The sequence below is a fragment of the Ranitomeya variabilis genome, chromosome 4 (assembly GCF_051348905.1).
Source record: "Ranitomeya variabilis isolate aRanVar5 chromosome 4, aRanVar5.hap1, whole genome shotgun sequence".
Classification (NCBI taxonomy): Eukaryota; Metazoa; Chordata; class Amphibia; order Anura; family Dendrobatidae; genus Ranitomeya; species Ranitomeya variabilis.
The window spans coordinates 547,214,421-547,281,759 of NC_135235.1; the positions used below are offsets into that span (position 1 = coordinate 547,214,421).

The 67,339-nt window shown below is 44.4% G+C and overlaps 1 protein-coding gene across 3 annotated transcripts; it reads left to right on the forward strand.

The window, feature by feature from the left end:
• The first annotated feature begins 32,282 nt into the window (after window positions 1–32,282).
• Window positions 32,283–54,030, forward strand: GRN (granulin precursor). Of its 3 annotated transcripts, XM_077252585.1 has the most exons (18): window positions 32,283–32,359; window positions 37,153–37,294; window positions 38,384–38,509; window positions 41,065–41,143; window positions 41,215–41,324; window positions 41,668–41,806; window positions 47,128–47,231; window positions 47,313–47,442; window positions 47,868–47,962; window positions 48,036–48,159; window positions 48,865–48,959; window positions 49,038–49,161; window positions 49,397–49,491; window positions 49,587–49,710; window positions 49,916–50,013; window positions 50,118–50,312; window positions 53,497–53,712; window positions 53,803–54,030. In XM_077252585.1, exons 2-18 carry the CDS (start codon window positions 37,154–37,156, stop codon window positions 53,932–53,934), a joined length of 2,127 nt encoding a protein of 708 aa, XP_077108700.1. In that variant the 5' UTR covers window positions 32,283–32,359; window position 37,153; the 3' UTR covers window positions 53,935–54,030. The 3 variants fall into 3 exon arrangements, with proteins under 3 accessions (XP_077108700.1, XP_077108701.1, XP_077108702.1); XM_077252586.1 differs by lacking the exon at window positions 50,118–50,312; XM_077252587.1 differs by lacking the exons at window positions 48,865–48,959; window positions 49,038–49,161 and having other exon boundaries at window positions 32,284–32,359.
• Window positions 54,031–67,339: the final 13,309 nt, after the last annotated feature.

Here is a 67,339-nt window from a genome sequence, read left to right on the forward strand (position 1 = left end):
ATACAAGGACAGGGATGGGGGGACCATGCATACAAGGACAGGGATGAGGAGCTATGCATACAAGGACGGGGATAAGGAGCCATGCATACAGGGACAGGGGAGCCATGCATACAAGGACGGGGATGTGGGGACAATGCATACCTGGCTTATACTTGACTCAATAAGCTCTCCCAGTTTTTTTCTGGCAAAATTAGGTGCCTCGGCATATACTTGGGTCGACATATACTCAAGTATATACGGTATTTTGTGGAGCTGTGTATACTTCTACTGTCCTGCATAAATGGTGTAATTCTCAGTATCTATTCTTATTATGTATGTGTGTGTATCTGTCTATCTATCACTCTGATTAATTGTGAGAAAAGTAGCGTACTCCTTATTGGCCCATGTGGCAACGTTTCGGATCCGTAACTGCACATTTCTCTGATATGGAAGTGAAATGTTGCCACATGGACTAATATAGTGTATAAAAAAAATCGGTTCCATTTTCTTCCACAAAAGTGGTACGATTCTCTTCTCACTTGCTGTCCGTGTGCAGTCGTTTTTTTTTTTCTCAGCAGATGTTGCAGTCTGATACACGGCGAGTCAGACCATTGAGAAGATGGAGAAATTAATTTCTCCGTCTCCTCCACACTTGTGCTGCGAGAGCATTGGAGCACGGACACTCGGATCATGCTCACAGCAGAGCAAGAGCCAAGTAGCATTGGCAGATCACTTCCAATGCCATATGCTAGTGTTATTCCACCCTAATGAGCACCTGTATTAAAGGGAACCTGTCACCCCCCCCCCCCCCCCCCCCCCCCGGCGTTTTTAACTAAAAAAGCCATCTTGTGCAGCTGTAATGCTGCATTCTGTGAAGGTGGCTCTTTTAGTTCTGGTCCCTTCCAACGCTGAAGTAATCGTTTTTAGAATTTGCCTGTCATACCTGTAGTTTGTCAGGGGGGCATGTCTTTTCCCCCCTGACACAAACGCCTCCCTCAGTACTCTGTGTGCCAGGCGCCACCTCCTCTTCCTTCATTAGCGTCTCCTGCGCCTGCACTGTAAGGTTTTTTTCGGGCATGCGCAGCCCTTCCAACTTACAACGCAGGTGCCGGGGGCACTAATGAAGGAGAGGAGGAGGCGCCTGGCTCCGGAGCAGATACTGCTGGGCGGCAGGAGGAGCGCTGGTCCCCTGTGAGGGAGATGGCACCTCTGCTGTGAGTCCTCTGCAGAGCGGTCACTGGGCGCTGTGCTCCTCAGTCCTCTGCCATCCTCTGGGCTCTCCTCATCCCCAGGGTGTCCCTGATGCCTGCCTGCGGTGTAAAGAGCACCATGTAAATGGACCTGTGTTCGATCATGCGCACTGCGGCGCCATTCACATGTGGCTCTTCAAATAACGCCTTTAAGAGAAGTGTTGAAGGGCAGGACAAAGTATAGCAAAATTCACTGATCGGGATGGGGAGTGTTATAGTATGTGGGCTGGTGGGGTTTGTGTGGCAGGGCTGTTTTTTTTGTCCCAGTCCGGCCCTGTGTGTGTGATTATACAGTGTGTGTGCGTGAGATTATACAGTGAGGCTGTGTGTGAGATTATACAGTGGGGCTGTGCCTGTCATTATACATTGGGGCTGTGCGTGCGTGTGTGTCACTATACAGTGGGGCTGTGTGTGTGTCATTAATTATACAGTAGGGTTGTGCGTGTGTGTGTCATTATACAGTGAGGCTGTGCTTGTCATTATACAGTGGGGCTGTGCCTGTCATTATACAGTGGGGCTGTGCCTGTCATTATACAGTGGGGTTGTGTGTGTGACTGTCACTGTATACAGTAGGACTGTGTGTTATATATATATATATATATATATATATATATATATATATATATAATATATATTCATTCGCATGCTTGCAGTCACAAGACCACCTGTTCCCGGCACCAGAGAATCCTCACAGTGTGCACGATATGGGGATTCACACACAGTGACTTTAGACATGTAGCTTAAGATCCGACAACCCCTTTAAGGATGGGCCGCGACTCATGGGCCACTGCTGTGTGGTTGCCCCCCAGGCTAAAATTTGCCAGCCAGCCCCTGAGTGGGCCTGATTTTTTTCTGCATTCTCCCACACATAAAAAGGGAGATTTATATTGCCACTGAGTGCATCTGCGTCAATCCTGTTTGTGGTATATCTGCCAGCCACTTTCTGCCACTCAAACTGTGTAGTGTAATACAGTGGGCCTGATTTTTTCCTGCATTCTCCCACACATAAAAAAGGGAGATTTATATTGCCACTGAGTGCATCTGCGTCAGTCCTGTTTGTGGCATATCTGCCAGCCACTTTCTGCCACTCAAACTGTGTAGTGTAATACAGTGGGCCTGATTTTTCTGCTGTCTCCCACACATAAAAAGGGAGATTTATATTGCCACTGAGTGCATCTGCGTCAGTCCTGTTTGGCGTATATCTGCTAGCCACTTTCTGCTGCTCAAACTGTGTAATGTAATAGTGGGCCTGATTTTTCTGCTGTCTCCCACACATAAAAAGGGAGATTTATATTGCCACTAAGTGCATCTGCGTCAGTCCTGTTTGGCGTATATCTGCCAGTCACTTTCTGCCACTTACAGTTAGGTCCATATATATTTGGACAGAGACAACATTTTTCTAGTTTCGGTTATAGACAATACCACAATGAATTTTAAACAAAACAATTCAGATGCAGTTGAAGTTCAGACTTTCAGCTTTCATTTGAGGGTATCCACATTAAAATCGGATGAAGGGTTTAAGAGTTTCAGCTCCTTAACATGTGCCACCCTGTTTTTAAAAGGACCAAAAGTAATTGGACAGATTCAATAATTTTAAATAAAATGTTCATTTTTAGTACTTGGTTGAAAACCCTTTGTTGGCAATGACTGCCTGAAGTCTTGAACTCATGGACATCACCAGACGCTGTGTTTTCTCCTTTTTGATGCTCTGTCAGGCCTTCACTGCGGTGGTTTTCAGTTGCTATTTGTTTGTGGGCCTTTCAGTCTGAAGTTTAGTCTTTAACAAGTGAAATGCATGCTCAATTTGGTTGAGATCAGGTGACTGACTTGGCCATTCAAGAATATTCCACTTCTTTGATTTAATTAACTCCTGGGTTGCTTTGGCTTCATGTTTTGGGTCATTGTCTATTTGTAGGATGAAACGACGACCAATCAGTTTGGCTGCATTTGGCTGGATCTGAGCACACAGTGTGGCTCTGAATACCTTAGAATTCATTCGGCTGCTTCTGTCCTGTGTCACATCATCAATAAACACTAGTGACCCAGTGCCACTGGCAGCCATGCATGCCCAAGCCATCACACTGCCTCCGCCGTGTTTTACAGATGATGTGGTATGCTTTGGATCATGAGCTGTACCACGCCTTTGCCATACTTTTCTCTTTCCATCATTCTGGTAGAGGTTGATCTTGGTTTCATCTGTCCAAAGAATGTTCTTCCAGAACTGTGCTGGCTTTTTTAGATGTTTTATAGCAAAGTCCAGTCTAGCCTTTTTATTCTTGATTCTTATGAGTGGTTTGCACCGTGTAGTGAACCCTCTGTATTTACTTTCATGCAGTCTTCTCTTTATGGTAGATTTGGATATTGATACGCCTACCTCCTGGAGAGTGTTGTTCACTTGGTTGGCTGTTGTGAAGGGGTTTCTCTTCACCATGGAGAGTATTCTGCGATCATCCACCACTGTTGTCTTCCGTGGGCGCTCAGGTCTTTTTGCATTGATGAGTTCACCAGTGCTTTCTTTCTTTCTCAGGATGCACCATACTTTAGATTTTGCCACTCCTAATATTGTAGCAATTTCTCGGATGGGTTTTTTCTGTTTTCGCAGCTTAAGGATGGCTTGTTTCACCTGCATGGAGAGCTCCTTTGACCGCATGTTTACTTCACAGCAAAACCTTCCAAATGCAAGCACCACATCTCAAATCAACTCCAGGCCTTTTATCTGCTTAATTGAGAATGACATAACGAAGGGATTGCCCACACCTGTTCATGAAATAGCCTTGGAGTCAATTGTCCAATTACTTTTGGTCCCTTTAAAAACAGGGTCGCACATGTTAAGGAGCTGAAACTCCTAAACCCTTCATCCAATTTTATTGTGGATACCCTCAAATGAAAGCTGAAAGTCTGAACTTCAACTGCATCTGAATTGTTTTGTTTAAAATTCATTGTGGTAATGTCTATAACCAAAATTAGAAAAATGTTGTCTCTGTCCAAATATATATGGACCTAACTGTATATTGTGTAGTGTAATACAGTGGGCCTGAATTTTGCAGCAGTCCCCCACACATATAGAAAGGGAGATTTAAATTCACAACAAGTTTACATACACCTTCTACCTTGTTTTACAGTACTATATAACGGTTGTTAGTTTGGTTACATTTTCCTAAGAATGAGGAAGTCTGGTGGAAGAGGTCGTGGCCGTGGGCGGTCATTGCCAGCTGGTAATGATGGTGGTGGTGGTGGAGCATCTGGTGGTAGTGGGAAAAGCAAAATAACACCTAAGGCTCGAGTTGTTGAGCCAGCGTCATCGTCTGGCTACACAAGGCCTCGAAGGCTCCCTTTTCTGGGAGTCTGCCACTCCTTGCTTGTCTCCTCCACTGAACAAAGCTGAGCTTCAATCTTCAGGCTTTCGGCCTATAGGAAATTTTAAACTGCATTTGGCCTACTTGTTTGGTTGGGCCCTAGTAACGGTGTCTGCCGCTCCTTGCTTGTCTCCTACACTGAACAAAGCTGAGCTTCAATCTTCAGGCTTTCGGCCTATGTCAGATATTAAACTGCATTTGGCCTACTAGTTTGGTTGGGCCCTAGTAACGGTGTCTGCCGCTCCTTGCTTGTCTCCTCCACTGAACAAAGCTGAGCTTCAATCTTCAGGCTTTCGGCCTATATCAGATATTAAACGGCATTTGGCCTACTAGTTTGGTTGGGCCCTACTATTGGTGTCTGCCGCTCCTTGCTTGTCTCCTCCACTGAACAAAGTTGAGCTTCAGTCTTCAGGCTTTCGGCCTATAGGAAATTTTAAACTGCATTTGGCCTACTTGTTTGGTTGGGCCTACTAACGGTGTCTGCCGCTGCTTGGTGTTCTCCAATGAACAAAGCAGTGCCGCCTGTTTACTCCTGTTACCAATTTTGAACTGCATTTAGCCTACTTTATTCTTTGGGACTATATCTCTGTTTCCTCCTCATCCTGCCCATTGCCCAGCCACTGCTAGATGAGTCTGCTGGTACATTGACCCAGACCACTACATTCCCCTTGCACTCTACACAGCCAGAATCTGACCCTGCTGAAAGTCAAGTTCCCCTTCCCGCATACTATACCACCTTACACGGGGACAAAGAGGAAGGTGCAGATGAAAGTGCAGGTTCCTTCATCAGGTGGGGGAGCATACTCGTTGGCGACATCACTGGCACAGGGCCCCTCATAGTATGCAAAAGTGTCTCTGCCGGTGGGAGGCGCCCCCGCCGTCAAACACACCGCCGTACTTTGAGGGGCCCTGTGCCAGTGCCAATGCGAACAAGTGGGCCCCCCCTGCTTGCTCGGGATCACAGCACTTGCAAAGTTTTAATACTTACCTCTCCCGGCTCCACTGCCGTGACGTAGTCCGCATTTCCTGGGCCCAAAAAAAACTTGAGCCAGCCCTACCCCCCTCCCCACAACTTTAGCCAAATGACCCCCAATTTTCAATGCCTAACTATTATTATAAGGTAAATTAAGATTCACAAGCTTAAGTGACAAGAATTTATGTTTTTGACATTAAAATGGGCACTGTTGGTGTTTTCCTGTTCTCCACTCACTGCCGACTTTGATTCCCCATTGACTTACATTGGGTTTCGTGTTGCGGTCGATCCCCGACTTTTCGCTATAATCGGCCGATTTCACTTGACCCGACTTTTGACAAAACCCGACTCGATCTTAAAAAAGTAAAAGTCGCTCAACCCTATTCATGTCTTTTTTAAAATGTGGTGCTCAAAACTGGACAGTATTCCAGATGAGGTCTGACCAAAGAGGAGTAGAGGGGGATAATTACTTGACGTGATTAAGACTCTACACTTCTGTTAATGCAACCCAGAATTGTGTTTGCCTTTTTTGCTCCTGCATCACACTGTTGACTCATGTTCCGTTTGTGATTTATTAGTATACCCAAGTCTTTCTCACATGTGCTGTTGCTTAGCCCTATTCCTCCCATTCTGTCTATGCTTTTTTTCATTTTCTTGCCCAGATGTACGACTTTGCATTTTTTACTTATAAAAACCATTCTGCCCACAGTTCCAGAATATTGAGAGCTTTGTGTCATCGGCAAATTTAATCAGAATAACAGACCAGTGAGATATGTGGCCTTTGCCACTGAATCTCCAACCAGGCATGGTCGTGTGTAATAATGGGCATAACCTGGTGGCAGCTGTGAAGCTTGGCAAGCTCACATGTACTATGATTGGCACACGTGCTCAACTTGGTAGTTCAGCGGTTTCTGAAAACATACCCAGCATTTCCAGAGTTTCTGGTCAAGGTACAAAGGATCAGCGCCCATTTCCACAAGTCAACCACAGATGCTACGGCTCTGGCAGTGCTGCTGAAGCGCATGCAAGGACCAGCTCACTGACTGGTGTGCGACATGCGCACATGCTGGAATCCACACTGCACATGCTGGCAAGGATTTGTGAACAGCAGAAGCCAGTTGTTGAGTACTAGCTGCAATTCGTCCGTCGGTATTCTGGTCTGCCTCTGCACATAACAACTAAAGATTGGTCATAGGTGTGTGACACTTCTGTGGTTTTCTAAGACTTTGAGGACTCCACAAAGATAGCAAGCGGTGATGACATCATGAGCACAACGATCCCGCTTCTGTGCCTACTTAAACAGTCGCTGCTGACAATTAAGCATGGAGCTTTGCATGCAGACCAGGTGATGATGGAGGAAGACATAAGACTCTACCCAGCCCAGCTTCATCTCATCTGCTCAGTGTGGATAGGGTAACAATGAGGTGGAGGCTGAGGAGGAGTAACATGATCTGTTGGCTAGTGCAACAGAGGCTATTACCCACACAACCTTCATCCTGTCTCTTCTAAGTGGATGGGCTGAGGAGGGGAATGAGGAGAAAGAAGAGGAGATGGATAGTTATCATGGTGGAGACAGGGAAGTGTTGGCTGTAGGAACCTTGGCACATATGACAGACTTTATGTACGGCTGCATTTCCCGTGTCCCTCGAGTTATATTTATCGTGGCCAAAAAAAGAGTACTGGTTGTTCACCCTGCTAGACCTACTCTACAAGGAAAAATTTACATCTCTTGTTCCTGAGGCAGAGAATCTTCTAAAATGGTTCTATGCCAGAAGGTCATTGTTGAAAACATCAGACAATGCTAGCAGCAGGCTGCAAGCATCCTACTTGTCCAACCAAGGAGGAGAGGCGAGGGAGACACACAGCAGAGCCAGGGGTACACTGTGAAACTGCTGGGCCAATTTCATGACACCATCCCAGCATCCAGGGCCTGATAACTGGGTATTTTTGACAAGGAGATAAACGATTTTAAAGATGCTCAAACAATACCTGGCAGATCAAATCAGCGTACTTCACAATTCCTCTTCAACCTTCAACTATTGGGTCTCAAAGCTAGACACTTTGACGTCGCATGAGCTGTCCTTCTATGCCTTGGAGGGGCTGTGCTGCTACCATCTTTTATGAGTGGGTTTTTAGTGCTGTCAAGGGGTCATAACAAACAGGCTCTTTTGCCTGTCAGCAGAGAATGCTGACAGGCTAATTCTGATAAAAATGAACAAAGCCTGGATAAGCCCTCACATTTCCACACTACCAGATTACTGCAGCACAAAGTGTTTTTAATGTTCAATATTTGAATGAGGCCCTCCAGATGGTGTCTACAAGGGTGTACAGATGACCCTCCATACCATTTTGGGGGGCTTTGCACTTTGTGCAGAGTTTTGAGTGCAGAAATACCATAGCTACATTTTCTTAATATTTTAATGAGGTACTAGTTGGTGTCTTGAAGTGTGTATGAATGACCCTGCTTCTGATTTTTGGCAGACTTTTATGAGTGTAGAAGTACCACAACTACACTTTTCTCACAATATTTGATTGAGGCACTACAGTTGGTGACTTCAAAGGTGTATGGACGACCATGCTTGTAATTTTTGGAAAGCGCATAGCCTTTATGAGTCTAGGAGTACCACCACATAACAATTTGAACAGAATGTGTATGAGTCCATCCTTTATGTCTAATACAGGGTGTATCTGAGTCCCTAATTTTTGGCAATTCTCCCTTCCTTCATAAATTACACTGAAATTTCCATGTTTTTTAATTAAAAAATAACATTTTGGTTTACTTTAAAAAAAAATCCTTTTTTTAATTTTGCCTTATAGACAAGTCATAACAGGAAAACATTTCTTAATTTTTGTTTCCTGTATCAACAAGTTCCCTTAGATTTTGCATGTTTTATTGTCAGTCCTTAAAGTGAAGTAAAAGTGTGACACCATTGTTCTCAGCAGCAATCTGGGAGTCAGAGATGCTTCCAGAGGTCTTCCTTGTGCTGTTTTCCTTCCATTCCACACTTTTTCCATCCATTTCAACATTTTCACTCATCCTTCTTCTTCCGCCAAACACGGCAAGTGGAGTTGATACCAAAAAGTTCTATATTCGTCTCATCTGACCACATGACTTTCTCCCATTCCTCTTCTGGATCATCTATGGACTTGGATATGTGCTGGAGTGAGCAGGGGAACCTTGTGTGCCTTGGAGAATTTTAATCCATGACAGCGTAGTGTGCTACTAAAGATAATGTTTGAGACTGTGGTCCCAGCTCTCTTCAGGTCTTCCTGTGTAGTTCTGGGCTGATTTCTGATCTTTCTCAGAATCTTCCTCAACCCATCAGGTGAGATTTGAATGGAGCCCCAGACTGAGGAAGATTGACAGCCATCTTGTGTTTCTTCCATTTTCTAATTGTGCCAACAGTTTTTGCCTTCTCATCAAGCTGCTTGCCTAGTGTGCTGTAGCCCATCCCAGCCTTCTGCAAGTCTACAATTTTGTCCCTGGTGTCATTAGACAGCTCGTTGGTCTTGGCCATGGTGGAGAGGTTGGAATCTGATTGAGTGTGTAGACGTATATTTTATACAGATAATGAGTTCAAACAGGTGCAATTAATACAGATAATGAGTGCAGAGTAGGAGTGCTTCTTAAAGAAAAACTAACAGGTCTGTGAGAGCCACAATTCTTGCTGGTTGGTAGGTGATGAAATACTTATTTCATGCAATAAAATGCAAGTTAATTATTTAAAAATCATACAATGTGATTTTCTAGTTTTAATTTGTAGATTCTGTCTCACACATTTGAAATGTACCTATGATAAAAATTACAGACCTCTCCATTCTTTGTAGGTGGGAAAACTTGTAAAATGGGCCGTGTATCAAATACTTATTTTCACGACTGTATATATTGTGGTAGTGTGTTAGATTGGCTCACTCAGCTGCTCACAGAGGTAGACACAGGACTGTGTATATATATATATATATATATATATATATATATATATATATATACAGTATATATATATATATATATATATATATATATATATATATATATATATATATACAGCTCTGACAAAAATTAAGAGACCACTGCAAAATGTTCAGTTTGTCTGATTTTTCTCTTTATAGGTATATTTTTTAGTAAAATGTAAATTGTTCTTTTAGTCTATAAACTTCTGACAACATGTCTCCAAAGTTCCAAGCAATAAATTTTGGTTTTTTTTCTGAAAAGGAGAAATGGTCCAAAATTTAAAAAAAACAACAGTGCTTTCAGACCTCAAATAATGCAAAGAAAACGAGTTCATAATAATTTAGAAACAACAATACTATTGTTTTAACTCAGGAAGAGTTCAGAAATCAATATTTTGTGGAATAACCATGATTTTTAACCACAGCTTTCATGCGTCTTGGCATGCTTTCCACCAGTCTTTCACACTGTTTCTGGCGCAAAAATGTAAGCAGTTCTTCTTAGTTTGATGGCTTGTGACTATCCATCATCCTCTTGATTACGTTCCAGAGGTTTTCAATGGGGTTCAGGTCTGGAGATTGGGCTGCCCATGACAGGGATGCGATGTGGTGGTCTCTTAATTTATATAAAGGGAGAGCAAACTGGACATTACCAGCACTACTGCTTTCCTTTCTGTAAACTGCAGGTCACTTTAACCCCTTTGCGCCGCAGCCCATTTTTCTTCCCAAAGCCATAACTTTTTTATCTTTCTGTCAATATGGCCATGTGAGGGGTTGTTTTTTCCGGAACAAGTTTTACTTTTGAACAACACCATTGGTTTTACTATATCATGTACTCAAAAACATGCGGTGAAATTGCAAAAAAAGAGCAATTCCACAACTTTTTGGGATTTTTTTTACCATGTTCACTAAATGCTAAAACTGACCTGCCATTATGATTCTCCAGGTCATTACGAGTCCATAGACACCAAACATGTCTAGGTTCTTTTTTAGTTTTAAGTGGTGAAAAAAAAATCCAAAGTTTGTTAAAAAAAAATTTGCACCATTTTGCAAGACCCGTTTAGCGATCAGGTTAATCTTTTTTTTTATTGATAGATCGGGTGATTCTGAACACGGCGATACCAAATATGTGTATGTTTGTTTTTTCATTGTTTTATTTTGAATGGGGTGAAAGGGGGGTGATTTAAACTTTTAATTTTTTCAATATTTTAAAAAACATTTTTTTTTTTTTACTTTAGGCATGCTTCAATATTCTCCATGGGAGACTAGAAGCTGCCATAACCCGATCGGCTCTGCTATAGAGGAGATGATCAGATCGCCTCTATGTAGCAAATACCTCACTTGCTATGAGCGCTGACCACTGGGTGACGCTCACAGCAAGCTGGCAGTGACAACCATAGAGGTCTCCAGGAGACCTCTGGTTGTCATGCCAACCCACCGGTAACTCGCGATCACGTGACGGGGGTGGGCGGATTTCCGGCCCAAAGTCCGGAATTGCATGTTAAAAGTCTCTGTCAGAGTTAGACAGTGGCATTTAACTGGTTAATAGGCACGGGTGGATCGCGATACCGCCCGCGGCTGTTCCGGGCACGTCAGCTGTTTAAAAGATGTCGACTCACCGCTGGAGCCCACATCAAAGGGAGAGAAGTACTACTATGACACATGTCACAAAGCGGTTAAGCCTGCGGGCTACAGAACTTGCCGAGACACCGGTCCACACACAGGACATCAGAATCCCAATGCATTGCCCTTGGGGCCATTATACAGAGTGGGAGCTAATGTGTGGCCATTATGCAGTATGGGAGCTAATGTGGGGACAATAAACAGTGTGGGAGTTAATGTGCAGCCATTATATAGAGTGTGAGGTAATATAGAGTCATTACACAGAATGGAAGCCAATATGCGGAAATCTTACAGCGTAGGAGCCAATGTGGGGCGATTATACACCATGGGAGTCAATGTGAGGCAATTATTCAGGGTGGGAGCCAATATGAGGCCATTAAACAGCGTGGGAGATAATGTGAGACAATTATACAGTGTGGCGGCTACTGTGGAGACCATCGTACATTGCAGGGGCTACTGTGGTGACCATTATATTGTGTTTTGATGGAGCAGTGGGGACATCATACTGTGTATAGTGGAGCTGTGGGGACATCATCCTGTGTATAGTGGAGCTGTGGGGGCATCATACTGTGTATAAGGGAGCTGTGGGCCCATCATACTGTGTATATATTTTGTATAGGGGAGCTGTTGGTCTATCATACTGTGCATAGCGGAGCTGCATGCCCATTATACTGTGCATAGGAGAGCTGTTCGTCTATCATACTGTGTATAGAGGAGATGTGGTCCCACCACACTGCATATAGGGGTTGCTGTGGGCTCATCGTACTGTATATAGGGGAGCTGTGGGCCCATCATACAATGTATAGGAGAGCTGTGGGTCCATCATACTGTGTATAGGGGAGCTGTGGGTCCATCATACTGTGTATAGGAGAGCTGTGGGCCCATTATACTGTTTATAGGGGAGTTGTGGGCCAATCATATTGTGTATAGGGGAGCTGTGGGCCCATCATACTGTTTATAGGAGAATTGTTCTTGGATGGACTCAGGGGACATTATTAAATGAGTCTTTTGGCCTCTACCTGGCTGATAAATCCCTATGAACAAATTTAGTTTGTACTTTGGCAACTTTCCAGGCATACGCACTAAATGAAATGTAGCCTTACCCAGTGCAGTATTTATTGTTATTATACTATACGGTATACCAAATATGTATTGAAGTGTATATTTTATATAGTAATTGTTAAGACTCACCTGGTGAGGTGGATCCATGAATCCTTGGGTCTGGGTGGGCACACAGACCCCAGGCATTGCTGCAGAAGACAGGTAGGTGCGTGGGGAGCAAGGACTTGGCACACTGAAGACTACTGTAGTACAAATGTAGAGAGGACATAGCCAGTCCGAAGCAGCACTCAGAGATAGACAAAGGAACCACAGATATGTAGCATGGCTGAGTGAATAGATTGAACAAAGTCCAAATTAGTGTGAAAGCTAATGCAGCTGAAGGATAATCCAAGAGATTGCACGTGACAGGTAGACGAAGGCCGAAGAAGTGCAGCAACTCAGAGGTCTTGTAGGGTGAGAGCATACCAAAAACAGGACTAGGAATCTTAATCCAAAGACACAGGTATATGTCTTAGTGGGCCTTACGAGGCCTAGGAACATGATATCATAGAGCTATGCCAAGCATCTTCCAAAAACCAAGCTGGAGCTTAACAGAGGACAGCGGCACCAGGTGTAGGAGGCAAAGACAGGCATGTAACAGTATATAATATGTCTGTGTGTACATCTATCTCAGAGGCTTACCGTACATGGTGGCAGAACACGCAGTCCCCGAGCTGTAACTGGTAGGAAATTGAAAAGGCAGCTGCCAGCAGTGGATCTTGATGATTTGCCCAAGTGTATTTATTGTGGCAGAACATTCTTCAGACAACCAGTAATAATCTCATTGATTGCAACAAAGGCACGCAAGTGTGTGGATTTTCTTAGAGTAACACTCTTAGGGCTTATGCACATGTGTAAGATTTGTCGCTTTTATTTCTGCTCAGATTTGTCAAGAGACCTGAAGAAGTTCCTGATGCCAGCAAAGTGAATGAGAATTAACTAGTTCACAGGAAAGTTGATAATTTAATAGGCTAGAAGCATATTCATTATGCAAATAACATGGTACCCTATCAGTATTACAATTCTGGATTTAGTATAGAAGAAACTCCTACTCAATGACATAAAAAACTAAGAAATTGGAGTGCTGACGTCAGATGTATATAATCAATTTTATTGATCACAAAATTTAAACGTAATAAAGAATAGATGAACATGAAGAAGATATGTCACCCTGGGAAATGGAACAGATGGGCAAGAAATCAGTGGTAATACATAGACCAGAATTTTGGGAGGAGAAAAAAGATATATGAGATAGTAATTATATGTGCCTAATGGCCTACCTCACCACTGACATAGGTCCCATATGTTAATGAGCTAGCCAAAAAAGCAATGTACCAGCAGAGTGCATATTTATAAAGCCTAAAGGTACCGTTACACTAAACGATTTACCAACGATCACGACCAGCGATACGACCTGGCCATGATCGTTGGTAAGTCGTTGTGTGGTCACTGGAGAGCTGTCACACAGACAGCTCTCCAGCGACCAATGATGCCGAAGTCCCTGGGTAACCAGGGTAAACATCGGGTTACTAAGAGCAGGGCCGCGCTTAGTAACCCGATGTTTACCCTGGTTATCATTGTAAATGTAAAAAAACCCAAAACAGTACATACTTACATTCCGGTGTCTGTCACGTCCCTCGCCGTCAGCTTCCCGCACTGACTGTGAGCGCCGGCCGTAAAGCAGAGCACAGCGGTGACATCACCGCTGTGCTCTGCTTTTACTTTACGGCCGGCACTCAGTCAGTGTGGGAAGCTGACGGCGAGGGACGTGACAGACACCGGAATGTGAGTATGTACTGTTTTTTTTTTTTTACATTTACAATGCTAACCAGGGTAAACATCGGGTTACTAAGTGCGGCCCTGCGCTTAGTAACCCGATGTTTACCCTGGTTACAAGCGAACACATCGCTGGATCGGTGTCACACACACCGATCCAGCGATGACAGCGGGTGATCCAGCAACGAAATAAAGTTCTGGACTTCTAGCTCCGACCAGCGATGTCACAGCAGGATCCTGATCGCTGCTGCGTGTCAAACACAACGAGATCGCTATCCAGGACGCTGCAACGTCACGGATCGCTGTCGTTCTCGTTGGAAAGTTGCTCAGTGTGACGGTACCTTTACTCACCAATCATATGAGTCCCATAAGTTCATTATCTAGCTGTAGCAACAATATAACAATAAAGTGCATGTGCAAATAGATCGCAGCTAAAGAAGCTTACCTAAAGTGCAAGTGCAAGATCCCAGGGGCCATCCCTTAATGAAAAGTCAGAGATATATGATATATGCCTTAGCGGGCCTTAAAAGGCTTAGCGAAATTATGTCAAAGTGGCAAGCCAAGCAACTTTCAAAACCCAGGTTGGAGCAAAACAGAAGGCAGCGGTGCCAGGTATAGCAGGCGAGGTCAGGGATACACAGGACATGTGCGCAACAGTATGTAATATATTTGTGTGTATGTATATCTATCTCAGGGGCATACTCACGAGCCATCATTGGTCGGCAATTGAAAAGGCAGCTGCCAGCAGTGGAGCTTGATGATTTGCCCCAAGTGCATTCATCGTGGCAGAACATTCCTCAGACAACCAGTAATAACCTCATTGATTGCAGCCAAGGCATGTAAGCGTGGGGATTTCTGCGAGTAACATTCTTAGGGCTTATTCACATGCTTAACATTTGTCGCTTTTTTTCTTCTCAGATATGTCAAAAAACCTGAGGAGTTTCCTGATGCCAGCAAAGTGAATGAGAATCCTGAAGTGTCATGCACACGTTGCTTATTTTTGACTTGCAGGTTTGGTGCAGATTTAAATATTTTACTCATACTAATGAGTGGGGAAAAATCTACACCTAAACGCATGTAAAAAAAAACACATAAAAAACGCACCTATTTTATGAAGTTTTCCTGCCAAGAGATGCGGTAATTTCTGCACCAAATACTTAGCGTGTGCACATACTCAATACTGAATACACCAAGATGTTTGAAAACTGTTCACATTTTATAATCATTTGCATATCAGTAACATCAGTTCTGTGATTTACATGACTCCACGCCTTTTCCATCTTGGTATTACAATTTAAATGTTATGGAGCGTATGTAATGTTTATATGGTTATTTATTTTAGTTGGCTACATAGCACCATTAATTCCACAGCACTTTACAGACATTATTGCTGTCTCCATTGGGGGCTCACAATGTATATTCCCCATCAGTATGTCTTTGGAGTGTGGGAGGAAACCAGAATACCTGGAGGTAACCAAGGCATTCACGGGGAAAATCTCCAAACTCCTTGCAAATTTTGTCCTTGGTGCAATTTAGATCCAGAACTCCAGCGCGGAAAGGCTGCAGTGCTAACCACTGAGCCCACCATGCTATATATAAATAAATATGTATATATGGTATATATATATATATATATATATATATATATATATATATATATACATACATATATATATATATACACACTCACACACTATGTGTACATTAAAAAAATTGCCAGAAAAATATTAACCCCCCGCTGCTCCGTCAGGCTCTGTCGATCGGCTATGGTGTCCTTGCGGATGTACCCTATGTTATACTGCAAAGTAAACAAAGACTGTCAGGGACCACCTGACTCTCGACATTTAATCTAGAGGCAATATAACAATTACGTTTGAGGAACATATAATTTTGTTTCAATGGTTCTAGCGATTCTGCCATTGTTTTTTATTCTTTTCTTTTTTATGGCGATCATCATACGGGTTATATAATGTAATTGTTACAATTTTTATTCCCTTTTTTCACATTGGTTTTAAATACTGAATTGACTATGACAGTGATGTGTTGTTGGTGCTGTATTTCAGAATTAGCATTTTAGATTAAACAGATTTTAATTGTTTAACCCCTTCACCCCGAAGCCTGTCTTCAACTTCCTGACCATGCCATTTTTTTTCAATTCTGACCACTGTCACTTTATGAGGTTATAACTCTGAACCGCCTCAACGGACGGTTTCTGTTTTCTCGTGACATATTGTAATTTATGATAGTGGTAAATTTTCTTCGATATGACTTGCGTTTATTTGTGAAAATAATGGAAATTTGGCGAAGATTTTGAAAAAACTGCACCCCTCAAGGTACTCAAAACCACATTCAAGAAGTTTATTAACTCTTCAGGTGCTTCACAGGAATTTTTGGAATGTTTAAAAAAATGAACATTTAGCTTTTTTTCACAAAAAATTTACTTCAGATCCAATTTGTTTTATTTTACCAAGAGAGCCCCTGATGTGCCTACACAGTGGAAACCCCCCACAAGTGACACCATTTTGGAAACTAGACCCCCTAAGGAACTTATCTAGATGTGCGGTGAGCACTTTGAACCCCCAAGTGCTTCACAGAAGTTTATAATGTAGAGCCGTAAAAATAAAAAATCATATTTTTTTCACAAAAATGATCTTTTCGCCCCAAATTTTTATTTTCCCAAGGGTAACAGGAGAAATTGGACCCCAAAAGTTGTTGTGCAATATATCCTGAGTAAGCTGATACCTCATATGTGGGGGGGAACCACCGTTTGGGCGCATGGCAGAGCTTGGAAGGGAAGGAGCGCTGTTTTGGAATGAAGACTTTGATGGAATGGTCTGCGGGTGTCACGCTGCGTTTGCAGAGCCCCTGATGTACCTAAACAGGAGAAATCCCCCACAAATGACCCCATATTGGAAACTAGACCACTCAAGGAACTTATCTAGATGTGTTGTGAGAACTTTGAACCCCCAAGTGTTACACTAAAGTTTATAATGCAGAGCCGTGAAAATATATATATTTTTTTTTCCACAAAAATGATTTTTTTAGCCCTCAAATTTTTATTTTCACAAGGGTAACAGGAGAAATTGGACTTTAAAAGTGCACCTTATGTATCGCATTCTGACCATAAGCAGTGCTGGCTTCTCCCCTTTTTTTGCTTTTAAAAGTTGTTGTCCAATTTGTCCTGAGTACGCTGATACCCAATATGTGGGGGGGAACCACCGTTTGGGCGCATGGCAGAGCTCGGAAGGGAAGGAGCACCGTTTTGGAATGCAGACTTTGATGGAATGGTCTTCGGGCTTCATGTTGCAGAGCCCCTGATGTACCTTAACAGTAGAAAACTCCCACAAGTGACCCCATATTGGAAAATAGACCACCCAAGCAACTTATCAAAAGTTGTTGTTCAATTTGTCCTGAGTAAGCTGATACCCCATATGTGGGGGTAAACTACTGTTTGGGCACACGGCAGAGCTCGGAAGGGAAGGAGCACCGTTTTACTTTTTCAATGCAGCATTGGCTGGAATTGAGATCGGACGCCATGCCGTGTTTGGAGACTTCCTGATGTGACAAAACAGTGGAAATCCCCCAATTCTAACTCCACCCCTAACCCAAACACACCCCCAACCCTAATCTAAACCCTAACCATAACCCTAACCACACCACTAACCTGAACACACCCCTAACTCAAATCCCAACCCTAACCACACCTCTATCCCCAACACACCCCTAACCCTAATCCCAACCCTATCCATAACCCTAACCACACCCCTACACCTGAGACACCCCTAACCCTAATCCCAACCCTAACCCCAACCGTAAATGTAATTTAAACCCTAACCCCAACTCTAGCCCAACCCTAACCCTAACTTTAGCCCCAACCCTAACCCTAACTTTAGCCCCAACCTTAACCCTAATTTTAGTACCAACCCTAACTCTAACCCTAATGGGAAAAAGGAAATAAATACTTTTTTTATTTTATTATTTTTCCCTAACTAAGGGGTTGTAAAGGGGGGTTTGATTTACTATTTATAGCGGGCTTTAATGTTTAGCTGCTGTTACACACTAAAAGATGCTTTTTATTGCCAAAAATAGGTTTTGCATCACCACATTTTGAGAGCTATAGTTTATCCATATTTTGGCCCACAGAGTCATGTGACGTCTTGGTTTTTGCAGGACGAATTGACGTTTTTATTGGTACCATTTTCGAGCACATGACATTTTTAATCGCTTTTTATTCTGATTTTTGGGAGGCAGAATGAACAAAAACCAGCAATTCCTGAATTTCTTTTGGGGGGAGCGTTTACACCGTTCCGCGTGTGGTAAAATTGATAAAGCAGTTTTATTCTTTGGGTCAGTATGATTATAGCAATACCTCATTTATAATTTTTTTATGTTTTGGCACTTTTACACAATAAAAACTATTTTATATAAAAAATAATTGTTTTGCATCGCTTTATTCTGAGGGCTATAACTTTTTTATTTTTCTGCTGATGGAGCTGTATGGCAGCTTGTTTTTTGCGGGACAAGATGCCGTTTTCTGCAGTACCATTTTTTATATATAGTTTTATAGAGCGGGTTGTTACGGACGCGGCAATACCAAATATGTGCACTTATATTGTTTTTTTTTTTTTTACATAAATAAATGGATTTATTGGAAAAATATTTATTTATTTTTTCTTTATTTGGGGATTTTTTTTTTTTATATATTTTTATACATTCTAATTTTTTTTAAACTTTATAACATTGTCCCAGGTTGGGACATTACTATATAAAGTCAGATCACTGATCTGACACTTTACATAGCACTGTGTCAGATCAGTGTAGGAGGCTTGCTGACAAGCCACCTCACTGAGGAACCCGGAATGACCCCACGGCCATTTTGGATCCGGGGTCTCCATGGAAACCACCGGAACAACGCGATCGCATCGCGTTGTTCCGGTGGGAGAGAGCAAGGAGCCCCCTCCCTGCACAATTGTTCTCTATGCCGCTATCACTACTGACAGCAGCATCAGAGGGGTTAAATGCTCACGATCGGCAATAGCACAATTGCTGCGGGGTGTCAGCTGTCACATGCAGCTGACACCCATACGCGATCGTCGCGGCACACACCGTGAGACCGCGCGATCGTGCTGCCGTACTAGTACTGCGGTTTGCGGGAACACAGTTCCCGCAGAGCAGTACTAGTATGGTGCATGTCGGGAAGGGGTTAATTGTGGGAGTGAATTTGTCATTTATACAGTGGGTATGGAAAGTATTCAGACCCCTTTAAATTTTTCACTCATATTTCATTGCAGCCATTTGGTAAATTCAAAAAAATTAATTTGTTTTCTCATTAATGTATACTCTGCACCCAATCTTGACTACAAAAAAACAGAAATGTAGAAAGTTTTGCAAATTTATTAAAAAAGAAAAACTGAAATATCACATGGTCATAAGTATTCAGACCCTTTGCTCAGACACTCATATTTAAGTTACATGCTGTCCATTTCCTTGTGCTCCTCCTTGAGATGGTTCTACTCCTTCACTGGAGTCCAGCTGTGTTTAATTAAACTGATAGGACTTGATTTGGAAAGGCACACACCTGTCTATATAAGACCTCACAGCTCACAGTGCATGTCAGACCAAATGAGAATCATGAGGTCAAAGGAACTGGCCAAGGAGCTCAGAGACAGAATTGTGGCAAGGCACAGATCTGGCCAAGGTTACAAAAATTTTTCTGCAATACTCAAGGTTCCTAAGAGCACAGTGGCCTCCATAATCCTTAAATGGAAGAAGTTTGGGACCACCAGAAGTCTTCCTAGATCTGTCCGTCCAGCCAAACTTAGCAATCGTGGGAGAAGAGCCTTGGTGAGAGAGGTAAAGAAGAACCCCAAGATCACTGTGGCTGAGCTCCAGAGATGCAGTAGGAAGATGGGAGAAAGTTCCACAAAGTCAACTATCACTGCAGCCCTCCACCAGTAGGGCCTTTATGGCAGAGTGGCCCGACGGAAGCCTTTCCTCGGTGCAAGATATATGAAAGCACGCATAGCGTTTGCTAAGACACAAGAAAGACTCCCAGACTATGAGAAATAAGAAAATAAGATTCTTTGGTCTGATGAGATGAAGACAGACCTTTTTTTTATAATTCTAAGCAGTATGTATGGAGAAAACCAGGTACTGCTCATCACCTGCTCAATACAATCCCAACAGTGAAACATGGTGGTGGCAGCATCATGCTATGGGGGTGTTTTTCAGCTGCAGGGATAGGACGACTGGTTGCCATTGAAGGAAAAATGAATGCGGCCAAGTACAGAGATATCCTGAATGAAAACCTCTTCCAGAGTGCTCTGGACCTCAGACTTGGCCGAAGGTTCACCTTCCAACAAGACAATGACCCTAAGCACACAGGTAAAATAACAAAGGAGTGGCTTCAGAACAACTCTGTGACCATTCTTGATTGGCCCAGCCAGAGCCTTGACCTAAACCCAATTGAGCATCTCTGGAGAGACCTGAAAATGGCTGTCCACCAACGTTCACCATCCAACCTGACAGAACTGGAGAGGGTCTGCAAGGAAGAAAGGCAGAGGATCCCCAAATCCAGGTGTGAAAAACTTGTTGCATCATTCCCAAGAAGACTCATGGCTGTAGTAGCTCAAAAGGGTGCTTCTACTCAATACTGAGCAAAGGGTCTGAATACTTATGACCATCTGATATTTCAGTTATTCTTTTTTAATAAACTTGCAAAAATTTCTACATTTCTGTTTTTTTCAGTTAAGATGGGGTGCAGAGTGTACATTAATGAGAAAAAAATGAACTTTTTTGAATTTACCAAATGGCTGCAATGAAACAAAGGGTGAAAAATTTCAAGGGGTCTGAATACTTTCCGCAGCCACTGTATGTTGGAATGTCCATGAGGCTTGCAATATGTGGACAGAACAACCATGACACTGAGGGAAAGGATTAACAAGCATGGATATAACATCAGACATATAAAAAAAAATCATAGCATATCACATCATTATTCTATGGTAAATACTGGTGATTACAGCACAATAAAAATCACACCTCTGCACCATAGGGAATTCACCTTCACTGTGCACCAGAGACCACTGGGACAGGAAGTTACAGAAACTCTCCGGCGCCTGAGCACGTCAAAATTAAAGACAGTTCCCACAGAATGTGCAGGTGTGGGATTTCCAGCTGCGCACATGTTAACGGGATACAGAAGAGAAGGGCAAAAGAAATCTTGTATAATGAAGACCGGAGCCAGTCTTATATTGCAGGCAGTGTACCCCCATAGCCAGGAAGATCAAAACTATAAAAGATGATTTTTACTGAACAAGGCATCATCCAGGAGGCATACAGGTATGGCTAATGTCAGCTGTATACAACCTGTATGCCCATACTAAAAACTTAATAGGGTGACGATTCCCTTTAAATGAATGCATTTTATGCTTTCATTATACGTTTGGTAAATGGATTGGTAGAATACCCAAAAAAGGTTCTTTTAGATAAATTATATATATTGGAGGATTTGTATTTTTTGTACTGTTTTTATATTTTATATATGTTAAAATAGGAGGGGATTAGAATGGGTTAATAGGTTCAGGGATAGAAGGGAGTGTATAGAAGAGGATTAGCCATACTGTTAAAAAGCCTGAAGAAGGGTTAATCCTGAAACGCGTACCATTTAAGGTTGTTGCTTTTATGGTTGTTGTTTTTTAGCAATAAACAAACCCCTTTCTTAGTATTCACATACATTATCCTAGAGAGAGAGAAGGTGTCCATCACAGCAGCTCAGCTCATGGTGGAGTTGTCATCCAACTGAGGAATGGAGATCCGGTGAGAGAATCCGTAAGAGCCGTGAGTGAGTTTGTGAGGTCTGCGGAATGGAACGGTGACGGACCTCACCTGGGGGCTCACAAGATTCACTAGGATTGCAGGATTCCTGGGGTGTGGTGTCGGCTGGCACTTTCTCTTTTCTTTTTTTTCTGTAGGTGTCGGTGTTTTCTGCCATAGGTGTTCAGTTGAGTTTAGATCAGGAGACATACTTGGCCACTGAACCACTTTCACCTAATTCAGTCAGTAAACGCTGCTGGATGGATGCTGTGTACTTGTGCAGCGTTTAGTCAGCAGCGTCCAGATGTTACAGCATAGTGGATGGGATTTCAAGAAATTCCATGTCCATTATGCATTCAGAGACGTCCGTGGCTCACCAGTGGAGATGGACATTTGGCGCGTCTTTCCAGACTGCAGCATGTCTATTTATCTTGCAGAGACGCGAGCCTTCGCAAGATAAGCTTCACCTGTACAATGTATTGGACGCCGTGATTCCGCACGGTTCAGTGATCACATGCGGATTCACCTGTGTTCAATAGCCGGTAGAGCTTTGGACGCTGTGGACATGTGCTGCGTCCAAAGCGCTGCCAATTCCTGAACTTGTGCACATTCCCTTAGATGTGTGTTGTGAATCCTTGTCATTTTTCAAAAACTGTACATCTACCAAGGGCACAAAGTGATGGCAGCATCTTTTTTAATATAGAGCAGAACATCTGTGAATTTCATAAATGAAATGTAGCACCACGTCACCAGTGGGTCACGTTTGCTACAGTATTCTGACTGATTAGTAAAGCTTTGCTGATTTTCTCATAGCCTCCGCCTTTCTTACTTTCTTTCTCGGGTTTTATGACATTTCTCTTCCATGTGGTGCCGTTGCTAACAGCATGAAATTGGAAGGGGTTTTTTATTTGTTAAGTAAACTCCTGATATAGTCAACTGTCCAGTGAATAACTATACTTACCTGTGTTTGAAATTCTTTTAATTGGAATTTTGCAGTCTAAACTTTATCTTTGCTCCTAAGGGCTCATACTCACTTGCGTGAAATACGGCCGAGTCTGGCATGGTAACACCCGGCTCTGTCGCCGGCACTTGGGAGCGGAGCGTGCAGCTGTGCGGCCGCAAGCTCCGCTCTGGAGGTTTTAATCTGTGAGACTCGGCCGTATTTCACGCAAGTGAGTATGAGCCCTTAGACTTTCATTGGGATGTACTCATTTTTGCAACTAGGTCGTGAATTAATTTGTTAGAAAAATTCCATCTGTGAGTGTGTGAAAGAACAAATCTTGTTTACAATCATTAGCCCACATTTGTGTATTTTGTAGTATGGTATTCCATAGAAAATGATGACCACAAAATTAAAACTAAAGGTTGTGAAAAATCTGTTGGGGTGTACTCATTTATGATAAGCACTGTATATATGACTATGTAACAATAAATAGTGCCTCAAGATAGTACATTGTAATAATTTTGTTTCTTTTCTTTCCTTTTCGACAAATATATCCTTTTACTTATTGTATACTTCTGTCTTTGGGACTGGTGGTGACAATTTTATGCTCGCGTTCATTGTCTTTAATTGCTGGCTGTGTTTAAAGGTGGTTTCCAGTTTGGCAATACTCAATGATTGGCTGCAGTGCTGTTCATGTCAGCACTGCAGACAATAGATACCAGGAGCAGTAGTGGAGGCTCAGTGTTGGACCTGGGGAGGGTGGGTAAAGAAAAGCTTTGTTTAAATAAAAACTAATTGCAGCCAAGGAAAAGGGGTTTTCCAAGTCGAGAAAATACCTTTAAACACAGCCAGTGACCAATAACAATGAACACAAGCATAAAAATGTCATCGCCATAGTAAAGAAGGCAGCGAGGAGGTGGCGGGATACCATTTCCTCTTTCTATATCTAGAGATGGCTGTGATTTACCACCTTTTATTGCTGGGCAGGCGCACGTTTTACACACACAGCCAGTTGATAGAGGAGTGTGTGTACACAAGAGAATGCGCGTGACATGAGCCCTATGCGGTGACAGACACTGCGCAGCTAACGGGGGGTTTCAAGCAAAGTTTTTAAATGCAATTTTTGCAAAAATATTGAAGCGCCTGGGCACTGATTGGGTAATGCTTTTGACACAAGATGTTTATGAACACATTTATTGTTTACGAATCCATATTATATAATTCACCTATCACACTTTCTTGCTGTGTGACTTTGTAGTTTTATATAGTGAAATATACTGTATGACACATGATTCTGGATATTTTTGGAAATGTCTGTTCAATTAATCACTAATTAATTATAGATGGTGCACAAGGGTGAGTATAAATCGGTCATCTTATACACGGTTAGGTGTCATTCACACGTCGCTGTTTAAACACATATGTGGAAAAAATGTGTGTGTACGTTTTTACCATCAGTGTTCAGTCCTTGTATCTGTTTTTACCATCAGTCTCATCAATGTTTGGCTAATGTGTCCGTTTTTACCATGAGTGTGTCATCAGTGTTAGGGGTCGAGTTCCCGCTTCTGCACAGGGGGAATCTCAGGCCATCTCCGCTGCGGTCTCCCATTCTTCTCCTGCCGCAGTAGAGCCTGCTCAGCAGAGACATCGGTCCCAGTGTCTCGCTCAATCTGACTCTGTACAAAGAGTTACTGCGGCTTCTCCGGCTTCTGCCATTGAAGTCAGTGCTGGGCAGCGGCGAGCAGACGCTTCTGGGACTAAGTCCTGCTTTTCTCGTTCTGAACATGCCCAGAGTGAGATCTCTCAGTGGAGATCGAGGGTCACATGATCTGATACTGCAGCTAAGTCATTGGTCCTTTCAGGAAGGTCCTTTAAGTGCAAAGGCTAAGTCTTGCTTTGCACACACTGAGCATGCCCAGGGCAAGATCTCTCAGTGGAGATTTAGGGTCACATGCTCTGGTATGACAGTCTCTCATTGGTCCTTTTAGGAAGGTCTTTACTTGCTGCAGCTATATAAGGCTCGCATGGCCGCACGGCGCTAGTGTACATTTGTATACGTGTGTTTGTTGTGAGTGCAAGTCGTTCATTAAATACCCCTACCCTATTGTATGAAAGATCGCGTAAGGTGTATGGCTGCTACCTAGCGCCCGACTAAACACTCCACGTGTTACACACGAGTCAGCGTCTATCGCTGTGACCGCCAGTGCGGCGCCACGTGCCAGTAGTGCGCTTCTTAACCCACGTCTGGGTACTAGTGGTGTCTGCCAGCACGGCACAGTTCGCACTTCGGTGCTCTTACTATACCTACACACCCAGTTGCGGTGTGGTGAGCAAGTTGTCTGGACGGACTTCTACCCTGAGTCTTGGGATTGAGTTCGCCGACTTCTTGCTTGCACTCATTTGTGCGGTATTGCGGACCTGTGGCTTAGCAGGGTTCGCTTCCACCGCCATATAGCGCCGCCATTTGCTAGCAGCGGGTTTTCACCTGCACGGTGGACCCCGGACTGCGAACGCACCAATATTATTACATCTTTTACTTGGTGCGTTCCGCCAGTCCTAACAATCAGTGTACGGTCCGTGTGTCCGTTCTTACTGTTGGTGTACGGTCCGTGTGTCCGTTCTTACCGTCAGTGTACGGTCCGTGTGTCCGTTCTTACCGTCAGTGTACAGTCCGTGTGTCCGTTCTTACCGTCAATTTACGGTCCGTGTGTCCGTTCTTACCATCAGTGTACAGTCCGTGTGTCCCTTTCTTACCGTCTGTGTACGGTCCGTTTGTCCGTTCTTACTGTCGGTGTACGGTCCGTGTCCGTTCTTACCATCAGTGTATGGTCCGGATGTCCATTCTTACCGTCAATTCACGGTCCGTGTGTCCGTTCTTACCGTCAGTGTACGGTCTGTGTGTCCCTTTCTTACCGTCGGTGTATGGTCCATGTGTCCGTTCTTACCATCAGTGTATGGTCCGTGTGTCCCTTTCTTACCGTCGGTGTAAGGTCCGTGTGTCCGTTCTTACCATTAGTGTACGGTCCGTGTGTCCCTTTCTTACCGTCTATGTACGTTCCGTTTGTCCGTTCTTACTGTCGACGTACGGTCCGTGTGTCCGTTCTTACCATCAGTGTACGGTCCGTGTGTCCCTTTCTTACCGTCGGTGTATGGCACGTGTGTCCGTACTTACCGTCGTTGTACGGTCCGTGTGTCCGTTCTTACCGTCAGTGTACGGTCCATGTGTCCCTTTCTTACCGTCGGTGTACAGTCCGTGTGTCCATTCTTACCATTAGTGTACGGTCCGTGTGTACGTTCTTACCATCAGTGTACAGTCCGTGTGTCCGTTCTTACCATCAGTGTAATGTCTGTGTGTCCCTTTCTTACCGTCTGTGTACGGTCCGTGTGTCCGTTCTTACTGTCGGTGTACGGTCCGTGTCCGTTCTTACCATCAGTGTATGGTCCGGATGTCCATTCTTACCGTCAATTCACGGTCCGTGTGTCCGTTCTTACCGTCAGTGTACGGTCTGTGTGTCCCTTTCTTACCGTCGGTGTATGGTCCATGTGTCCGTTCTTACCATCAGTGTATGGTCCGTGTGTCCCTTTCTTACCGTCGGTGTAAGGTCCGTGTGTCCGTTCTTACCATTAGTGTACGGTCCGTGTGTCCCTTTCTTACCGTCTATGTACGTTCCGTTTGTCCGTTCTTACTGTCGACGTACGGTCCGTGTGTCCGTTCTTATCATCAGTGTATGGTCCGTGTGTCCCTTTCTTACCGTCGGTGTATGGCACGTGTTTCCGTACTTACCGTCGTTGTACGGTCCGTGTGTCCGTTCTTACCGTCAGTGTACGGTCCATGTGTCCCTTTCTTACCGTCGGTGTACAGTCCGTGTGTCCATTCTTACCATTAGTGTACGGTCCGTGTGTACGTTCTTACCATCAGTGTACAGTCCGTGTGTCCGTTCTTACCATCAGTGTAATGTCTGTGTGTCCCTTTCTTACCGTCTGTGTACGGTCCGTGTGTCCGTTCTTACTGTCGGTGTACGGTCCGTGTATCCGTTCTTACCATCAGTGTACGGTCCGTGTGTCCGCTCTTACCGTCAGTGTACAGTCCGTGTGTCCGTTCTTACCATCAGTGTACAGTCTGTGTGTCCGATCCTACCATCAGTGTACGGTCCGTGTGTCCATTCTTACCATCAGTGTACGGTCCGTGTGTCCGTTCTTACCATCAGTGTACGGTCCGTGTGTCTGTTCTTACCATTAGTGTACGGTCCGTGTGTCCGTTCTTAGCATCAGTGTTATTGGTGGATAAATAATGACCGGGCTTCCTCTTCCCTTTGCAGTGTTATATACAGACAGCACAGACTGAACCCTGCTGCCATCCGTGTGCTGGACGTGTTTTTCACTGACCCATAGACTTGTATTGGTACTTCTTATCTGTGATCCCAGAAAAAAATGGACCAGTGAATAGCACCAAAGATTTTAATGAGCACGTGTGAATATGGCCTTAGTTAAGCTTGAAAAAGGCTTGTTAGCTGAAATGCTGCCTGGGTGATTATACTGAGAGTGCTGCTTCCGTCTCCTTTTCTTAGCTATTTTAGATAGAATCTAGTTGTTATTTTTCTTATCATTTACAATATACACTGCTCAAAAAAATAAAGGGAACACTAAAATCTCACATCCTAGATATCACTGAATAATATATTCCAGTTGTAAATCTTTATTCATTACATAGTGGAATGAGTTGAGAACGATAAAACCTAAAAATGATCAACGTAAATCACAATTAATATCCCACGGAGGTCTGGAGTTGGAATGGTGCTCAAAATCAAAGTGGAAAATGAAGTTACAGGCTGATCCAACATAACGGTTGCGACGGATCCGTCGCCCATAGGTGGCCATTCTATGGAATGACGGACGCGACGGATCCGTCGCGATCCGCCATTTCAACGCAGACAAAAAACGTTGCAATGACCGTCAATGTCTAGATGACGTCTGCCAAATTTTGACGGATCCGTCGCATGACGGATGGAACGGACGACCATCCATCACAATCCGTCGCTAATGCAAGTCTATGGGGAAAAAAACGGATCCGTCGAAAAAAAAACGGATCCGTTTTTTGAGGAAAATGGCGGATTTAGACTGACGCCAAACAACTGAAGTGTGAAAGAGGCCTTAAGTGTTCCCTTTATTTTTTGAGCAGTGTATATAGATCTGTGACTTTATTATTGACAACTTTTTGGCTTTTCCAGGTAAATACATGGACAGTACGTCACCAGCAGGACAGATTTTCTATCATTGTTTCTGTTATTTGCTGCAATAAACGTGAAACCAACTACAATGAGTCATCAAACTGCAGCACTGAAACTACAGGTCCTAGCATGCCTTGGCAGCCTGGAGTAGTAGCTAGAGAGCTGCAGGTTTCTGACATGTCCAAATGTATTTTTCACAAGATAATTGTAGTGAATTTATTTAACTATTCCATGCAAAAATGCTACACGGTTCTGCCTAAGGCAAAGGGGAAGAAAATGACAGGTATTTGTTCCACAGGATACATGGCAGCTTTCTTACAAAAACAGCGCCACGACTGCCAATGGGTGGTGTCTGGTATTGCAGCTGAGCTTTACTGAAATAAAAATGGCTTAGGAACAGTACCACAAGACCGGCAGACAGGTTTGGTGCTACTTTTGGGATAAAGCAGCCATGTTTTTCTACCCCCTTATCTGTTTTGAGCCCTTATGACCTACTGGTCCATCACAGTGAGGGTGACCGTGTGAAGGGTGCCCGCTGTGTTATGCTGCTGTTTAACCATTTAGATACCACCGATAATCATAGATTACAGGGAAGCAGTGGGTTGCCTTGGCAGCCAGAAGGCTACTGAAGGCTCCGGTAACTGCAATCTCAGTCCTGCTATGAGCCCAGCCCGTGGTTTGGCGTCATATGAGAACATCAATTCAAGTCCTCTTGGAAGAGTAAAAAAATAAAAGGAAAAATGAATAAATAAAAAAGTTTTAAAAATGAAAAAAAAAATAATAAACGTTTAATTTCAGTCTCAGAAAAGACACCATTTTTTCCAAATTTCTGAATTTTATAACAACTAAAATAATAATGAAAAACCCTTACGTTTGCTAATAATAAGATTGCACTGACTTCAATAATCATGCTGCCGGGGCATGTTTACCACAAAATAAAGCCGCTGAAACAAAACCAAAAATACCAGAATTTCAAGTTTTCAACACAGTTGGAATTTTTTGTCTCCATTTTCCAGCACATGACATGTATATACGCCCTCACACGGCTACACTGACGGTAAAATAGAAAAGTTATGGCTCTTGGAAGACCAGGAAAAAAAAGTAAAAATGCAATTAGGTAAACCTGGAATAGGTGGGAAGGGGATGAAGACTTAGTCCCATCTCACAGATTGGCATAGTTGGATAGTGCTTAGGAAAACAAGAACTTTTGCAATTTACTGTTTATTACATTTTTTTTTCCATTTTTGAGATATTAACACTTTTTTTATGGAGCTTTTTACCTAGGAGACCGACCACCGCTGCTGTCTTTCAGCGGTTGCCTGAACATGCGCAGTGCTTACAAGCTCGTTTCTATTGAGCTTGTAAGCACTGCACTGAAGCTGGCCAGAATAGCCAGAGTGCTCCAGTTACATCCAGAGTCTGGCCAGCTTCAGCGCAGTGCTTACAAGCTAGAGCAGAGGTGGTCGGTCTCTCAGTCAACGGGCTGTAAACAAAAGAAAGAAGTCATGTTAAAGGGGTTGACAACTTTCAGAAAAATGGGGCCTAAGCAGAGTTTTTTATGCATTTTATGCAGCTTCCTGGAAGTGGACAACCCATTTACATTTTTTCCCTTTTGTTTACATGCTGTTACCTAGGAAACCGACCACCGCTGCAGTCTAGCATATTTAGGAGGTAACAGCGTGCTCCAGCCATCCTGGCCAGCTGCCAAGTAGAGCTTACAGGCTCAGTGGAAAAGAGCTTGTAAGCACTGGGCATGTTCGGATAAACCGCAGCGGTGGTCGGTCTCCTAAGAAATCAGCTCTCTAGAAAGAAAATGCGATAATGGCTCAAGAACTGTGCATATTTGGCCACCGCCAGGGCCGGACTGGCCATAGGGCACTTCTGGCAAATGCCAGAAGGGCCGGTGCCAGTAGTGGGCTGCTCGATCCGCCTCCCCCCGCCGCCGACTCACCCCCCCGCCGTCGCATTCAACTATACCGGTGTCTATGACGCCGGTACAGTTGAATGCAATGATGGAGGAGAGAGCGTCTACAGACACTCCCTCTCCCATCATTCCCCGCTCTGCCTCTGACACTGCGGGTGCACAATGACGTCATATCATCGCGCACCTGCTGTGTCCAGGGCAGACTGCAGCCGCTGAGACAGGAGCAGGAAGCAACGCGGGGCACGAGGAGAGGTGAGGAGTGTGTTTTTTTTTTACTAATTATTATATTATTATTATTATTATTACTGGACTGTGGGGCCATTCTCGGGGGGGAGGAGAAGAGATGTGGGCTGTGCTGTATACTACTGTGTGGGCTGTGCTGTATACTACTGTGTGGGCTGTGCTGTATATAGTACTGTGTGGGCTGTGCTGTATATAGTACTGTGTGGACTGTGCTGTATATAGTACTGTGTGGACTGTGCTGTATATAGTACTGTGTGGACTGTGCTGTATATAGTACTGTGTGGGCTGTGCTGTATATACTACTGTGTGGGCTGTGCTGTATATAGTACTGTGTGGGCTGTGCTGTATATACTACTGTGTGGGCTGTGCTGTATATACTACTGTGTGGGCTGTGCTGTATACTACTAAGCGGGCTGTGCTGTATACTACTGTGTGGTCTGTGCTGTATACTACTGTGTGGGCTGTGCTGTATACTGCTTTGTGGGCTGAGTTATCTACTACGTGGGCTGTGCTATATACTATGCGGGCTTTGCTATATACTATGGGGAGTATATTATATTCTATAGGGGAGGCCATGTTATGCACTATGTGGCTGTGTTATATACTATTGTGGGAGTATATTATATTCTATGGGGGAGGCTGTGTTATATACTATGGGGGGCTGCATTATCTTCTATGGGGGGCTACATTATATATTATGGGGAGGTGGGCTGTATTATATTCTATGGGGGGTTACATTATACTCTAGGATGGCTGCATTATACTCTGTGGGGTGGCTGCATTATACTCTGGTGTGGCTGCATTATACTCTGTGGGGTGGCTGCATTATACTGTGGGGTGGCTGCATTATATTCTGTAGGGTGGTGGCTGCATTATACTATATGTGGGCTGCATTATACTGTATCGAGGACTATGGGGAATACGTAATACTATTTGAAGAACTATGGGGTGCATTATACTATGGGAAGTGAATTGTACTACATTGACTATGGCGGTGCATTATACTATATGGAGGACTATGAGGAGTGTATTATACTATGTGGAGGACTGAGCAGTGTATTTTAATATATGGAGGACTATAGGGAGTGTATTATACTATATGGAGGACTGTGGAGCACATTATGATATATGGAGGACTATGGGGTGTATTTTACTAAACAAGTAAAATGCTGCATATTCAGATTGTTTTGCCGGAACAAAAATCATTGTTCTCAGCAGCACATCGCCGGTGTAAACTGTATATGTGCTGCTGATAACATGATACTGTATGGGGATCGGTTAGTGATCTATTAGTGATTGTTCTGTCCCATCATTATTCTTCAGCTGGTGAAAAGAGGCCGGGAAAGAAGCGTTGAACAACTTCAGTATTGTTGATCAAACTCATTTAGCGGCCTGAACTCAGCGCATGTAAATACAACCGAAATGCATTTGGGGCCCCATTTTAAACTTTGCCTAGGCGTAGGGCCCCACTTTGCCTAAAACCGGCCCTGCCTACAAGTGTACAAAGATATTATACAGTCACCATGTGACAAGTGGGCCTGTGTAACTTCAAATGCCAGGGCTGAATTTTAGTCCCAGTCCGGCCCTGGCCACCGCTGTTAAACCGCAGCAGTGGTCTGTCTCCTAGGCAATGAGCTGTACAGAAAAGTATTCATTTCTCAAGAAGAGCTGCAAAATGTAATAACTAGTAAATGACAGCGGTGATTGCTGTCCCCGACACTATCGAACAATGCCCATCTGTGAAGTGAGGAATACCCCTTTACAGTAAAACTCTTTGGTGTCTACAGTAACCAAGCATTGAGACTGGTTGCTATGGACTACATAAGCTTTTATTTTATCCAGCTTTCATCAATCTCCCCCTTTAAATAAACTTTATTACACAGCAGATGCAATAACCAGTACACATTACCTACACTGTATATTGGGGGGGTCGCAGTCTGCCGTGACATCGCGTTTCCCACCATTCCCGGCGAGCCACACAGAGAGCCGACCGCAGACCACGCCCCAGCCCTCCGTCGGATTCCCAGCAGTCGTGTGAGTGTATGCAGTCATGTGACTGCTTGATCACGTGACGCCTGAAGCTCGTGACTGAAACGAATTTACGAGAATCAGCCAATGGGAATGGGGAGTGGGCGGGGCTAGGTTTATAAGAGGCCGTACACTGGCGGAGGGTAGGCTGCGACTCGGACGCTGCGGACAGGTGAGGAGCTGTGTAGTGTGTAGTGTGTAGTGTGTAGTGTGTAGTGTGTAGTGTGTAGTGTGTAGTGTGTAGTGTGTAGTGTGTAGTGTGTAGTGTGTAGTCACCAGTGCAGCTGCCGTGTTTGTGTAGCAGAGCTGAGTTTGTCCCTTGGCTCCTCTCAGTGCAGGTGTCTCACCTCTGCCCTTTGCTCTTAGCGGGGGGGTGTCTCCTCCATGACAGGCAGGGCTCTGTATTGCAGAGATCCGGGGCTGTGCACTATTGCCCTAGGCTGGGGGAGGGGGGGGGGTGATGACTTTATTCAAGCCCCCTCACCAAATAATCTGCTTCCAAGCAGCCACTTTTCTGTGCCTGTCCCCAGCGCGCAGTCGCAGTAATGAGTGGTCTGCACGGTGCCCTGCGGTCAGGTGTGTAGGGAGACAATGGGGTTGTTGAGCCTCTCCATGCACTGTTGTGACTGGTTGGCCCCCAGCAATCAGCATGTGTATAGAGGATGGCTTGTGTGCCCTCACCTCTGCTCCATCTGCCCTATCGGTGCCGCCTATTGCCTTGTTTTTCGCTCTGACTTCCGTGTGGGCGCTCCATTACATGCCTGTGCTGACTGAGCGAGTTTGTAATGCTTGGGGCCAGATTGTGACCTGGGAGGGGTAATTGGCGATGTTATCTTACAATCTGACCTCCTGTATTCCCAGACTCCGGTGTCCCATAGAAGTGATTGGTGCATGCGCACTGTCCTTTATACAATTGCCTCTGAGGCCCCCATTTTCTTCATGATTGGGGGTCCTAGCTGTCTGTTTAGAAGAACAAACCATTCATGTGCAAAAGGATCTGTTTCATAACTGCTGCGGGGGGGGCTGGCTTTTCATTGTGGGGTCTGTCTGGGTTCTGTTGTCCGCTTTTGGGATTGAAGGTTCTTTTCTAAAGTCCTGAGTCCAGATTGACCCCCATAATGAAATGGCCCCTCTCCGGCATCACACAAAGGATCCATCTTGCACATGAATTCAGTTTCTGTTCCTCAAAACTGAATGTGGAAGTGACTTTGGCCTGAGGAATGGTGGGATGGGCTGCAGGACGTGGGGGTGTGCGCTCTTCCTTGCGTTAGGAGTTCCCACCGGGGCTGTTGGGGTTGGGGAGGGTTTTTCTAGTAGTTTCCTACTATCTGTTTCAAGCAGCCATAGTATTTGCCCTTCTTGATGTCTGCTCTAAACTTTGCATATTCTTCATGATCTCTTGCCTCTGATTTCCCGGTCTGGGAAAGATGGGTGACAACCTTTCTATGCTACCAGATTCTCCGAATTACAGACCATTATGTTCATGTCTGCTGTTCTGTAGTTTTAATAAATTGCTTTATGAAAACAGATCAGGCTGTGGGTGGGGAGTTTCCTGCTGGTGAGGACGGCGTGACTTGGTTCCAAGTTTTCTTTCACTTCCTTGTTTAGAAGCTCCTGTTGCTCAGCACCATGGGCAGAATGTGGTCAGATGGCGGCCTGCTGGAGTGTGTACTGTGCCACTCCTGTGCCAGCCACGGCTCATATGAGTTACAGTTGGGGGGGAGAAATTGTAATCTGCAATAGGACTTAAAAAGAACTTAACTGCCAGATAGATTTTGTTTGTTTGTTTTTAACCCCCAAATAAAAGTAGTGGATGGGTCCTCTGCATCCATTAGTAAAACTCGCTGGTCACTTATTCCTAAATTGCAAGATCAGGGCTTCTCCCCTCTGTACCGGTCTGTCACTGTTTGCTTCTTGTATGTAACCCCTCCTCTTGTGCTGCACCATGGAATTAATGGTGCTCAAATAATAAAAATATAGGATTTTGACTGGCTCGTGTACTGGGGCTAAGTGAATTTGGGGAAGAGGAAAGTATGATGGAGGGAGGGGACACTGGTTACAGTAACATTTCTTGGGAAGCTGAATTGTAGCAATGAGACACTTCATGATCCCTCACTTCTTGTTTTTCTTAAATCTGCAGAGTACAGGCTGCCTTTTAGGCTTATCTGCTTTACTGCAGTCTGCTATCATTTGGTAGCATAGTCTGCTGATGGGTTAGGGGGCTGCTCTGTAGCATCAATGATGCGCAAATGTTTTTCCAGTTTGTCAGAACTTCTCTTGATAAACATGGACATGTCATTGTGTGGCCTGTACAGTAGCAGGAATCACTGCAGCAGGTAGGAATGTGACAGTCAGGACTAGAAACCAAAGGTGGAAATGGGAAGGACACCTGGGGGCACCTGAAGTGTAGAACCACAGTATTTACACAGGGGCATCCTTACAGCACCACTCCGTTGGATGTCAGTGCTGGAATGGTGGCACTAAAGTAAGGTTCCTGACCCGAATATTATACTTGCCACCTGTCTTCAGCTCTTCCCAGCTCTGCTCTGGTACAGCTCCACCATCTTGTGGCCACAGCTTCTGACTAACCAGAGAAGTCAGAGGTACTGGTCACAAACTCTGGGTAAGTCTATGGGAGCCTCGTCCTGGCCCTCATTGACTTACATGGGGTTGTGACTTCTGGCTCGCGTACCAGACACTAAAGCGATCCAGCAGGTCACAATCTGCAGAAGACGACCGATAAAGATGAAAATGACAACTGGTAAGTAGACTAGGGGTGAGGAGCTTAATGGTGCTTTAAAGTTTTTGTCTGTAGATGGCTTATGGGGTATACACTCCACCCGAGTTTGTAGTTGTGGTGGTCCTACATACGTCTGGTCTGAAACACTTGCACACTCATTGCTATAGGTGACTCCTGGTGTGCAGCGGTGTCAGGATCAGGGCCACACTTTAGTTTTTGTACTGGTAACACTCAGTGCTAAGCTAAAAGTCTGTAATCGGTGCAGCGGTTTCCCCTCAGGTATTGTCCTTATTTTGGGAATATCCAGGTAATGTGGGAAAAATCTATTTTCATTGGGGAAAACAAAGATGTCATATTTCATCCAAAGTTTGCTCTTGCAGCTAAGATCAGCCAATTTGCTACTTTCATTATCCAGCAGACATGTGAAAAATTACAGCTGAAACTTTATTGCTGTGGGCAACAGTTAAAGGGGGTTTTCCCATGAAAAAAGTAATTTTAATTAATGGATGTTAGAAATTTCATAGTTGGATGGGATAAATAAAATATTCCTGCACTGCGAACCTTTTATAAATGTGTCCTTAATGTGTAATGGCTGTGTCTGACCATGGAGGAACATGATCTGATCATACCACAGCTCCTGGCCAGGGGAGGAAGCAAAAGAGGATACAGACAGGACAGCAGGGGATCACAGCTGATTCTTTAAGGTAAAACCTTGCTTAAAAACAGGTAGGGACATGTCTTTCCCTACAGAATCTGCTGCGATCCCCTGCTGTAATGTCTGAATAATAATAATAAAAATAATAATTTTTATATAGCGCTAACATATTCCGCAGCACTTTACAGACGTTATCATTGCTGTCCCCAATGGGGCTCACAATCTAAATTCCCTATCAGTATGTCTTTCGAATGTGGGAGGAAACCGGAGAACCCGGAGGAAACCCACGCAAACATGGAGAGAACATACAAACTCTTTGCAGATGTTGTCCAAGGTGGGATTAGAGCCACAGGTTAAGCTTTTTTTTCCCAAATGTTAAACCTATCAATTTACATGTATTCTACATAGACTGTCTATGGCGGTGGGAGGGCTGGCACATGTGGATCATGTCTATTTTGAGGTGGGCAGGGGCATGAATGATTCATGTACATTTGTAGAAGGGGAACTTGTCACAGACTGTGTATTAGAAGAAACCATTTGTTACCCAGAGAAGCATTTTAATATAAGGAACTAGCTTTAGGGCAGTGTTGGTGCTTGTGTGAATATTTTTGGGAATGGGACTCAGCAGTGCCGATGGTGTCGGGAGAGGAGACTAGTGATTGAATTTGTGCAATTCAGGATATATAAGTAAAAGGAAATGACTCAAAGCCTATTGCTCAAAAAATCCTCATGTGAGATTTCTGCATGGCCACTAAAATGAGAACCCAGCAGTCAGTCTGATTTATACAGCGTTGATTGCTCTATAGAGCTTTATACAATATCTGACCTTATGTAACATACTGTGCCATGCTAATACACAGGGAATGGGGGGATGTGTGGTCGTGCACTGCTGTAATGGCTTCAGGTAGAACTGGATGCCCATTGCAGATTGTTGCAGTGCCCACTATGGGCTATTATATTATCCAGATACTGCAATACAGGTCTGTTTTGTTATGTCCTTGTTTTGCCTTCTGAAAATATTAATGAACAAATATGATGGTCGTCAACTTTTCCAAATGCGGAAAACTAAAGGCTGATATTAAAGTCCCCACCTGCCGATCAAAAAAGAAATCCCAGTATACAGTGGCGTGTATGGCGACAGGTACTATATTGGCCCCATAGCATCTATTGCTGCAGTGATTGTGTGCGAGAATTAATCTAAAAACCACAGCGCAGCAGCCGAGCTGATAGTGAAACAATAGAGGAAGAAATCTGCTGATAGCGGTGACAGCGGTTTATCACCAGGATGGGAAGTGACAAGTCTCAGCAGTGAAATTAAGAGGAAGTAGATAAAGCAGGCGCCATGTGATGGCTGAGTGTAACGGCAGATGGTGATCAGGGGTCTTCTGTCACTACTACATCTGCTTTTCCTTATTCTGCTCTGCCAGGTGCAGAAGATCCATGGGAGACTTTACATATTCTGCATCATGTAGAGCCCCAATAGAGATCATATTGTGACATTGTGTAATATCTCCCCAGATGCCACCTTTCTGACAAAGAGCCTTATCTATGCATATTTATTTTATTGCAGAATGGTTCCTCCTTGGTCTCTCCTGTTGTTGGTCGCCTCCACTGTTGCATTACAATGCCCTGATGGGACAACCTGTGGTGGAGAAACGCTGTGCTGTGAGCTGTCTGATGGGAAGAGCTATGGGTGCTGTCCAGAGAATGAGGTAAGATGGCGTGGCAGTCATCAGATTAGACTGCAGGAGGAAGCCTTGTTGTCCCTGTGCCTTTGCCATAGCTATAACGGGCTTGGGGTAAAACATGGCTGACTTGGTTAATGATTGTCAGAAAATGATCATTGGGTCTGCAGCAAAGTCTGAGACTTCTGCCATATGATGTGTCACTTCTCATACCTAGAAAAAAACAAGGCTGCAATGTATTAAAACCCAATCCAGTTTTTGATCAGATTTGGCCTCTTTATTTGCACTGAAGTCTCCAGCTGTACTATGTGACTTCTTAATCCTGAGTGCGAACATTGCACACAGTCACAGTCCCCGGTATGTGAAGTGCGAGTGGAGCCACATGACCACGTCTGAGACTTCCATACTTGAATTCTCATCTGCTTCTCTCAATGATCCATTGAGAAGCACCGGAGTCTAATCTGCATGTGGCCACAAGTCTCATAGATATGGTCATGTTCCCTACTTGTGCTGCAAATACAGGGGAAAAGTGACTAGGCATCACAGGCATCTGAACCAAGTGACTAGAGCCTATTCTTGCTAGCCTGGAGAACCCTTTTAATGGATGCTAGACTCTTAAACATGGTGGAGAACCTCACAGGAGTAACCTTAGATCACCATCAGTATCCCCAGCATTAGGAAATGGGTTGCCTAGTATTAGTGATGAGCGAATATACTCGTTACTCGAGATTTCTTGAGCACGCTCGGGGGTCCTCCGAGTATTTTTTAGTGCTCGGAGATTTAGTTTTTATTGCCGCAGCTGAATGATTTACATCTGTTAGCCAGCATAAGTACATGTGGGGGTTGCCTGGTTGCTGGGGAATCCCCACATGTACTTATGCTGGCTAAGAGATGCAAATCACTCAACTGCGGCAATGAAAACTAAATCTCCGAGCACTAAAAAATACTCGGAGGACCCCCGAGCGTGCTCGGGAAATCTCGAGTAACGGGTATATTCGCTCATCACTACCTAGTATGCCCGACACGGTTCACATGACAGTATTAGTCATGTTGCAGGTACATGACCAGCATTTGGTTTTATCTGGAATAACCCAGAAAGGTTCTCATTGTTTCCAGGTCGTGACTCGTTCCCTCCCAATGATCACATCTGGGGTTTCCTGCTCCAATGACGATGGTTGTCCTTCCGAATATTCATGTGTTGTCACTCCGCAGGGAGAATCCGCCTGCTGTCCTTTTACTCAGGTAATAATTTTGCAAAATTCCTGTATGGAGGAGGCAGTGGTAATGCTCTGCAGCTATAATCCTTGTGTTAATACAAGGGGCAATATTCAGGCCACCAATGTTCAGACATGGCTACTGCAGACATGTGACCTATTGGACAATGTATGGTGTTTTAAAGGGAACCAGTCAGCAGGTTTTAGTACCCCAACTGATCTATTCTGTTAGGTTGTTGTAATGTGGATTAAATCCAAATATTTTTCTATTTATTCCATTCCTGAATCGCTTTTCCAATTGTTATGGAACTGATCTGCAAGTGCAGGGTGCTTGGCCTCCAATCACAGGACTCTGTCTCTGCCTCCTGTCAGTTCGGGGGCGCTCTTCTGACCTGCAGAGATCTCTTGCAGGTGCTGTCATTCCCTGCTGTCCTGCATGCACAGTAAAGTCTTGATGGGCTTAGATAGACCCAGATGATTAATCTGTGCATGTGCTGCCCAAGGAGTTGACAGCACTTGAGATCTGTAGCAAGTAGTGTTCTCTTAAAGGGATCCTGTCCGCAGGATTGTGCACAGTAACCTACATAGTGTCAGGTCAGCACCGTTATACTGATTACAATATCTGGGTTGATGAAATCTAACTGAAAGCTACAAATACAGATTAATCAGATTCCCGTGTGTGTGTGTGTGTGTCTTCATGTGGTGCTTATTACATATGCATCTGTTTGGCTTGTGACCGGTCACTGATCCCTCTGACATGCCTCTGTTGTACATAATGAAATATAATGGCTTAGAAAAAAAAGGTAACTTCAGTAAAATGGCAGCGCATGCGCAGTTGCATCTATTGTTTGCTAATGGATGCTACTGCACAAGCTATATGGGACAGTGATATATGCAAAGCTCTGTGGAATAAGACAGCGCTATATAAGCAAAGCATAATAAGCGCTGGCACCATTTTGTTGGAGGAAAAAATATGGTGGCGCTTCCGCAGTAACCTTTATTGGCAAGTGATCGATGCTACTGCGCCAGTGCCATTTTGCTGAAGTAAAAATTTTTTTTTTCCTTCAAAACCAGCAATATTATGTAAAATGGATGGGGGGCAGGTCACTGGAGGATCAGTGTGACTGGTAATAAGCCCTTAAGATTGCATATGTAAGCAGAGCTCCCCACCTCGGCCATCCCAAGGCACAAGAATCTAACTGAAAACTTCCAACAAAGATTAACCCCTTACTGACCGCCAATACGTCTTTTAACTGACCTGAGATATAAGACACTAGTATCCCCCCCCATACAAGTGACAATCCAGCAGCTGTACAGTATAGCTGACAACTTGCTGCATCCGCCACGATCAGTGTTTGCACCGTCCATATCTATTTAACCCCTTAGATGCTGCTGTCAATAGTGACTGCATAATTATAAATGGTTAACAGAGTGTGGGGGCTTCTTATTTATCCCAATTGGTGCCCTCAGATCATGATTGTGTAGCCCTGTTGTTTGCCATGGCAATTCATGACCAAATAGCAGCCTTAGTCTGACGGCTGTAGTAATCTGTTCAGAAGTTAGACATTTAGGTGGTAAAAATACACATTTTCATTTGTCATACCACTTTGCAGTAATTCCTGCAAAGCACCTGAAGGGTTAATAAACTACCTGACTGCAGTTTTCAGTATGTCAGGGGGTGCTGTTTTTAAAATGGTATCAAGTTTGGGGGTTTCCCAATGAGACCCTTAAAGTCACTTCATTCAAACATGGAGAAGTCCCTAAAAAAATAAATGTTGTAAATTTCCTTGAAAAAAAAAAAATGAAATTGCTGCTACATTTTTAAACCTCCTAAAATGCTAACAAAATACAATAACACTATACAAATGGTGATGTAAAGCAGACATGTGGGAAATGTTATTTATTAATGGTTTGCTGTGGTATGACCATCTGGATTAAAGGGGTAATCATTCAAATTTTGAGAAGTGCTAATTTTTTAACATTTTTCTCAAATTTTTGATATTTTTTATAAATACAACCTATTGACCTAAATTCACCATTATTATAAAGTATAATGTGTCACGAAAAGTCTCAAAATCACTGGGATTTGTTGAAGCGTTGCAAGTTATTACCACAGTGACACTGGTCAGATATTCAAAAATTTGGCTCCGTCACTAAGGGGTTAAACAACCACAAGACTGATTTAATCAACCAAGCTATCACTTTAGTGTAATGGTGCTGACCTGACACTGTAGGTTACTGGGAAATCCTAGCAACCTAATTTTATGTGCACAAATCTGAGATTCACACACAACCAACTGTTAAGTGGGAAGTCTGCATTGCCATGCAAGCGATGGATTTGAAAACTGCTTTAAAAGTGACATGTTGGTTAATTGGGAACATAGGGAAGCGTCTAATGAATTGGCTTCATTGAATGTGGCAAATCCATGTGTAGACCCATGGAAGTATAAACTGCAGAAATTTGAGCATTGGCATAGAATGATTAGTGGATTCCACTGCAAATACACAAATGTTACCACTGAATCTCTCTTTCTGCTGACTTTAGTCTACCACAATTCTAAATGAATTTCTCTGTATAACCAGGGAACATCTTGCCATGATGGACATCACTGCTGTCCTTCCGGCAGCCATTGCTCTGAAGATGGTCATCATTGTGTCCCAGGTGAGAAGTCTCTCAATGACTTGCTCCAGCATGGCTTCTCTAAAATCTGGCTCATGTTCTGCTTCTTTCAGCTTCAAACATATCAGCCATAGTCTGTCCTGATGGAAAATCAGAATGTCCTAGTGATGCAACCTGCTGTCAAATTTCTGACCAAACCTGGGGCTGTTGCCCTATGCCACAGGTGAGGAGATGGGTGACTTTTGTTGGGGCTTCTAATTCTTCAGAATGTGAAGGCCATATTCTCCACACTTGCTGTTCCTAAACTTTGTTTTTATAGGCCTGATTTGAGCAAAATCTTTATCACAGATGAATAGTAATGTAGCCTTGAATGGTGCATGAATTTTAGGAGAGACCATTTAAAGGGTTAAGTGTTAGTCTTGCCCATGTCCTAGCCATGCCTGGTGGCTGGTACTGCATCTTGGCTTCATTGATGTAAATGAGGTTGAAACAACCTGTGAACAGGTCCAGTATGTATAACAAACCTTGCTTCTGACATGGATGCTTGACTCACTTTATATTTGTAGGCAACGTGCTGTAACGATCGCCTGCACTGCTGCCCACACTCTTCTGTGTGCGACTTGGAACATGGCAAATGTGTATCTGAAAATGGGGATGTTCTTTTGCTGAAGAAGGTTCCAGCCAGGGTGAAGCTGATCCGTGCCAGTTAGTGTCATTCAATCTGACTTGTTTTTTTAATTTTCTCTTCTATTACTAGCATGTTAAGTATACATTTGTTAGCCAGACTTGATGGTGGAGGTAGCTTGAGTTGGATGGGACAATTCATCAATGTTTGTCAGAAAAATGGCACATGCCCAGCAAATTTCAACATTTTGTATGCCAGAAGTGCTACACTAGCCCCAGTGCACAGCAGGGGCACATGTATAAAACTCTCAGCACAGGAACTTTTTTTTTTTTTTAAAGGTACCGTCACATTAAGCGACGCTGCAGCGATATAGACAACGATGCCGATCGCTGCAGCGTCGCTGTTTCGTCGTTGTGTGGTCGCTAGAGAGCTGTCACACAGACAGCTCTCCAGCGACGAACGATGCCGAAGTCCCCGGGTAACCAGGGTAAACATCGGGTTACTAAGCGCAGGGCCGCGCTTAGTAACCCGATGTTTACCCTGGTTACCAGTGTAAATGTAAAAAAAAAAAAAACACACTACATACTTACATTCCGGTGTCTGTCGCGTCCCCCGGCGTCCGCTTCCCTGCACTGTAAGCGCCGGCCGTAAAGCAGAGCGGTGACGTCACCGCTGTGCTTTACGGCTGGCCGGCGCTGACACAGTGCAGGGAAGCGGACACCGGGGGACGCGACAGACACCGGAATGTAAGTATGTAGTGTTTGTTTTTTTTTTTTTACATTTACACTGGTAACCAGGGTAAATATCGGGTTACTAAGCGCGGCCCTGCGCTTATTAACCCGATGTTTACCCTGGTTACCAGTGAAGTCATTTCTGAATCTGTGTCACACACGCCGACTCAGCGATGTCAGCGGGAGATCCAGCGACGAAATAAGGTGCTGGCCTTCTAGCTCCGACCAACGATGTCACAGCAGGATCCTGATCGCTGCTGCATGTCAAACACAACGATATCGCTATCCAGGACGCTGCAACGTCACGGATCGCTATCGTTATCGTTGTTCAGTGTGAAGGTACCTTAACACATCCAGTTGTGGAACTTTCTATTCAAAGATCTATTGATTAAAATGTTGATTAACCCCTTAATGAGAGGAGGTATTTTCACTTTCGCGTTTTCGGTTTTCGCTCCCCTTCTCCCCAGAGCCATAACTTCTTTATTTTTCGGTCATTTGGCCATGTGAGGGCTTGATTTTTTTGCGGGATGCGATGTACTTTTGAACGACACCATTGGTTTTTTTTTAACATGTTTTGTACTGGAAAACTGGGAGGGGGGGGGGGGGGGGGAGAATTCCAAGTGCGGTGAAATTGCAAAAAAGTGCAATCCCTCCTTTTTTTTTTTTTTTTTTTTTTTGTGTGGCTTTTTTGCTAGCTTCACTAAATGCTAAAACTGACCTGCCATTATGATTCTCCAGGTCATTACGAGTTCATAGACGCCAAACTTGTCTAGCTTTATTTTTTTATCTAAGTGGTGAAGAAATATCCAAACTTGGGTAAAAAAATTGCGTAATTTTCCAATGCCCATAGTGTCTCTATTTTCATGACCTCGGGTTGGGTGAGGGCTTTTTTTTTTTTTTTTTGCCTGATGAGCTGACTTTTTTTTAAGGATACCATTTTGATGCATACAATCTTTTGATTGCCCATTATTGCATTTTAATGCAATGTCGCTGTGACTAAAAAAGTAATTCTGGTGTTTTGACTTTTTTTTTTTTTTTTTTTCTCGCTAAGTCGTTAGCGATCGGGTTAATTCTTTATATTGGTTAGGTGATTCTGAATGCGGCGATACCAAACGTGTTTGTTATTGTGAATGGGGCAAAAGGTGGGTGATTTGATCCTTTTTTTTTTTTTTTTTTTTTTAATGTATGTAGCAGAATTGCTCACTTGCTATGAGTGCCAACCATAGAGGTGTGCAGGAGACCTCTGGTTGTCATGCCAACCCATGTGACCCGCGATCACTTTACAGGGGTCACCGATGGGTGGATTTCCGTTGCTGGCCAGAAGCATGTTAAATGCTGCTGTCTGTTAATCCATTACAGTCTGACATGGGTGAATCGCAATTCCTCACGTGGCTGTTGGTGACACATGTCAGCTGTTCCAAACACCTGACATGTGCCGGAAAAGATGTGGGCTCACCACAGGATCCCACATCAAAGGGATGGTGTTCAACACTGGCGTATTGCGTCCAATGTCGGAAAGGGGTGGGAAAACCCCATTAAATGGAATTGTGCTTCAGTTCCCCTGCAAAGTGGGAGACTAAAGGCCAGGCACAGGACTTCCTGGTGCATTTTATATTCTTGGTATCATAGTGGTCAGATGTAGTAGGACCCCCATAGTTCATAGTGTATATTGTATCCTAGCAGTAATGGCCATCAATTGAGGTATTCCCATCTCACTATCTTGTTTCATCACCAATTTTTTTTCTTAGTGAACCTGTCAGCAGGTAACCTACAAAAATTGAAGAAAAAAAGGAATTGGCCAGCTCACCGTTCCTATGAAGGCACCCGGGACTCTGTCCTGATGAGACATGATTCATACGACAAAAGGGGGAAATGTTCCAGCTCCTTCTTGATAAAAGAAATCTTTAATCCAGAATCCTTAAAATACAAAGAAGCTCCTTAGACATCACCATGACCCTAGTGAGGAAAGCGACGCGTTTCGACCGTTGCTGCGGTCTTTGTCAAAGCTAAACTACCATAGATCCAATGGAAATAAATAGAGCGCTCAACATAGTTTCCACCAAGGATCAGCAGGATCTTATTTTGTCACGGTTATCTTACAACAAGAACAAAAGAAAACATGAGATTTCTGACAAACCTTTTGTATGTTTACAATACAGTCCCCAGTTTAATGCAATTAAAACTATTATCATCAAATCTATCCCAATTTTATATGAAGATCCTATGCTAGCAAAAGTTTTACAAAAAGGTTGCAATATTGTAGCAAGAAGGGCGCACCCAGGCTCGGGAATATTTTTATCTTCTAGCATGTTCATTTCCAACAAACATCAAGGAACTTGGCTAGACTGTAAAGGTAGTTACAAATGTGGTACAACAAATTGCATTCCGTACAAACCAATGGTAATAACTAAATCATTTAGTAATCATAATACCAATACATTCAGGATTCATGATTTTATCAATTGTAATACACAACTTGTCTTATAAAAAATTGACTATTACATTCAATAAAGCCAATGTAGGGTGCACCACTAGGAAATTAAAAACTCTCATTACCGAGCACTTATGACATCTCCAATATCCAACAACAATCGTAATATCTTCCGCAGCCAAACATTTTATAGATCACCACTCATGTAACATCAATTCATTGAGAATCACAGGTTTAGAAAAAATAAAAAATCGCTTTGTGGCGGCAATATCAGTAGAGTCCTGTTAACCCGGGAAGCATATTGGATTTTCAATCTAGGAATCAGGTTCCCGGATGGATTGAATAGACGAAATGTGATCATGTTTCATTATTGAGAACAATGACATAATGCAGCCTTTATTTGTTGTGTATTTTTATACATTGTTAATGTTTTTTTGTTTAAATTTTTTTGGTCTAATTCTTCTAAACTTACCACATAAACTCGAGTATAAGCCGACCCGAGTATAAGCAGAGACTCCTAATTTTGCCACAAAAAACTGGGAAAACTTAATGACTCGAGTATAAGGCTAGGGTGGAAAATTTCAAAAATAAAAATAGATGCCAATAAAAGTAAAATTAATTGAGACATCAGTAGGTTAAGTGTTTTTGAACATCCATATTGAATCAGGAGCCCCATATAATGCTCCTTACAGTTTGATGGGCCCCATAAGATATTCAAATATGCCCCATATAATGCTGCACAAATGTTGATTATGGCCCTATCAGATGCTCCATACAGATATTTGCCCCCATATAACGCTGCACATGGCCCCATACAGATGCTCCATACAGATATTTGCCCCATATGCTGTTTCTGCGATAAAAAACATACTCGCCTTTCCAGGCCCCCGGCAATTGCTATATTCACCTGTTCCCCATTCCACCGCTGTGTCTTCCACATCCTCTGCACTGACTGTTCAGGCAGCGAGCACACTAATTGCGTCACCGCGCCCTCTGACCTGAGCGTCAATGCAGAGGACGGGGAAGACGCAGCGGCAGCCGTCGGTAGAACGGGTGAATATCATGCACTGCGTTATACTCACCTGCTCCTGGCGCGGTCCCTGCACGTCTGTTCCCCGGTTCCGGCAGCTTCTTCCTGTAGTGAGCGGTCACATGGTACAGCTCATTACAGTAATGAATATGCGGCTCCACCCCTATGGGAGTGGAGTCGGGTCCATATTCATTACTGTAATGAGCAGTACCATGTGACCGCTCACTACAGGAAGAAGCTGTCAGAGCCCGGAGAACCAGGGACCTGCAGGGACCACGCCAGGAGCAGGTAAGTATTAGACAGCTGCTGCTCCCTCTCCCTGCTGACCCCTGGGTATGACTCGAGTATAAGCCGAGAGGGGCAATTTCAGCCTAAAAAATGGGCTGAAATTCTCATCTTATACTAGAGTATATACTGTATACATGTTTTTATATGCACTAGGACCTTCGATCATGTGACATGACTTTGACATTTGATTCGTACTGAGATCCTATTTATTTCCATTGTATCTATGGTAGTTTAGCTTTGACAAAGACCACAGTCGTAACGCGTCGCTTTCCTCACTAGGGTCATGGTGATGTCTAAGGAGCTTCTTTGTATTTTAATGATTCTGGATTAAAGATTTTTTTATCAAGGAGCTGGATCGTTTCCCCTTTTTTTTTTTTTTTTCTTTTTTTTTTTTTCTCATGAATAACATCTCAGGACATGCGATTATGCTGCAGCGCAGGTAACACTGCCGGCACCTGCTGCAGAAGCGTTTTTTTTTTTTTTTTTTTTTCAGTATGTACAGGTATTTATTATTCAAACTACGGGGCAGGTCAGTGGCCTGTCGGCAGTCTCCATTATGAGTACCTAAGCAGAGCACCACATGACCCCCATCCCACCACAGGCCGCTCCAGGTCATGGGCATATCATTAACTCAAAACTGAAAATAAAGATTAAACCACCACAAGACGGATTTCATCACCCATATCATTGTAATAAGTATAATGGTGCTGACCTGACGGTGTGTAGTTTACTGTGCCCATTCCTGCTGACAGGTTCCCTTTTAAGTGTTTCCACTTGAGTATGGCCGAGATATAGATGGTCGTTTTCTTTTTGTTTTTTTTACACACCAATCTCTTGCTTTACTTCCAATAACAGCTGCAATCTTTTTGCTAAGCCTCTAACTAAACTACATGTTTAAAACTTTCTTAATTGACTTCACAGAAATTGTCCAAGATGTAAATTGTCTTGATGGATCTTCTTGTCCTGATGGAACAACCTGCTGCCAAACTGAGGATAAGCATTTTGGGTGCTGCCCCTTCCTGTCTGTAAGTACAATTGTGGTTACTACAAATATCTCTATAATAAGTAGATCTCGTTTTGCTAATCCATGTCAATGACTATTGCAGGCTGTGTGCTGTAGTGACCTTGTCCACTGCTGTCCTTCTGGGACCACATGTGATGTTCTTCATAAGAAGTGTGTGAATGCGATCTTTGAGATTCCAATGTACAGCAAGATCCCAGCTTTACGTGAGGAAGGTAATAAATTGTACTAGATTGGTGTAATAATGAGATTAGTGCTCCATATGTAACATATCACATTCATTGCAACTTCCAACATCTGTAGTTGCATTGTCTCCTGATAGAATAGCAAGGAGTTAATGAAAAAAATCACGTTAAAATATTTTCAGAAGCTCTCATAGATGTCTGTACCCCAATTCTTTGTAGCCAGATTTTATTGGTAATCTTCCACTTACTGCAGCTGAGTTTTAACTCTGGGACTGCATTTCTAGAAGTTTGTGTAGTCACAAAGCAGATTTCTACAAGGGAGATCTCCGTGCTAGGTCAAAATAAGCCTGATTTGGGGTTAATTAGTCTAATGTCCCATCCCAATTAGCAGGGATTGGCTGCAGATAACGAAGTGCTTTATTTACAATTCAAAGTGACTTTTCCTATCTCTGCAGCCACTGTTAAATGTGATGATACATCCTCCTGCCCTGGCACTGCCACCTGTTGCCGCTTGGCCTCTGGAGAATGGGGTTGTTGTCCTTATGAGAAGGTTTGTACCAGTAGCTTTTGGGTAGATTGTGTTTTGAGGACTTGCTCTGGAATATTTGATCTCTTCTTTCTAGGCTGTGTGCTGTGATGATCATGAACACTGCTGTCCCAATGGGTACACCTGTGTCCAGGGGCAATGTCAGAAAGAGGAGCTGTCAATCCCTTGGGCTAAGAAGGTTTCTGCAATTAAGGAGGAAGGCAAGTCTGGTTTCTAAATTACACAATGCGTTAGAGCCTTTATTCTCATTCTGTATAGTCACAGGACAGTCCATCAGGGTTCAGACTAAAGATGATTAATGAAATGAATAAGGTAGCACTGTAGCGCCAAAACTTGCAAACAAGAAATTTGAAAATTGAATTGCATTACTGCACTGGACATATGAATAATGGAGTTTAGCGCATAAATTGGCCAATTCTTGTGTACCTGGTAGCCACGGTAAGGCGATTCTTGTTTACCAGGACCTAGCAATGCTATCCTTGCTTAGAAAAGTCTTCATCTGTATGGGAACCTGTGAGTCCTCTTTGACTAAAAATCTACACCTCTGTGGAGAGGTAGGGTCCTGTCTTGATTAAAAACATCTGAAGCTAAGAGGTGGAGTGCTCAGTCAGAAGGCTAATGAATACAAATATCAAAAAACTGACTCGCATCCAAACATAGACTAAATGTGAACAGGTGCTAACCTAGTCACCAACTCATGTACAATAAAATGAATAAGGCAGCACTCTTCATATTTCATGTTTGCGAGTTTTGGCGCTACAGTGTGCTGCCTTATTCATTTTATTGTGCATGAGTTGGTGACTCTAGGTTAGCACCTGTTCATATTTAGTGTGTTACGATGTGACAGTCAGTTTTTTTGATAAAGATGTTTAATGGACATGTCTTAATATTCTCTACCTCTGCAGCCACTGTTAAATGTGATGATACATCTGCCTGTCCTGGCACTGCCACCTGCTGCCGCCTGGCCTCTGGAAAATGGGGTTGTTGTCCTTACGAGAAGGTTTGTACCAGTAGCTTTTGGAGGAGATGTAGGGAGTTTTAAGACTCGCTATGGAGCACTTGAACTCTTTCTCTGTAGGCTGTGTGCTGTGACGATCATCAGCACTGCTGTCCCAATGGGTTCACCTGTGTCCATGGTGAATGTCAGCTAGGGGTGCTGTCCATCCCTTGGTCTGAGAAGACACCAGCAATTGAGGAGAAAGGCAAGTCTGGATTCCAAATATAATACTGTAGACACTTTGACCAGTCACCTTTTTTTTGTTTCAAGAACATGTGCCCCTCCCCCATATACAATGTCCCATATATGTCAAAACACACTTAAAAATGACTGTTAATATGGGTCATCATACTGACCAGTAGCTAGGATCCTAATGGGCAAAGTCTAGTTGACAATGGTTTTATTTTTTGTTTTTTACATCCTTCTCACCTCTTCGGCAGCCACTGTTAAATGTGATGATACAGCCTCCTGTCCTGGCACTGCCACCTGCTGTCGTCTGGCCTCTGGAGAATGGGGTTGTTGTCCTTATGAGAAGGTAACATGTGAACGTGTTGGTACCAGTATCTTTGCAGAGTTGAGATAGTAAAGGAACAGTTACATTTTAGTTGTTTTTTTTTCTCCCACCCCTAGGGCGTGTGTTGTGATGATCACCAGCACTGCTGTCCAAATGGGTACACCTGTGTCCAGGGACAATGTCAGCAACAGGCGTTATCAATCCCTTGGTCTGAGAAGATTCCAGCAATGAAAGCGAAAAGTAAGTTTAATTACTAATGAACTAAGCTGAACGTTGTCTGTCAAGAAGCACTTTTAGATGAGTGCTAGCTTCTGTCTCTCAATTATTTTCTATGGTTAAAAGGCCTAATGGTTGTGTCAAATGTATGCAAATATCACCTGTAGCACCATGCAGATTATGAGCTTGGTTATGTGCACTAGTCACCATCAAGCTTCTACCCTTATAGGTGCCGACGTCGAGTGTGATGATGAATCCGCTTGTCCTGATGGGACAACTTGTTGCCGACTTGAATCTGGGGAATGGGGTTGCTGCCCCTATGAGCAGGTAGCATGTCCTGTGTTGTGTAATAAACTGCCCCCAACACTGACTAATCTTCTCTGCTTCTGTCTTCTGCATTTCTATAGTTCATGTGTCTTTCCCCTAAATAGGCCACCTGCTGTCCCAGTGGGTTGACTTGTCCTGAACAGGCTACCTGTGTGTTAGGTCAGTTCTCATCCCCATGGCCTGGCAAGATCAATGCACATGCCCCTGAGGTAAAGTGTGATAAGTCTCACAGCTGTGCCCAGGGGACCACATGCTGCCATACAGAGGGTGGAGGCTGGGCATGCTGCCCCCTGGAGGAGGTGAGCACATTGAAATGTTTACCAAAGTGACCAGAAGAGGTTTCACTGGTGAAAGTGGCATTGTACCTAGTGCCTCTTAAGTTAGTGAATATTTTAACGGACCAGTGATTGGGTGTTCAGCTGTTATATAAATCTATAGCGGCAGGTAAAAGTTTAAACCCCATTGGTCAAAATTAGTTATTGTAAACAGTCAATTTAATCTAAACGTGGTCTAAAATTAAAAATGGCACTTCCTTTGTATATTAGGCAAACATATAAATATCTTTTGCACTTTAAAACTTACCAAAAAAATAAGCCAATGCAAAAGTTTAAGCACTTTGAGATTTGTGTGCTCATAACCTTGACCATGTCTTCAGATCTTAATTAGCCTGTTACGGTTAAGGCTTGTTCACGATCATCGTTGTGATAGACCATTTGATGACAATTTCCCAGCTTTATTAAATTTATAAAGTTGCCCTTTCCTCAGTTTGAAATGTAATTAAGAAATGGCAGTTAGGGTACCGTCACACAGTGCAATTTTGATCGCTACGACGTTACGATTCGTGACGTTCTAGCGATATTGTTACGATATCGCAGTGTCTGACACGCAGCAGCGATCAGGGATCCTGCTGAGAATCGTACGTCGTAGCAGATCGTTTGGAACTTTCTTTCGTCGCTTGATCACCCGCTGACATCGCTGGATCGTTGTGTGTGACAGTGATCCAGCGATGCGTTCGCTGGTAACCAGGGTAAACATCGGGTAACTAAGCGCAGGGCCGCGCTTAGTAACCCGATGTTTACCGTGGTTACCAGCGTAAAAGTAAAAAAAAAACAAACCGTACATACTCACCATCTGATGTCCGTCCGGTCCCTTGCCGTCCGCTTCCCGCTCTGACTGTCTGCCGGCCGGAAAGTGAGAGCAGATCACAGCGGTGACGTCACCGCTGCACTCTGATCTCACTGTACGGCCGGATCTGTCAGAGCAGGAAGCGGACGGCAAGGGACCGGACGGACATCAGATGGTGAGCATGTACGGTTTGTTTTTTTTACTTTTACGCTGGTAACCACGGTAAACATCGGGTTACTAAGCGCAGCCCTGCGCTTAGTAACCCGATGTTTACCCTGGTTACCCGGGGACTTCGGCATTGCTCCAGCGCCGTGATTGCAACGTGTGACCGCAGTCTACGACGCTGGAGCGATAATCATACGATCGCTGCGACGTCACGGATCGTGCCGTCGTAGCGATCAAAATTGCACTGTGTGACGGTACCCTTAATATGAACAGTGGAGGTCAAGATAAAACCAAGCAAAACATCAGTGAGGGGTACTCACTGAAACACAATCTGTACAAAAAAAAGCTGAAATAGAAAAGAGGATGGCTTCTACAAATGGATACCGATCCTAAACACATAAAAATCCACAATGCACCACCTCAAAAGGTGCAAACTGAAGGTTTTCCAATGGCACTCAGTCCCATGATCTGGACATCTTTGAAAATCCATGGCTAGTGCTTTACCCCTCCCAAGGCTGTTTGCACCTTTCAAAACCAGGTATAACTTTACAATTCTGACAAGTGACACTTTATGACTTTATGATTCTGAGATTTTTTTTTTCATGGCATAGCTCATGTTTACAAACCCTTTTTTAATGGGCCACATTACATTTAAAGTTACTTTGAGGGGGTCTATATGACAGAAAATCCCCAAAAGTGTCACTGTTCTAAACTGTAACCCCTCAAGGTGCTCAACCACATTGAAGAAGTTGATTAACCCTTCAGGTGCTTCACTGGAATTTTTGAAATGTGGAAGGAAAAAATGACCAATTTTTTTAAAATTTTATTTTCACAAGGTAATAGGACAAAATGAGCCCCAAAACTTGTGCAATTTCTCATGAGCATGCAGATAACCCATATGTGGGGGAATACTACTTTGGAGGCACAATGCAAAGCTCAGAAGGGAAGAAACACCATAGAGTTCAGATTTTGCAGGAATGGATTGAGGGTGCCATGCACATGCCGAACAGAACCCCCATATATGAACTCGTTTTATAAACTATGGTCCCCAGTGAATTCATCCAGGGGTGCAGTGATCATATTGACACCATGTGCCTCACAGATTTTTATAGTATTGGGTGGTGAAGAAAGAATAATGATATTTTTACTACTAACATGTTTTGGCTCGAAGTTTCACATTTTTCTAAAGGCTAATAGGGAAAAAATGCACCTTAGGAGGTTAAAAGTCTCCTGAGTGCACCAATACCCTACATGTAAATGGAAGATACTTTTCAGGCGCAGTGCAAATCTCAGAAGGGGGAGCTGATCAGAGTGTAAAGGGTCCTCCCTGCCTCTGCACACCTGCTAAAGTGCCAGGAGCAGTGCATGCGCCATTCCTGCATGGAGTGTCAGCTGTCAGAATCCGCTGCCACCCGGCAGCGATCGTGCACACAGCCTCTGTGCATGCAAATTCACCTGGACATGCTTGTATGTGCAAGGTCAGTAAGTACCAGTCTACCATGATGTACTGAGTGTACGTCCAAGGTCAGAAAGGGAATAAAATAGCTGTGCATGCAAGACGACCCAGGAATCTCTCAACAAAGGAGGAATGGATGAAAATCTCTCAAACAAGGATTGAAAGACTCTTGTCTGGCTAGGTTTAGGGGGGTGCTACAAGGTACCAACCATGCAGGTTGCCCAAGCTTTTTGCGTCACCTCATTTTTCCTTTTTGTATTTTTTTTTTTTGTTTGTTTCTTTTTAAATGAATGTGTAAATTTTTATTTTTGCCTAAAATGAGCGTCATTAACGTTAGTCCTTTTAGTGAATCTTTGACCTTTCAACTTGACTGTTCAAAATAACAGTAATTTTGACCAAGGGTGCCCATACTTTTACATGCCACTGCACACATGCATCCTGATCTTGCACTTTGTCCTTAATCTTCTCTGACTTGCTTCATAATGGAATCTTCCACTTTTCACCTGTACTGACACTACTGGCCTGCGGGGGCAGGTTTTTAATCTCCCTTTATAATCTTGGTATTGTCTGTTTGCTCTTACAAAACTGAGTCTTCATTTTTTTTTTTTTCTATGGAGTCATGAGAAGACCATCTGTTCTTCAGCACTTATGACATGTACAAGCTGCATTTTGTCCATGTTCTGACTACATCCTTGCACTGCTCCCACTGACCTTCTGACTCTTCTCACCCTTGTAAGGCGGTGTGCTGTTCAGACCACCTTCACTGTTGTCCTTCTGGATACACCTGTGATGTGGCAACGGCCAGCTGCAATAAACCATCTGACTCCCTCAAAAAGGCTTCTCCAATCCAGCCATTGGGCTATGTGTGGTGTGACGCAGGTAGTTATTGCTATGATGGGCAGACTTGTTGCAGAGGACCTTATGGAGACTGGACATGCTGCCCTTTCCTTAATGTGAGTATTTGGTCTTCAACATTACTGCAGTCTTGATGATCATACATAGCAGTTTCTCATGACGTTGGCACATGTTTTATTTTTTTGCAGGGCGTGTGCTGTCCTGATAGGTTGCACTGCTGTCCTTATGGCCATGTGTGTCTAAACTCTGGAGCACAGTGTAGTCGTAGTGAAGGTCTGCGGTGGGATCTCATATGGAGAGAGCAGAAGTCTCGGCTGTGAGAAACTTGAGGGGTTTTCATTTTGTCTGTATCATTGCACTAAACACATCCAATCATGCAATCTGAACACTGGAATAAAATTTTGTATTTAAACCAATGAATGATGATGTGATTTATTTTGGGATGTAAACAAAGCTTCACCCACCCCTCCATTTCAAGGACAGACACCATACATTAGAAATTGTGAGTGACTGTAACCAGTCCACAACTGGGCATGTTGTAGCATATACAAACCAATTTCAGCTGTGCAAAACATGCCCAGTTATGCCAGCATAATGCACATTGTGGGCATCAGACTGAAAATGTGGGGCTTCTGCTATGTACAATGGGCAGATAAACTACCGTATATACTCGAGTATAAGAAAAGACCCCTAATTTTGCCACAAAAAACTGGGAAAACTTACTGACTCAAGTATAAGCCTAGGGTGGGAAATGCAGCAGCTACTGGTAAATTTCAAAAATAAAAATCGATATCAGTAAAAGTAAAATTGAGACATCAGTAGGTCAAATGTTTTCGAATATCCATATTGAATAAGGAACCCCATAAGATGCTCCATAAAAAAAAATGCCCCATATATTGCTGCACAAAGGTTAGATTCTCCATAGAATAATATGCCCCTTATAATGCTCCATAAAGGTTGATGGCCCCATAAGATGCTCCGTAGCATATGCCCCATATGCTGCTGCGATTATATAAAAAAAACAAAACAAAAAAACTCTCCTCTCATCGCTGGGTGCCGGGGTCCTGAGCAAATGGGGACACTGGTGCGCCATGGGGGTCAGGTGCTGGTGTTGCCACTGGCTCAGGCCCTCGGCACTCGCGATGTTCACCTGTCCCCGTTCCCAGGGCCGGTTTTAGACAAAGTGGGGCCCTAGGCAAAAATTTGAAGTGGGGCCCCAAATGCTAACATTGTAAAATCACACAAACATTTTAAGTTACATTACATGAGCAGGATGCGGATACAGTTGGTGGAGGGGCCTGGAGCCAGTGCTCACACTGGCCCCCATATTTAGGGGCCTTATATCGGCCAACAGGTTTGCCACTGTTGGCTGTATGCAGGGGCGTTGCTAGGGTCAGAAAAGATTGGGGGCCCAAGACAAAGCGTTGCCCCCAACCCCCTCTTAATTTTTTTTTAACACCACAGATAATACAGTGAACTGAGTACAGATATATACTAAATTATCACATGCAGTCCTATGTAACACCACAGATAGTCTTACTCTGAAACGCTATGTCTATGTTCATATGCAGCATTTTTTTTCAGTAGCCAAAACCTTTTCTATTAGTAGTAAAAACGTTGCGATCAAAACCCGTTCACAACAGCAGCGTTTTTAAATCGGCAGCATGTCACTTCTTTCAGCAATTTTTTGCACACGTAGAAAGCAATGAAAAAGTTTAAAAAATGCTGCAAATGTTGCAATGTTTTTCGCTGCGTTTTTTTGTGAATAACACTAACTTTATTAAACATGTACTGTAGACAAAATGCATACTGTAAAAAACGAACAGCAAAAGCTCTAAGGGTATGTATCAGTAAACGCTGCGGGTCGACTGCTGTGTACTTGTGCAGCGTCCAACCCGCAGCAGCCAGATGGTAGTGGAGGGGATTTCAAGAAACCCCATCTCTACTATGCGTGCACTGACACCCGCACCACACCTGCGGAGACTGACAGGGGGCGCGTCTCTCCAGCATGCCAATTTATATGGCGTAGACGCAAGTCTCCAAGAGAAATCTCACCCCTGCAATGTATAGGATGCGGTGATTCCGCACAGATCAATGAACACACGGAATCACCTGTGTTCAAAACATGGCAGCACTTTGGAAGCAGTATCATGTCCGCTGCATCCAAAGGGCTGCCATTTCTGGAACCTCTGCACATACCCTAAAAAATGGGTGCTTTGAAAGCAGTGTTTTTACTGCCAAGAGAGCAGGTTTTGGCTGCGAAAAAAAATGCACCAAAAACGCTGATTCCTATGCACACCTGTACTATGTGTGATTTTCCCTTGTTTCATTTGGGAATTAATTTATTACTATATAATAAATACCCTGATTCAGCAGACAATATTCCTGTCTTGTCATCCAGACAGTAGTGACAGGAGGTAGCACTGTCAGATTACAAGCAATGATTCAGTGACTGTGGTCAGAGCCTATGCTGATGGTTGCTGTATGTGACTGTGAAACCTGATCCTACAGCACAGAGCTCCGGGACCACAGTGAGTAAATAATTGCACTGAGGGGGTCTCAAGGGGGGTTTGAGACACGTTCTGGGACTACAGAGCAATGCACAGCATTATTCACTGCTGAAAACCCTCTGGGCACTTCATACAGGGGTTGCAGATGCAGGGGGCCCCTGGCGTCTGCCTGTGCCAAACGCCGGCCCTGCCCATTCCACCGCCGTGCTCCGCTGTCTTCCAGGTCTCTGCAGTGACTGTTCAGGCTGAGGGCGCGCACTAAACACATCGCGCCCTCTGACCTGAACGTCACAGCCAGAGGACGTGGAAGACACATTAAGGCGGTGGAACGGGGACAGGTGAATATCGCATGACTCACCCTCCCCTGTCCTACTTGCCTTATCCTGGCGCGGTCTCTGTAAGTTCCTGCTTCTGATGGTCTCTGGTGCGCGCCGGCCCCTTTCACACATCAGTTTTTTGCCATCAGTCGCAATCTATCGAATTTAGAAAAAACAGATCCGGCGACTGATGCCGCTGGATCTGTTTTTTTTTCTCATAGACTTGTATTAGCGACGGATGAAATGTGAGGCCATCCGTCGCTAATACAAGTCTATGAGAAAAAAAACAGATGCGGGAGCATCAGTCGCCAGATCCCTTTTTATTTTTTCCTCAGACTTGTATTTGCGATGGATGGCCTCACCTTTCATCCGTTGTTCGCCGAATCCGTCAAATTGTTTGTACGGTGGCCGGAGACAGTGAACAAAGTAACGGTTTTTTTCTGTGTACGTCGAAAACTGACAGCGATGGATCCGTCGCCGTCCATAGTTTGCTAGAATGGAAGCCTATGGCACCGGATCCATCAAATGACAGAATCAGGTGACTGATTCAGTGTTTTTTTTTTTGTTTTTTTTTACGGAGCATGCTCTGATCCAATTAGCCAGATCCGCTAGTCGGATCTGTCCAAAAACTGATCCGTCGCATCAGTTTTTCACAATCTGTCGAGCCAACGGATTGTGACTGACTGCAAAAAACTGATGTGTGAAAGGGGCCTTAGCTGTGACATTGCGGGTAATTACTGGGTGGCCAGATTTTTTAAAGTGTCAAGCAGATCTAGGCCCATTCGTAAAGATTATGCCATGGGACTTGAACTTGGTTCTCACCGATATGACGGAGCCCCTGTTTGAGCCCCCATATCTGCTTCAGTGAAGGTGCTCTCCCTTAAGGTAGCCTTCTTGGTCACATTAGCATCAGCGCTGAGGGTGAGCGATATCCAGGCTTTTGTAGACTCTCTCCATATACACAGTTCCTGGATGACAGGGTGGTGTTTAGGCTAGATCCAGCTTACTTGCCCAAAGTAGCCTCCAGATTCCACAGGTCACAATAGATGGTTCTCCCTTCCTTCCTCCCCAATCCTACTAACCAGAAAAAAAGGAAGCTTCATACTCTGGATGTTAGAGGTTCCTGTTAAGGTACCTTCACACTAAACGATATCGCTAGCGATCCGTGACGTTGCAGCGTCCTGGATAGCGATATCGTTGAGTTTGACAGGCAGCAGCGATCAGGATCCTGCTGTGATACCGCTGGTCGTTGGTTAAAGTTCAGAACTTTATTTGGTCGTCAGATCGCCATGTATCGTTGTGTTTGACAGCAAAAGCAACGATGCCAGCGATGTTTTACAATGGTAACCAGGGTAAATATCGGGTTACTAAGCGCAGGGCCGCGCTTAGTAACCCGATGTTTACCCTGGTTACCATCGTAAAAGTAAAAAAACAAACAGTACATACTCACCTTCTGATGTCTGTCACACGTCCCTCGCCGTCCGCTTCCTGCACTGACTGAGTGCCGGCCGTAAAGTAAAAGTACAGCACAGCGGTGACGTCACCGCTCTGCTGTTAGGGACGGCGCTCAGTCAGTGCGGGGAAGCGGACGCCGGGGGACGCGAAGGTGAGTATGTACTGTTTGGTTTTTTTTACATTTTACACTGGTAACCATGGTAAACATCGTGTTACTAAGCGCGGCCCTGCGCTTAGCAACCCGATGTTTACCCTGGTTACCCGGGGACCTCGGCATCGTTGGTTGCTGGAGAGCCGTCTGTGTGACAGCTCTCCAGCGACCAGCGACGCTGCAGCGATCAGCATCGTTGTCTGTATCGCTGCAGCGTCGCTAAGTGTGAAGCTATCGTTAGAGTATTTATTGGTCACTAATCCTTGGAAGAAGAATAATGCCTTGTGTGCTTCCAGGGGGCCAAGAAGGGTCTTAAGGTGTCAAAGGGTACTTTGGCTAGGTGGATAAAGGCCCCGTCTCACATAGCGAGATCGCTAGCGAGATCGCTGCTGAGTCAAGTTTTGTGACGCAACAGCGACCTCCATAGCGATCTCGCTATGTGTGACACGTACCAGCGATCAGGCCCCTGCTGCGAGATCGCTGGTCGTGTCGGAATGGCCTGGACCTTTTTTTGGTCGTTGAGGCCCCGCTGACATCGCTGAATCGGTGTGTGTGACACCGATCCAGCGATGTCTTCACTGGTAACCAGGGTAAACATCGGGTTACTAAGCGCAGGGCCGCGCTTAGTAACCCGATGTTTACCCTGGTTACCAGCGTAAATGTAAAAAAAAAAAAAATACATACTCGCCTTCTGATGTCCGTCAGGTCCCTAGCCGTCTGCTTCCTGCTCTCAGAGTGCCGCCGTACAGTGAGAGCACAGCAGTGACGTCACCGCTGCGCTCTGCTCTCACTGTACGGCCGGATCTCAGTCAGAGCAGGAAGCAGACGGCAAGGGACCTGGACACCGAAAGGCGAGTATGTAGTGTTTGTTTTTTTTGGTAACCAGGGTAAACATCGGGTTACTAAGCGCGGCCCTGCGCTTAGTAACCCGATGTTTACCCTGGTTACCCGGGTGCTGCAGGGGGACTTCGGCATCGTTGAAGACAGTTTCAACGATGCCGAAGTCGTTCCCCTGATCGTTGGTCGCTGGAGAGAGCTGTCTGTGTGACAGCTCACCAGCGACCACACAAGACTTACCAACGATCACGGCCAGGTCGTATCGCTGGTCGTGATCGTTGGTAAATCGCTATGTGAGACGGGGCCTTTAGGGAGGATATTTATTTAGCATATACATTGAGTGACAGGCTGGCACCAGAGGGTCTAAAGCCTAAGTCACACTAAATGACTTGCCAGCGATCACGACCTGGCCGTGATCGTTGGTAAGTTGTTGTGTGGTCGCTGGGGAGCTGTCACACAGACAGCTCTCTCCAGCGACCAACGATCAGGGGAACGACTTCGGCATCGTTGAAGACAGTTTCAACGATGCCGAAGTCCCCCTTCAGCACCCGGGTAACCAGGGTAAACATCGGGTTACTAAGTGCAGGGCTGCGCTTAGTAACCCGATATTTACCCTGGTTACAAGTGAACACATCGCTGGATCGGCGTGACACGCCGATCCAGCGATGACAGCGGGTGATCAGCGACCAAAAAATGGTCCTGATCATTCCCCAACGATCTCCCAGCAGGGGCCTGATCGTTGGACGCTGTCACACATAACGAGATGGTTAGCGGGATCGTTGCTACGTCACCAAAAGCGTGACGTTGCAACAATATCGTTAACGATATCGTTGTGTGACTCAGCCTTAAGAGTGCATTCGACTCAAGCTATGGCAACCTCATGGACGTTGAGGTCTCAATCGACCACATATGTAAGGCAGCTACATGGTCGTCTCCTCCTCCTTATCCTGCACTTCTTATGTTTTCAAGTGTGAATTGTTCGGTGTTAGAGTATTGTATATATTTCTGCCATTAACCATGGAGTTCCTCTCTGACTCTGTAATCCAACTCATGCGTGGGAGAGGTGCTGCCCTTTTATATCTGTAGGTTTCCTTCCCTGAAGGGCGGATCCCCTCTCTCGGGATGATGTCGTGGGCTCAGAAAAATGCCATTATCGGTAAGTATCTAAGACTTGCTCTGTCGTTTCATTGGGGGACATGGGTAACCATGGGTCTATGCTGCTGGCATAGAAGGCTGACAATATGCACAAAATTTAGCTCCTCCTAAGCAGTGTATACACCACCAACTGGCAACAAGTTAATCGGTTTAGCTTGGTGTCAGTAGGAGGTGGATACAGGTATTTCATTAGACCCATATCTTCTTCGGTTTTTGGCCAGAGTATGGGGTGGACTGACATGTATCCTCGTCTGTCTATCTGGCAGGACCACAGCCCCTAACAGTGTCCATGTAATCTGAACATCTGTTTCCCCCACACACACACACACTTCTGCCAGTGTCATGAGTTTCACAGACCTCTCTCAATCTGAGATTTGGAAGTCTGTTGCTACATCAGAGTTCTCTTCAGGGACAAAGAGGTCCAGTCTGAGGGTATGTGCACACGTCAGGATTTCTTGCAGAAATTTCCTGAAGAAAACCGGAAATTTTCTGCAAGAAATCCGCTTTTTTTTTTTTTTGCGTTTTTTTCCCGTTTTTTTGAGTAGTGTCTGGCCATGAGAAGATCTATGCTGAGATCTGGGCTCTAATGTGATGAAAATCTATCTTTTGGAATTGTACTTGTGTACCTGTGGGTTTTGTTTTGTGTTTTTTTTACTGTATCTGGCCATTTTCAACTTTACTTCACTGTATATATTCTCTGCTCCTCCCTCTTCTCACTCAAGGCCCTGATTTCACTATGACCTAGCTGTGGTGTTTGGCTCCGTCCCTCACTCCCTCCTTATCGTGTGGGCTTTTTCTGAACACTCCCACTCTTATCCTTCTGCAGCGTGGGAAGCTGGGTGCCCTCTTCTCTCGGGAGCCCCTCCAGCCAGCGATCCCTCTGGCATTTTAGTGAACTGTCTGTTCTTTCTGTTACAGACAGTACATCACTTAAGGACCCCAATGACACTCATGGAGTCATTTGCCACCAAGTCAGCCTTTGAAGCTGCAGGTTCTTCCTTATGCCCTGCCTTTGCTACCGCATGGGTGACAGTCTATTTCTGCATAGGCTAAGCAAAACCGTCACTGCATCCTTGCAGGAGCCACACATGACTAGTTAGCCGGCTTCGCGGACAAGATCCTACAAGCTGGAAAATATGTAGTGGCAGCCTCCCTAGACTTTGCCTCCTGAGCAGCTCAAGCATCCAATAATATAGTAGCCATCCACTGAAACATATGGCTAAAGGCATGGCAGGCGGATTTGTCCTCCAAAAAGTCCCTAACCAGCCTGCCCTTTCAGGGATCACAACTGTTTGGATCTAAGCTGGACCAGATCATAATGGAGGCCACTGGTGGAAAGTTCTCTCCATCCATATAAATCTCGGCAGCACACTATACCCTGGGGTATAAATTAGCCTAGGCCAGAGTATACCCCTCCAGGGCCAGAGTATACCCCAGCTGCTGTAGATCAGATTTTTCACGCTTTTGAGAACCATTGAGTGATATACTTAATAACGGGGCCCCAGTTAGTACACAGGGGCCTCAGGCAGCACACAGGGGGCAGAGACAGTTCATGGGGCCCCAAACATCACACATGATTGAGTGATATACTCAAGAACAAGGCCCCAGACATCGCATAGGGGGGCAGAGACAGCGTGCAGAGCCCCTATGAGCTGTCTTTGCCTCCATGTGTGCTGCCTGGGGCCCCGTTTGCTGCCTCTGCCCCCAATGTGCTTCCTGGGCCCCTGTATGCTGCCTGGGACCTAATGCGCTGTCTCTACCCCCTCTTGTTCTGACTGGGGCACCGGTATACTGCCTGGGGCTCCGTTTGAGTATATCTCTGGTTCTCCGCCTAGGTAGGTGAATCTTGCAAGCGTTAGTGGCTAGTTCTGACCTGGATGGAGTTTGTACAGTTTTCCCTCCTAGCAGTAGTGTAGCTACTGGGGTGGCAGAAGGGGCCGTCACCCCAGGGGGGACTGGGCATGGGGGGGGGGGGGGGGGGTGAAGGTGAGAGGATGGGGGTATTGTGAGGGCTGAGGTGCAACAGGGCACTGGGCGGATGATGATTATCATACTGTTTTGTTAGATTATATGTAATTATTACTGTAATAGTTGCTGTCTGGGGAGCTTAGGGGGCTTTTGATACTTTTAATCAACTGAGTCTTTTATGAGTATCACTCCCCAGCCCCCCCCCCCCCCCCCAAGCTGAAACCCTAGCTACGCCTCTACCTCCCAGGGACTGCTTTGAAACTTCCATGGTTTCTTGTGTCCCCCAATGCAGCGATGGCGAAAACAGGATTCTTGGTTAGTCACCGTAAAATCTTTCTCACGGCCTTCAATGGGGGACACGGCACCCTTCCATATTTGACAACTGTATTGATTATTTCTATTGTTAGTTTTGTGGTATATTCCTTTTTTATGTTGCTCTTAAAGCTTTCTCACTAACTGATTAACTTGTTGTTAGTAGTTGATGGGGTCTATATACACTGTTGGGGTGGAGTGTCTATATACACTGTTGGGGTGGAGTTGTCAGCCTTCTAGAGGCAGCAGCATACACTCATGGTTTCCTGTATCACTCAATGAAGGCTCAGAAACAGATTTTACAGTGAGTAACCAAAAAAAATCAGGTCTAGATCACTTGTGCGCTGGACCTGAAAGATGAATACTACCATGTTCCGATCTTGCAAGAGCCCAGAAGTTTTAAACGGTGGCCCTATTCATAAACAAAAAGGTCATGCATTGTCCTTTCAGGGCCTTGCACTTCAGTCTGGCCATGGCCCTGAGAGTATTTACAAAACTCATAGTGGAAATTACAGAGCATCTTCAGGAGGAAGATGCTCTAATAATTCCATACTTGGACGATTTCCTGATTGTTTTCAGAGCAGAAGAACACTGCATACTTTACAGCTAGTAAGTTTCAGAGACAGCTGAGAGACTGTGTAGTCCAGGGAGTTTGGTCAGAGTGCGAGAAGAGTTCATCCAATATGAAATAACTTCTGGTAGTGAAATATGTAATAGAAATTTCTTGCATCTCTTCAAATGGGTATTCTGTCGGACAATCCAACAATGGTGGCTTACATCAACCATCATGGGGGGACAAGATCTCCATCTCTAATGGCAGCAACAGAGGAAATGTTCCAGGTGTCAGAATGGCATCTCTTGTCATTAACAACGTTGCATATAAAACGAACATAAAATGACAGGGCAGACTTGCTAAGCTGAAATACACTAAGGCAGGGGGCATGTGTTCTGAATCCGACAGGCTTTAGACAAATAGTCCTAAGGTGCCTTCCAAGTTAAGACTCGTTCACAAACAGGTGGAACAGGAATGTAAAAGAATTTTGCTTGCTAAATCACAGGGAAAAATCTTGTGAAGTAGATGCCTGCCATTGGCCTTTGATCTAGCCTATGCCTTTCGTCCTGTAATGATGATCTCAGCAGTACAAAGAAAGATCAAGGAAGACCAATCCTGATAGCACCATTCTTGCCCCCCAAAACCGTGGTTTTCATGAATGGGGCTAATCTGTCTCCAATCCATGGATCTTACCAGACACCCCAGATTTACTCAACCAAGGTTCTGTCTGGCATTCGCAAGCATTGGGCCTTCATTTGACAGACTGCAATTTGAAAGGTCAGAGAGGGTTTTCTCAAAGTTTAGTATCTACTTAAGAGCTGGACACTGGTAATGACAAAAATGAATTCTAGAACCTGGAAAACGTTCCTGTCTGGGTAAGGAAATTCTCATTAAATCTATCCTAGAGTTTCTCTCTAAATGATTAGAGCTTGGTCTATTCACTAGCACTCTTAAAGTGCAGATCTCAGCCCTACGGGCATTTGTATAACTGTGATTTGGGAGGCAATATATGAATAACTAAGTTTATTAACGCATGTGACAGGCCTAGGCCAATCCCCAGTCAAAAGATTCCGCCTTGATAAAAATCTGGTTAGGGCTGCACAACTCCCCTTCCTCCTCTTGACCGGGAAATCGGTGTTCACCTACCCTCCTGCGCTGCTTCACTTTCTGCAGCATATGCTTCCTCCCAGGAACGCAGGTCTCTTGGGATGCATGCACTCCCTGCTTTTTAAAGGGGCAACTTGTGTTTCTGAATACCCAGCCACTGGCTGGGAGACATCAGGTATTTTAAAGGGAGTCTGTCATCCCAAAATTCACCTATAAGCTAAGGTCACAGGCATCAGAGGCTTATCTACAGCATTCTGTAATGCTGTAGATAAGCCCCCGATGTCACCTGAAAGATAAGAAAAACAGGTTATATTATACTCACCCAGGGGTGGTACGGTCCGGTCCGATGGGCATCGCGGTCCGGGTCCAGAGCCTCCCATCTTTTATATGATGATGTCCTCTTCTTTGCTTCCTGTCGCGGCTCCTGCGCAGGTGTACTTTGCTCTGCCCTCAACAGGGCAGATAAAGTACGCCTGCGCAGGAGCTGTGGAAGGAAGCAAAGAAGAGTATGTCATCGTATGAAGATGGGAGGCGCTGGACTCGGACCGCGACGCCCATCAGACCAGACCGCATCGGGACTTCCCCCTGGGTGAGTATAGTATAACCTGTTTTTCTTATCTTTCAGGTGACATCAGGGGCTTATCCACAGCATTACAGAATGCGGTAGATAAGCCCCTGATTCCGGTGGCCTTAGCTTATAGGCGAATTTTGGGGTGGCAGATTCCCTTTAACCCACCCCTATAGGGAGTTGCTTTAGTTACACTAGTCCATTAGTGTTGTACACGCCAGTCTAAGTAGTTAATTCCCCGTACCCATGCTCCCTGATCCTGCCTGCCATCCTGCTCCTGATCCTGACACGCCTGGTCCTCACCTGTCACTGCCTTCCTCATCTGCCTAGTCTGAACAAAGTCCAATGTTACTTTACCTGCCCCCATCTGTTCCTGTGTTCCAGTTCCTATTCTGTCTACAAGTCGTGCGTTACCCATCCTGACTCTCGGAGTCCATCCCTTCTCTGCACCCTTTAGAGGGTCAGCTGTTGCAGCTCTGGGGTCTGTCCTGGAATGGTACATGGTGTCTGTCGGGCTCTAGTGAAGAACCAGGTGCTTGCTTAGATATGCCACTTCAGTGTCTCCCTGGACTGTGGCATGGTGGTTCCACAACCACGTGCATAACATCATATATTAAAGACATTAATTCTGATAGTGCTGACTTCAGCCCGTAGGGTCAGTGATATGAAAGCCTTCAGACAATCCCCCATTTACACAGATTTTTGGAAGATTAGGGTTACCAGCTCCAGCCTACCTTCCAAAAGTAGATATAAAATTTTCATAAGAGTCAGGAGATTATTCTTCCCACCTTTTAGTATTAATCCTAGGAATGCAAAGGAGGGAAAACTCCACACACTGGTTGTTAGGAGGGCTTTAATAAATTATTAGTGATGAGCAAACTTGCTCAGATAATGTGTTATCCAAATATTTTGGGCGTGTTCGAATAATATGTTTGCATCCCCCGCAGCTGCATGATTCAAAACTGTTAGGGAATCCCTACATGTTGGGGCTGTGTAACAGCCGCAAAACCTGGAGCTGCAGGGACTCGAACATATTATTCGAGCATGCCCAAGGTACAAAATACTTGGATAACATATTATCCAAGAATGTTCACTCATCACTAGAAACATGTCAGTAATGAAACAATGCAGGAAGTGTCAGTCATTGTTTCCTTCCAGGGTGCTAAGAAAGGCCTTAAAGTCTTGAGGGGTACCCCAACTAGATGGATTAGGGAAGCCAGTAGGTTAGCCTACTCTTCTGGTGTTTGTCCTAGAGAGTATAAAAGCGCATTCTACTCCGGGTGTCACAACTAGTGTTGAGCGATACCGTCCGATACTTGAAAGTATCGGTATCGGAAAGTATCGGCCGATACCGGCAAAGTATCGGATCCAATCCGATACCAGATACCAATACAAGTCAATGGGACTCATGTATCGGACGGTATTCCTGATGGTTCCCAGGGTCTGAAGGAGAGGAAACTCTCCTTCAGGCCCTGGGAACCATATTAATGTGTAAAAGAAAGAATTAAAATAAAAAATATTGCTATACTCACCTCTCCGACGCAGCCTGCACCTTACCGAGGGAAGCGGCAGCGTTCTTTGTTTAAAATTCGCGCTTTTCTTTACTGAAGTCCCGGCTTGTGATTGGTCGCGTGCCGACCATGTGGCCGGGACGCAACCAATCACAGCAAGCCGTGACGTAATTTCAGGTCCTTCAGGATTTTAAAATTACGTTCCGGCGTTGTGATTGGTTGCGTCGCAGTCACATGGGCAACGCAACCAATCACAGCAAGCCGTGACGTAATTTCAGGTCCTTAAGGATTTTAAAATTACGTCCCGGCTTTGTGATTGGTTGCGTCGCAGTCACATGGGCAACGCAACCAATCACAGCAAGCCGTGACGTAATTTCAGGTCCTTAAGGATTTTAAAATTACGTTCCGGCGTTGTGATTGGTTGCGTCGCAGTCACATGGGCAACGCAACCAATCACAGCAAGCCGTGACGTAATTTCAGGTCCTTAAGGATTTTAAAATTACGTCCCGGCTTTGTGATTGGTTGCGTTGCCCATGTGACTGCGACGCAACCAATCACAGCAAGCCGTGACGTAATTTCAGGTCCTTAAGGATTTTAAAATTACGTCCCGGCTTGTGATTGGTTGCGTCGCGGTCAACCAATCACAAGCCGGGACATCACGGGAGGCTGGACACGCGCCCATTTTAAAATGCGCGCGTGTCCAGCCTCCCGTGATGTCACGGCTTGTGATTGGTTGCGTCTCCCATGTGACTGCGACGCAACCAATCACAAAGCCGGGACGTAATTTTAAAATCCTTAAGGACCTGAAATTACGTCACGGCTTGCTGTGATTGGTTGCGTCCTGGCCACATGGTCGGCACGCGACCAATCACAAGCCGGGACTTCAGTAAAGGAAAGAAAAGCGCGAATTTTAAACAAAGAACGCTGCCGCTTCCCTCGGTAAGGTGCAGGCTGCGTCGGAGAGGTGAGTATAGCAATATTTTTTATTTTAATTCTTTCTTTTACACATTTTTACATTAATGTTGTTTCGATACCGATACCCGATACCACAAAAATATCGGATCTCGGTATCGGAATTCCGATACAGCAAGTATCGGCCGATACTTGCAGTATCGGAATGCTCAACACTAGTCACAACCTCTTGGGCAGAGAAGGCAAAGGTGTCAATCGACCAGATATGTAAGGCTGCAACCTTCTCCTTCAACCTTCTATATGCACAATGGGCTTGATCTGACCTCCTCTGCTGAAGGTTTCTACAAGCGGTTGTCTCTCCCTTAGTTG

Coding starts and splice junctions, on each gene's coding strand:
- GRN (XM_077252585.1), top strand. CDS start 37,154: ATGGTTCCTCCTTGGTCTCTCCTGTTGTTGGTCGCCTCCACTGTTGCA. Junction 47,232..47,312: donor GGTGCTGCCCCTTCCTGTCT/GTAAGTACAATT, acceptor TGACTATTGCAG/GCTGTGTGCTGTAGTGACCT. Junction 47,443..47,867: donor CCCAGCTTTACGTGAGGAAG/GTAATAAATTGT, acceptor CTATCTCTGCAG/CCACTGTTAAATGTGATGAT.